The sequence below is a fragment of the Anoplopoma fimbria genome, chromosome 9 (genome assembly GCF_027596085.1).
Source record: "Anoplopoma fimbria isolate UVic2021 breed Golden Eagle Sablefish chromosome 9, Afim_UVic_2022, whole genome shotgun sequence".
In the NCBI taxonomy this organism is placed as follows: Eukaryota; Metazoa; Chordata; class Actinopteri; order Perciformes; family Anoplopomatidae; genus Anoplopoma; species Anoplopoma fimbria.
The window spans coordinates 22,326,275-22,394,418 of NC_072457.1; the positions used below are offsets into that span (position 1 = coordinate 22,326,275).

General features: G+C 43.9%; 1 protein-coding gene across 1 annotated transcript; it reads right to left on the reverse strand.

The window, feature by feature from the left end:
• Window positions 1-4,061: 4,061 nt before the first annotated feature.
• Window positions 4,062-54,040, reverse strand: tnrc6c2 (trinucleotide repeat containing adaptor 6C2). Its single transcript, XM_054604601.1, has 23 exons — window positions 53,818-54,040; window positions 43,110-43,210; window positions 42,743-42,764; window positions 31,935-32,336; window positions 21,062-23,545; window positions 19,790-19,905; window positions 19,635-19,722; window positions 18,812-18,978; window positions 18,623-18,697; window positions 18,363-18,420; window positions 17,843-17,985; window positions 17,569-17,715; window positions 16,315-16,455; window positions 15,256-15,375; window positions 14,867-14,950; window positions 14,093-14,369; window positions 13,574-13,723; window positions 12,342-12,533; window positions 10,661-10,810; window positions 9,260-9,475; window positions 8,122-8,195; window positions 7,562-7,701; window positions 4,062-6,956 (listed from the first exon to the last, which is right to left on the reverse strand). The coding sequence occupies exons 2-23, from the start codon at window positions 43,170-43,172 to the stop codon at window positions 6,605-6,607; spliced, it is 5,661 nt and encodes a 1,886-aa protein (XP_054460576.1). The 5' UTR covers window positions 43,173-43,210; window positions 53,818-54,040; the 3' UTR covers window positions 4,062-6,604.
• Between the last annotated feature and the right edge of the window lie 14,104 nt (window positions 54,041-68,144).

The window sequence follows — 68,144 nt, forward strand, 5'->3', positions numbered from 1 at the left end:
AAGTAAAGAGAAAGGCAAAGGCAAAGTACCCCCATTCGCCCACCCACCCTCCCCCCTTTAAAAAAAAATGACAGCCTTAAAAGTCATGGGCTTTTTTTTCCTCAGTACAACCCACAGTGCTTTAGCAGAAGGATAAGCGCTCATTGGTTAAGGATTACACAGCATGGTGACGCAATGTAAAGTTTTACTCAAACATTAGATGTCGATGATAAGGAGAAGGGGGAAAGGGGAAGTAGATTTGAGGAAATTTGAACAAGAGAAAAAACAAGAACAACCCTACATAAAACCCTGAACCCCAGAGTCTGAGTCGACAAATGCCAGCAGTACAGCAGCTTGGTTTGGACTCTTTCCTCCCACTTGTGCATAGATCATGATCCTTTAAAAACCAGCTTTATTCCTCCACTTCAAACCTGTCTCTGAAAACCAGCTGTTACATTTTGACAAATCTCTCAACTATTGAAATACCTGTCACAGGAGCAGACATGCTAACTGACAGGAGAGATGACTTAAAAAAACTTGCACAATGCTCCTGGACTACAGGATGGACATTTTTTAAATCAAAACATACAAATGCATTTCTGTCACTGTCTTTTTCACAATCAAACCATTGATCAGTTTAAATGTAAAGCAATTATACTTAGATTTCACATGTAAAGCACTCCACTTTTTTACAAAGTTGATTCTTAGTCTTATTTGGTAAATATATAACTTGCTACAAACTTTTTTTGTTGTTACTTGGTACTCTCTATATTCTGTTAAACTCATGACCTTCAGTGCTTGCTTGGAGTTTAATTGTTTTCAGTTGCTTTTTTCACACAAACATTAAATCTAGAAATGACGGAGTTGCTATCTAGAACCCTGGCCTTCCTGAGACAAAATCCACATCTTTTATGAGTGTGCAAGATAGTGAGCAAACTGTGTTGCTTACAGGAAATATAAAATCACAACTCAATACATACAGAGATAGTCTGTCGACGCTGAAAGAAAACAAATTTAAAATTGAAATGACACAACACTGATCAATCCCAGAGTTCTTAAAGTAGCATAAATCTTCATTTTGTAAGATTTCCATGTCCATATTTGATGGAAGAGGAAATTTGTCTCTTGTTTCTAACATTCCTGTTATAAATTCCTATTTCCTTGAACTTCAGACGAATGAAATGTTTGTAAACGACAGGTGGCTTTTGCAAAAAACAAACAAACACAAAAGATAGGCACCTCTGAAATGAGTCTTGTAACAAACTCACCTCCCACACGTTATCCCTTTCTATTTCTCCATGAAGTTAACATAGGGATTACTAGTCCTTCTACAGCTATCTATGGCCACAGTTCTTTGTTTTTTCCCCCTCTTTTTTGTTTTGTATTTTTTTTTGTATTTTTTATGTATTTTTGTATTTTTTCTCAATTTTTTTAATAATTGAAACAAAATGGTGCAATACTCAATGATAATCCTTTTATGGGATTATTCCACAATAAAAGCCACTATAAGGTAGATAATCTTTTTACAGATAGAACCAAAAAATCCATTAAGTCCTTGAGTAAACATGTACACATGAATTGTCACCATCTCCCCTCAGTACTTAAACTCGGTTATCTACGATTAGCTGAGTGAGGGGTAGAAGACACTCAGTGCAACGTTAGAAGATAATAACAATGTCTATCAGAATAGTTTTGGACAGAACAAAAAAAAAGAAGAAAATAAAAACAGACACAAAATATAGCATACTGAGTGGAACATTACAGCCGGCCATGTGCCCGGTACACACAGTTTCTTGCGCACACATTCATACAAACATCTGACTTTCAAGCACACATCTAAGATGACTTTTGCATTTTTTCTCAAAGATTTTGTATTTGTAACTCAATGCAATACATTTTTTTTTATATTCTCTAAAAGCCCCTAGGTGTACCTGTCAGATGGTGAGAACACAAAATAATTACTGACTTCACATTACATTATTGGCGCTCCATGATTCAAGTATTTGTGTTTAATATTTTGTCTTGTTTTGATATGTTTGTGATTTTTTAATCGACTGGTTGGGTTGGGCTTTAGACAAGCTAACTAACAAACAAATACACATATGTACAGTACAAGCACTTCAAAGTACTGTAATATGTCATCAAAACCAGAACGTGCATATCCAACTCCGTATAAGAAAGCCGATGCTTTCAATCAATCAAGTATCAGTTTACACCCGACCCAAATTCTTTCCTTCGTATCACTTATTTGCGGGGAAAATACATATTGCTCATTTTTCAGTTGTATGAAACCAAGACCTTTTAAACAAAAATGAAACGTTTTAAGAGGTCAGGATCCAAGAAGTCTGAAGAGGTGATACCACACACACACCAAACTCACAGTATGTATATATATATGTATATATAGATACACACATATACATATATACACACTGTTATCTAGAACAGAGCTGTAGAGAGGAGAACCTCTCGATGCTGGTGCAGCATGGGAAACCCCCTTCACTGTCAGGGTTCTCCGGTAATGCAATGCAGGATGCAGGAGGAAGAGGTCCTCGGCTATTGGGTCTGTCTGAGCTTGGATCAAGGCAGTTACAGAAACAGGCAATAGTGATTTTTGCTTGTGTGCTGCAGGACTGCAAGTCCTGAAAGGTAGCCTTTTCCCATTTTCTTGCTTTTTTTCCCCCAAGTTTTTTAAAACTTTTTTTTAAAATGTTTTTAAGACTTTGTACCTCTTGAAATGTGCCCCTCCCCTCCTGCTGATGCAGAGTGAGGAGAGTGAGGCTGATACAGTTGGCCCAAGCCATCTGGGTCTGTGGAAATGTACAGTTCAGTGGTCCCGCTTTGAGCAGGACACAAACATAAAATCGAGATAAATACAGCATCCACAAAAAGGCACCCCGGCCACCAGTCTACTCCTTTAGATGGTGGTAGTAGAGGCTGACGACCAGAGACGTTTCAGCTAGAAGTGCAGAGTTTAACATATTATAGATCTTTTTTTTTTTTTCACTTAGATTTTTTAGCATTTTTAAGATTTTTATGTCAAACTTCATAAAAATGACGTTAAAATGCAATTTCATTTTTGGTTTTAAAAAAATATGTACCCGGGATTACCCATCATCAACTGTGCACTGTAGCAAACTGGAACACCCAACTGAGTAAAGATTTTCTCCTTTGCATGGAGCATTCCCCACAAAATCATTAAAAAAAAAGAAAAGATCTCAGTCTTTTCAGGGTGTGATGCTGCTGCCCATTTGTTTGATCCCTCCTGTCCCCCGCTGCACCCTCTGCAAAGGTTATCAAAGCTCCTCCGAAACAGGGAACAGAAGTGCTCTCTATCAAGATACAGTATGACACAGCAAATTTATATATTGGCACATTACGTTGGCAACTTTTACACGCAATAATGGGCCCCGAAACATTAAATATAGGCCACCTTTTTGAGAAAAAAGATTCAATACAAGCATTTTCCCTTCCAATTAGGATTAAGTTCGAGGCATGAGGTCCGTATATGTTGCGCAGATGGCCTTTTCATTTAAGACTTTGCTCTCACAGTAGAAAGGACAGATTCGGAGAGCTGCATCTCTTACTTGGTATCATCTACTCCCCTACCCTGAGATCAAGTGGACAGAAGTGTCTTCAGCGCAGAGAGAAAGGCCCATCTTTGATAAAGTGTTCGGACTTCAGTACATGACAGTGTTCTGGTGGCTTAGCCTGACTTAACAGAAACAGCGGCCATTCTGAAGTGCTGACAGAAGCACACGGGGGGGGGACGAGTGTTAGGGTTTGCCAAGAGCTCATTCCCGAGTGAGGTTTGGCGTGCTGTAAAGGGCCCCAGCCTCTAGTCTTTTGCATAGAAACAGATAGGAGGGCCTGTTGGTGCCTGGTCAGGGGAGGGCTACTGGGTCTGGTTGAGGTGGAGAAGGAGAGGAGGTCATAGCGTAGCAGCTAGGCAAAGGGCAAGGGGGGACAGCCTGCGGGCAGGCGGAGCAGCTTGGAGCAACAAACACCCACACCCCCGTCTGAGACACCCTATTTTTTTTTTTTTTTTTTTTTTTTTTACACATCTCAAGATACTACCTGGAAGTACTACAGAATACTGTTAAACACAAAAGCATGATCAGTTCAAAACAAATAGACAATCAATAACGCTCTGTAGTATTGATCCTCGTTTTGCATTCAATACACAGGATGAACATACAGAGGCACCTCTGACCAAAGTGTTTCTGCATATGAACAGTGAAGGGCTAGTTCAGCAGCCAGTATTTTGTAGACCACTGCATGTAGACAAAAATAACAATATAACACATTGAAAAAAAATAAAGTCAAAATGATCTTTTCCCCCCCAAAAATAAAAAAAGAACACTGGCAAAAAATTCCAGAAATATGACTATTACATCTTCCAGCTAAAGTGATCTGTGTGTCAAAGAACTGAGAGATGGGGGAGAGGGCAGGAGGACAGCAGGGTCGAGTGGTGGCGGGCCCCCCGTTGGAGATGCCGTGTGCGGCGGAGAGCTGTGATTGGCCGGTCTCGGACGAGCCGCATTTGTTGCCAGACTGAGGGAGGGTCAAGTGGAGCCCAGAAGGAAGTGCTGCGCTGTGGGGCTGCCGCTTGACACCCAGAGGACCACAGCAGAGAGGCACTCAGTGGACAGTCCCCCTCCCCACCCCACTCCGACTTCACCCCACGGACTTACTGTCCGGCGGGTGTCAGAGACAGCTGACGTTGCAAGTCTAGTGCCTCCAAACAGAACAAGGCTAAATATTTGGAGTAACAGTGATATTCACTTTGATATTGTTCAAAGAAGGATAAAACAAAACAGACTGCAGTTTTTCACCAATGTCCAATGGTACATTTCAGTTTTGTTTCCCTTCATCCTGCTACCAGAGGAACAACACCAGACACATTTCCAAGGAATAGATATAGTACATAAAAGAGCATTTTTTTGTTTGTTGTTGTTTTCTATGTTGATGCTGCTCCTTTTTTTGATTTATTGGATTGCAGTTGAAGCCATTTGCTCTTCATAAGTGCTATGATAAAACCCTTTGAATTTATAAAAGTCTTAGTCTCTTCTGTTTGTACAGTACCAAACGCAAGGAACACTCGAAGGTCTACTGCATTAGGAGAAACCCCTCTTATTTGGTATTGTGCCAGATACCCAGGACCATCCAATCCCACTGTGAATTCAGTCTCTGTTGGGTTGGGCTGTGGCATGCAGAGAGGAAGTGTGCATTATTGTGTCACTCTTTAGTACAGTTCACTGCATACACAGTTCAACAGCTGCTTCTTCCTCTTTGCAGAGTTTTTCCAACAGTGTCAGGGGGATTGGCGGCCTGGAGGGAATCCAAGTTTTGAAAAGGGGTAACATTTGTTAAGTTCCAATGTCTTTTGCCGCAATCAGCAACAATCAAGAAAACGAAACAAAAGAGAAACCAGCTCCGGTGGACATAGAGTGTGGACGGAAGAAAGGTCTATGGTGTATATTGCACAATGTAACTGTCACATGAAGGTGAAATTGTGTTCTTTTTTTCCTCCGAGAAACTGGCTGACCATACGGACCGCTGGGCTTCATAACAAATCGGACAATAGAAAATTCAACAAAGCACCAGTAATCGACTGGGTTGAAGGTGACCAGAAGGATCTGGGCTTGCGGTGATTAGGTGCCACTGGACCTACATAGGCATGTATGGAACCAGAGACACGCAGCGAGGTCGACAAATAATCTTCTCTCAGCTTATATATTGTAGATATCAAAAAACGCGCTTGGGTCTAGACCTACAAAAAAAAGAACATTTAACAGCTGTGTCAATCCCTTTGAGAAAACCTAAATAATTAAGCTGATGATTGGTAGGGCCAGTCATGTGGCCAGGACTTCTTACTGCCCAGTGACAGAGTTGGTCACCAGTCATGTCCTGTACCACTTGCTGGTTCAGAGGTGAAACTGTGCAAGATTTCAGCTATTTCTTCAGTTACAAAAAAAACAACAAAAAGGCTGCTTGGGAAGGACCTGGGCCAGAGAGCACTTAAGGCTAATATTAGTGCTGAGAAACAAACATTAACATAACTAGTAAAGGTCTTTGAACCACATCATTGGCCATGGACATGCTGGGAATGGTCGTTTTAAGTCTTATTTTGGGATGATTTTTTTTTTTTTTTTTTTTGGAGGGATAAGGAAAGTCTCAGATGGCAGCTTTGATTGCTTCTCCTAAAAACAGTCTTCAAAACAATTTCACACAGAATGTCATGTATACTTATGGAAAAACTAAAAAACACTTCAAAGGTTTCTTTGTATTGTGTCTCATTTCAGTTTGTTTTCTATGATGCATTTCAAAAATACCAAAAAAGGTAAGGTAAACCAAACAAAAAACGGACAAAAGCAAAACAGATGGACTGGAGTCTGCAGTCTGTGTGGTTGGGACTCCAGCCCTCTGATTCACAATTCACAGTTCAAAACAGTTCAAATTGATACTGATTATCGCCACATGATTTGCTTGGGTTTTGCTCCTGTTCATATTGAATCATTTTTTTTGTTTTGTTTTTTGTATTTTCTTTCCCCACCCACCCTCCACCAATGGCTTACGTGACATGGTGGTGGTGGTTGGTTGGTTAGTGTATTGTGGCATCATCCTACATGGACTCTCCACTCAGCAGATCTCCAGGCAGCAGGGTGTTAATGGGGGTGGGGCTCCCAATCACACGGGCGTCCTCTCCACTCGGCGGTCCCCACAGGCTAGAGTACTGGGGCACACCGCCCCACAGCAGGTCGCCTCCGCTGGGCTTGCCTCCGCCGCCACCGCCGCTGCTCCACTGGCCGATAGAGTGGGACTGTGCTGCCCCGCCCATCCGGTTTTGATTGCTTCCCGGGTTGGCCTGCCAGCTAGTGGTGTTAGCCCCCAGCGACTGGCCTTGTGCAAAGAAGCGGTTCACCTCCTCCTCGCCGGCAAACTCCGCCAGGATGGTGGTGTTTCCAAGCACACACCTTACAGAAGACACAAGAGGACACGTTTAGTCTTACAATGATAATTCAACCACAAATAAAGAAATAATAGTTTTCATGTAATGAAAAGGTGTTCTTTAAACAAAAATGGGGCAGCATATAGCTGACATACTTTTTAATCAAATGGTGCTGTTGTTTTTAGGGCTTTACTATGGTAATCTGCTTTTTGGTGACCTGCCATAACCACATTTCGTGCTGCTTATAATGAAAAGTGGGTCACATAATTTGCATTTTGTTTCTATGACAAAAGCAAAATTGAGGTCAAACCTTAGACAGTTTGACATAAAAACAAAGTGACCTCAGACTGGCTCTGAGCTGGTGTTTCCTCCCATTTCAATTTTATAATTACAATAAAAACTGTTATATTACAAAGCAGCATGACTCACAACCTCCTTACCCATGTGACAGCCAAGATACTAAAATAACATTGTTGGATCCAAAAAGCTGAGCTGCTCTCAGCTTGGGAAAACACCATTAAGAAAAAGGGGACCTTAGGTTTTCCACAAGTGTTAGCCATTTCCTTTCTCTGTAATATAAAATGAAATGTTGGGAAAGAAAGAGTGAACGCTTCCTTATTGTCCGCTTACATGTGCAGAGACTTCTGGGCCTTAGCGGCCTCGTCCTTGGAGCTGTAGCGCACCACGGCGTTCCCCTGCGTCAGGTTGAGGTGGAATGTGATCAGGGGGCCATGCTGCATGCACAGGGTCCGCAGAGTTGAACCATCGATCTGGAGCACAAGATAACAAAAAAGAAATTGCAGTTACAGCTACTATCTGAGTTTATTCATCAATATTACACTGTAGTTTCAGTCAACATTTACTTTCCTTACTCACTGTCCATGTTCTATCTTTTTGTAGTACATCATTTTCATACTTAGTACTGTTTTGCTGATATTTCATCTGCCTAAGACTGTTGATTTCATTTTGTATTAAGTGTTTTGTGTCACACTTGTTAGAAAGCAAACTAAAAGTGCAGAATTACATTTTTTACATTTTGAATATCCTTCCCCCTAAACCATCAAAAGAGTTGTTTGAGACATGGCAATGATCCACGAGCAGAATTTGAATTCCTATTAATAACATGCCAGCTTTACTCATAATACACTATAGCTTCAATCAAGTAAGAATTAGCAGCACAGAGTACGTACTTGTGGGGTGAGATTCCTCAGCACCAGCCAGCTGCTGGTCCTGTTGGAGGTGTCAGTACTCCAGGTGGTTCCCTCTGTAACAAAAATGTAATATATTATTTTATGTATTAGGTGTAAGAATAAAAGTAGTAGTGTTGTAGAGTTTGTCTTGACAAAATGTTGTAGTGAATTAGTTATTATTAGTGATTTACAAGCACTTCTTCTCACATTACAGTCATGTGAAGTTGGTTCAATCGACAAATGTGAATACTAAGAGTATATGTGACAAATTCATTTCAAGTGACAGTACCCTTATGATAGAGCTCTTAAAGGGAAGGTGTTAAACTGATTTGAAACCTGTGTTTTCTTCAGCCACTGTAATGGTTTTTCAAGAGTGCTTAACGTCAGAGAGTTTAAATTCAAACAATAGAGGAACACACCTAACGTCAACTCTTATCCATTTCCACACACAAGATTCTTTTCGAACACGAATACAAGAAGTTCCTCTTCAATCTGCATGAACTTGGACATGTACAAAGGTCGCATACAGGATTTAACTGAGGCTTCCTTTCAGAGCCGGTAAACCTCAAAATGTCAGTTTAGCAGGGTGTGTTCCCACAGACTGTATATAGTGCTGTCAGTACACAATTGCAGCTGTGAACTTCGACACACCTACACATCTTCATTCACGTCTGTGTTTGATGGGTGTGAAATACACCGAAGAGATTGACAACTGTTGCTTTTATTTTGGTTTTCAGTTCAAGGCTATATTTGAAATGTCCATGTTGAAATGTCTCACATTTTGTAAATGGCTTTACTTTCTGCAATCTAAGATAAAAGCTTAGCAACAACATGCATTTTTTTTCTTTTGTAATGATGTTAATATATTTTGCAGAGATCTAGTCTTGGTAAGGAATACCTCTGAGTATAACCTGAAAAGCAATGTTTCCAATGTGTAGAATTTATGTTGCCAACTAACTAAAGATCCAACATTTTTCATAAACTCTTTTTCTTTCTTAAAATGTTATGTTTTGAAATGCAGTTGAAATTGCAGGTTGTTGAAAAGTGCAGAGGAACAGTGAGTGAGTTTGTGACTGTGTCAGTTAGGTGCCACTAAAATAAATCAAATAAGTGCATTGTGGTTTGCGAGAGTGCTCACCAGGGGCGTAGGAGCCGCTCCAGCCTTGGCCCAGGCCCAGCGAGTTGCCACCCCAAGTAGAGGAGGGTTTGTTGTGGGTGAGGCCTGGTGGGGGCCGGGAAGGTGCTGCGTTGCTGCGCGGCCCCTGAGGGACTTTCCACAGCTCATGAGACAAAGAGGCTTGGCCCTGGGAGATTGGCCCTTGGGACCAGGTGGACTTCATGTCAGAAAGCTTGCCTTTACATGGAGAGAGGGTGGGGAGATCAAGTACAGAAAATCAGTAAAACGATGTGACCTTACAACTAAGTTGTCAGTCTCCCAACTAGGCATTTATGTTCCTTGTCTAATTAATGGTTAGGCTAATGCTAACGGTATTTTTTTTTACACCAAAACATGCCAAAAAGTTACATACTTGTGCACTAACAATGTGCACTGCATCCACCTAAAACTTTCTGAGGTAAAAACCTAACCAGGCAGACACAAATACCTGCTGAAGTGAAAGTAGACACTGTGTACAACATGCATATTCTGAGTTTATTTTTCATTTCCAGTACCGCTTTTCTGGATTCCAGTGGAATCTCTGACTTCCTTCCAAATTAGAGTAAATGTAAAAACAAGAAGTATAGTGTCTAACAACAGTAATCTTAAGAATCGGATCTCAAATGACATATTCATCACGTTGAGAATTGAAGTCTTGTGATTTTCTTTATCATTTTAGAGAACACACAAAAACACCCACACAAACACGGGGTGTATGCTGATGCCATGATCGGCTGGGGTGAGGCTTGTTGTTTTCTTGTGGGTTGAGTCAAAGAGACACAGGTGGTTGAAGGTCATGCTTAGGTGAGGTTGCTGTCTTAGTTTCGGCAAAGGTACTGAGGGTGAAAGTTTAGGTGTGACTTGGAGTAAAAGAAGGGTCATAAACACGGGTCAGGGGTTGGGTAAGGTTTAGGATAAGTAAGGAGCCTAAGACAGTGTTGTATTAAGGCTCCAATTTGGATGGGAAGAGGTTTGGCAGGTCCACACATTGAGGAAAAACACTCTGGATGTGTACCTGAGCTGTCTCCATCAGAGGACGACAGACTGAAAGAGCTAGAGTAGCCACTGATTGGCCAGTCGTTGCTGGTTGGAGGCAGAGAGTCATTCTGAAGTGGCAGAGCTGGGGAAGTGGCTATGTTGTCATAAGAGGTGACAGTGTGGTGACCGGAGACAGTGAGGAGAAAAACAAAAACAAGTAACTTAATGTATGCATCCGTACAAAGCACATGATACTGGGGAAGGCGGTGTAGGAGAGATAGTAACATGGGTTGGCATGTTTAAAGTTGAGTAACTTACATTTAATTCAAATTTACACAGCATGTTTTGGTTTAGGACTAGTGCTCGTCTTAAAATGAATATTTGTGGCCTTGCTTCTGTTCATACCTCCATTTCTGTCCCGCAGCAGGTATCGATTGACGTCGTGGATGTTGGTGTTGATGGTGGGACCGCTGGGGACACTGCCAGGGGTCATGTTGGGGTCATTCTCGGGGTCGATGTTCTGAAGGCCCTTCCATGGCACACCAGGGCAGAATTCTAACGGGGCAAAATGAACAAGATCAGATCTCAGAGAACTTTTTGCCATCTCGTGACTTCCCCACAGTTTGAGCAATATACACAAGCCTCAGAGCAACTGCTTTCCTCATACTTATTCTTAGACTGATGCAACTGGTGTTGAAGATATTGAATGAATGAGTCATTTCCTCTTTTTTACATTGTTGTGGCTAGGGCTGTAAAGTCCTAGTTTAATTGCTGAATATTTATTTTTATTTTGAGCGTTTCATTTAAGTTTCATTTGAGTCCTCCTCCTCTACCATCCATGTCAAAGACATCGGCAGTGTGGCAGAATTTTTCCAAAATAGATGGCGGGAAAAAAGTCGAATGTAAAATTTGCAAACAACAGTTTGCATATCACAGCTCGACTACAAACATGGCGTATCATCTAAAAACGGTAATATTTCAATATTATAGCCTATTAATATCATATTAAACATATTTCAATATTTTAGTCTAATAATCGTTTATTCGTTTTATAACTGCAGGATCCCTCCGATACACCCAGACCACGCTGGATGTTAAGCCTCCTCTATCATCCAAACGCAAACATGATATCACAGAAGGAATTGTCAATTTTATTGCTCAGGATATGAGGCCCATTGGTGTCGTGTTTAATAAAGATAATTTTCCCTGAATTGCCTTTTGTGTTTAATTGCCTTCTTGTGCTGATATCAGTATATATTTTCGGTAATCATGGGCTATTATATTGCGCAGATGCACGTGATGCCCCCCCCCCCCCCATTAGTCGATTTTTAGTCGAAATTTCAGGGTTTCAGTCGACCAAGAATTTCTTTGGTTGATTACAGCCCTAGTTGTGGCACCTTTAGCATTGTATTTCGAACTTCTATGAGGGTGGCCTACAGAAAAGATTTGGCCCCAAGCAAAGATATTAACATTTTTGTGCATTTATGTCTTCCTCTTTTTTTTTTTTTTTTTTAATTCCCATGATTATAGTTGCTACAGCTCCTGCTGAGGACCATGAACTAGTCTTTCCAAATGTCCCTGTGGAAGTGCAGTTGACCACAGTCTGTTTTCACAGAGGATATTTTGACATGTCACCAAATTACGGTAATAATGTTTGAATTCCATTTTAGCTTCTTCATTCTCAGGGCATTGTGCATGCTGACTCACAGTCACACTTCACTCACTTATGACATACTGTGTTATCAGTAACACCTTTGACGCCAGTATTACTACTAAGAATGTAAAACATTAAAAAAATGCCCTGTACAGCTACAGAGGCGTATTTAAATACTCAAGCCCATTCAACCTCTAGCTGAATGAAGCTTTTGTGGGAATTACGTGATGTCACAGAACTATATATATATATATATATTTTAATAAGAATGATAACACGGTGAGTTGTCCTAACCTAATGGTTGCCACAAAACTAACAGACTGAGCATTGAGAAGAGCTCTAGTTAGGAAACATAAGGGAAAACACCTGTGTGTGTGTTGACCATGGGTGTGTAGCAGCTTGAATGGCTATCTATTTGCATCTTGTCCTCACCTGGGGGCCAGTTAATGTTGGTCCCATTGGAGATCTTTTCATTGGAGCTCTTGCCCTGGCCCCAGCTGTCTTGGGGCACCATGGGGCTGCTGGGGGACTCAGAGCTGGACATTAGATTGTAATGGTTGTATGAGTCCTCCAGATGGGGGGGCTTTCCGGGGGGGCCCAGGCTAGAGGCAGCAGATATGGCACCTAGTAAATGCAAAGACCAAAAAGAAATGAAATTGAACTTAGTTTGACTTCATATTGAGGACATAATATATGACAGTAGTCTTTTGAACTCATTCTTGCTCATCATATAACCAACATCAACGCTTTAAATTTGCATTGAAGGTCTTTTCAGAATAACATTTTATTGTTTATGATGCAAGTTTATCTACATGGGTAGTGATGCACTGGATGTCTTTTAAGGACGTCAATACACAATACTTGAAATGCAAAAATGGATGACACTTTAAGAAAACTCTTATTTCAGCATAAGTTTGAAGACAGAATGTGTGGAAAGAAATAGCTGGAGCTGACGATATTTCGAAGTGTAGGAGTCAACAGGTTGATGTCAGTGAGTGTTATCTAGTTTCTCTTCTCAGAACAGTTTATCTTATATCATATTCAAGGACTTAACATTTCCACGTCCCCAGATGTAAAAAAAATGGTGGTGTCAGGGCTTCCATTTAGGTGAGGAAAGATTTAGCAGGTCATGCACCTCTACTATTATTGAGCGAAAAAACGGAAGGAGCTTTAGCAGCTTTGGTCTGAGCGAGAATGAGCTTGCAGTCAGAATGTGTGAAGACAATAAATGTACCGAGAAAAGGGCTGCGAGTGAAATGCGAGTGACAACAAGCTGTGTAAGCTGTTGAGTTTCTCATCTGCAAACCAGTCTGAGAGGTTCAAATGAGGGAAGGCGGTCGACTGACACCACTGATTATGATTGTGATGTTTTACAATACTTATAAAAGTTACTGTCATTATCAAATTACCCAAACATTACCATCAAAGCTATATTCAACATAAATCTTAGCTATGGAACAATTGTACACTTTTGCTACTTTTCAAAGTCCTGTAAAGAAAAATAACTATTGAATTTACTGAAAGAAATTACATTTTTCTTGAAATTCAAATCACTGATGAAGGAGAGCTGCCATTGTACAACATATTGGATGCCTAGTGGTAGTTTGCAATACAACATATGTGCAGGGGGACTGTCCAGAAGAATGTGTTTTTCTTGGACATACCGTGCTTATTGAGGTTGTTCTCCATGTTTGAGGAGTCCATGGAGTTAGAGTGTGTCCACTGGGACAGGCGGGATTGGGGCTGGGGGTGCTCCTTCAGGGACAGTCCCCCAACCTCCATGCAGTTTACATTCATGTTTGGATTCAGTCCAGCTGCACACACAGAAAATAAATATTTTAAATATATTCACAATATATAGCTCTACAAGGTACAAGATTTCTGTTTAAAACTGCAGTCGCGGAAAAACAAAACAGGAAAATACACATTAATATGTTATCAGATGTCGAGAGGGAATAATCTAAATGTAAATTAGCATGTATTTCTTAAAGAAAAATGGCTATGGACGGTTTCTAGTTGGATGCATTCATTGACTTGATTGTGGGTGGCCACGCAGTATGGTGAGTACAAATGTATGCATGACAAGGTTGCCTCCTCAAGGGCTGCTGAGGAAAATGACTATTCTCAACAAAACTGCCAAAGTGCCAAAATCTCCTTTTCAGTAGTCCCCATCCCGGACTCACAGAGAGAGTAGGTGCTGTAGGCGTTGGGCGAAGACGGCGGCTCTTTGGTGTGCAGTGTGTCGGCTAGGCCCGGAGCCTGGTGTGGGCCTGTGTAGGGGTCCAGGGTTGATTTGCCGGAACCATGGCCTCCGGCGGGGCCACCGGGGGGATGCAGACCAGCGGAGGAGGAGGAAGAGGAGTGAGAGGGAAGTTGCTGCTGCTTCATCAGCAGCGCTTGGTACAGCTGACGCTGGTGCTGCTGGATCTGCTGCTGCATGTTGGTGATTGTACGTGCAACCTGGGAGAGAGGAGAGAGCGTGTCACAACAATGTGTCATAAAAAGACGATTTGAGCAGTATAGGGCAGGAAAACAAGAAGATTAAAATAAAGAAAAGATAAAGAAAGAGGGAGCAGGAGGGGAAGGAAGGAAGATCTGAGGGTATTGAACAATGTGTTATTGAAAGTGGAGAAAACGGTGAGAAGGAAGCAAAAAGCACATCCTTTTTCAACAAGGCCGTGTCAACATGCTGCTGATATCTCACAAACAAAAGAGAATAACGTTTTAAAAAAAGGAGAACAAAAGGAGAAAGACTTGCTGGCTCATGTTAAACGAGAAGTAAAGATGTTCTCACATCGTTCCCACGATTTCTTAAAGTTTGCATAACTCCTGTTGTAACAATGCGTGATGATTTTCGTCTGTTGACGTTATGGTATCATGTGAGAATCATCATATTTATATAAAAAAAAAAAAAAAAAAAAAAAAAAAGAAGTATAATGATGCATTTAGGGACTCACTTGCTGCTCTTGTTGTCTAATGGGGCCGGAAACATTGCGTTGCGCCTGCATCATCTGCTGCTGGATTTGTAAACGCTGGTACGCCTGAATGAAGGGAATCAAAAGTACAAATACAATTATTAAAAGATTCAATAATGGGAAAAATACAAAACAGAAGGAAAGAGGGGTCACCCGTTTATAGCTGACACATCTTTGGTTAGTCTAACCATTTTAGCTTTACTTTCTCATGTGTTTTTCAAATATCCACATTCTTAACTTAAATCAGATTTAAAAAATGTTTTGCCTGGCTTCATCTCCTTTCCATTTAGATTTATGTCACACATTCTCTGCTTCAGACCTAAATACATGCTGCACTGCTAATACAGATGGAAAGAGGGATTCTGACTCACCATTTGCAGTTGCTGAAGTTGGTACAAGAGGGTCATTTGTTGAGGGTTTATTGGTGAGGTTAAAAGTGCAGGGTTCAGACCAATGTTTTTTGCTGCAAACTGCAAGAGCTGTGCTTGGACCTGGGGGGGGGGGACCGGAGAGACAGAAAGATGGGATGACAAGTTAGTCACTGCAAATCACAACCACTGTACAAAAGCAGCTTCTGACAAGTAAAACAAGTCACTACTAGATGCATGACAGGAGGACAAGAGAGGACGAGGAAGGGTCTGCCTGAGGAGTGTTGTAAAGGCTTGAGGTTTTAACAGGCATAGTATTTTGTTACCAGTCTTGAAAATATAGTTCTTCAGATTTATTTTTCAAATCAAAAATTTTCATAGACTATGATGTAGGAAATTAAAAATGTCAAATTTATTGACGGAGGAAATATCCAGGTTTCACATCTTATTATCTGATTATTAATAAGAATATTTCTAATTAAGAATGAACTAAAGTATTTAGTGTCATCACAAACTATATCCAGTTTGTTTTATAGTGTAAAATAATTTACGATGGTTATATGAGGCTATACAGACAGAAAAGAGAGACAAAGAACAACGTCGCCACCTACAGTCCTCCGCAGTAATAATAATAATATCACAGTAGGATTTTGAAAGTAAGGTTTGTATATATCCACACTGCCGATTTATGGCTCTTTTTTAATAAATATAAAGGCTGGAATGTCAGCTACCTCTGAAATCTTTACAGCTCTTCTTCTCAACGCTTCGCATGAGTGGCTGAAATGATCCTATTGGTGTTGGCTTGATGTCAAGCATATAACTCAGATTGTGCAAAAGTCAAATTGTGTTCCCTGGTTATTGGACAAGTAGTGCAATCTATTTATTTTTTTATTCTACCTTTTTTTTTTTTTTTTTTTAAAGAAAATTCCTTGACAATGCATTCTTAATGACAATAATATCTACCAGCCATCTTTTTTTTTTTTTGGTCTTCTGTGATATTAACCAATATAGCTCCATGTAACATGTTAAATATGTCACTTTTGTTTATGTGTGTCTATCTACCTGAGGGGAGAGAAACTGAGGCACTTGAGCACGTAGACTAGGCTGGGATGAGCTGAGAGGTGGCACTGGTGGCTGTGGAGGCTGCTGCTGCATGGCCCGGGTTTGTGCTGCTCCACTACTGCCAAACATTCCACTGTGTATCTATGAGCAAGAGTCATAAAAGTACAATGAAACGTCTTCAAAACCTTCCAGTTCATTCAAAGGACTGAAGCCATTTCTTTACTGTAGAGCTGAGCCACCGTGTTTGGGAAGAAATGTGTGCATTCTTGACCACTCCAGCAAACTGAATACCTCACGAGGAAGGATAGGAGTTGACCATCCAACTGTCAAGCCTTTATGAATTTAATGGGTTCATGCAAAACATGAATGAGTGCGCTTCAATTGGATGAAAAAGAAAACTTTAAGTACACTCAAAAGCCTAAAGCATAAGTCTTTGATATCCCCAACCCATATTGCAATGTCTAAAAATATTTTTTTCCAGCATTTTCCTTCAAGGTCTAACTTCACACTACACCTTGTTCATCAAAGCATACTGAACAATCACAGAGCAGCTAGTCGTTAGACCGTGAAATTGTTACTATTTTATCTATTTAGCCATTCATCAAATGGTTTTATCCACTTCCGATTCCACGTTGTTAAAAAGGTATCTCCATTCAGTGCAAAAAAAAAAAAAAAAAAAAAAAAAAAAAGGCCCTCTTACAGTGCCTTTGTTTGGGCTTCAAGGACACACTGTAGTTTTCTGGGCCACGACTGCCTCTGGAGGTGATATTTGATAGAGCGTAACTATCTGATTTCAATCAACACTCCAGGCAAGGTCATACACAGTAATGTGAGCAACAGAAAAGTGGAGATTTGGGAGTGCATGTGGGTAGAGAGGTGTGTGTAAAACAAATGATATTCATCAGTTGTTGTTGCCATCCCTTCACAATACACACTTAAAGCCTGCGCAAGCAATTCAATTTCAAAATGATGCTGATGCAACAGAAATGTTTTGCACCGCATAAGGTTTGGTAGCACAATCTGTCAGCATGTTCCCTTGTGTATAACAAAGCTGTTCATATGAACTTAATTTCTTACATTTTCTTGTCTTAAATTTAGGACCACAAATGTTGTGTATGAATGTTGCTGGTGCACATTTGGGCAATGTTTGCCTTTCTGTTATCCATTTTGGAACAATTTTTTTTTTTTTTTGGAACTACAAAAGTTAAATTCTGTGACAATGTGTAGAATAACCGTGCATGCTCAATTTGTTACCTGTCTGTTGTTCAAGTTTTGCATGGCCAGCCCCGGGTTGCCCTGTCCCAGACCCTGCCCAGGAAGGCTACTGTTGGCCAGGGGGAGCTTCAGGCTCGGGGAAGGCAGATACGGTGATGGGGGGGCATCATCTGACAAAACACCATCCTGTACCAGAGCAAAATAAATGGTCAACAGGGGAATAAACAGATAAGGAAAAAAGCTTTTTTTAACTACACTCATCATTTTAAAAACAGAAAAGGCCTGATTTCTGGTCAGATGCTTAATGTCTGACCTTGTCAAGATAGGAGTTGCGGTCGGAGGGGTCTTTGGAGAGTGCAGAGGGCCGACACACCATGGGCTTGTTCATGCCGTTGCTGTAATCAGACATGCCCATACCCCGCTTGTCCAGGTCAGTCTTCTTCTCCAACAGGGCGCCTGGTAGCAGTAAAAGTGAGGTAAACTTAAGTTTGGTCACGGAAATATACAGTGTCACAAAATGCAACGATAAAGTTTTGATATATTTCATCAGGTGATGTCATTTAAATGTCCTTTTTTCTTCTATTAATGTCTATATATCTATACACACTTTGGGTATGCTGGTAATTTGACAATAAGCTAAATCTAGCATTCACTCAGATTAAATACTTTACTAACAAAGAAAAGTGTGGCTTGGTATTATTCCTGGGTGAATTAAAGTGGAAATGTGGCAAATTAATTGTATCCTGATCTTAATTCTAAGAAACATTGAGTTAAAGCATCTAGTTAGCATTTTGCATTACACACACAAGGGCACACATATGTTGTGAACTTACTCATGGCCTGGTCAAGGTTCATGTTGTTGCTCTTCAAAGCCTCCTCTGCAGGGTCTCTCTGTAACACATGGATAACATAAGCCTGTCACTGACCATGATTTTTTCCCTTTTTAACAGTTTCCATGAGTTTAGAAGACTGTATTTATCATTTGATGGTATAATCCTCTTCTTAATTTGCTATGTATGTCCTCAGGTGTTTCTGCAGAACTTTTAAAAGGTGCCATATTTTTGGCTTAGTTGGGAATAAAACTTGAATTTACCGGAAAGCCCATGTCAGTGAGCTGTTTGATGAGACGGTTCATGATCCAAGCCTCATCTGGCTTGTTCATTTTGCTCTGAGAACACCAAAACAAAGCGTCCAAATATTAAATTAACATTTAAATTACATTAATTCCCACCATTAACATCTGCTAGTGTATTAATGACAAGAGTCAGGCGTTTTCTCTGACCTTGCTCGGGCCCTTCTTGGGTCCATTGCCCCAGGAGTTGCAAGAAGAGCTGCTCTCCTGGGAGGTGGGGCTGTTCCACATCTCCCCATCCTCAGCATCCCATTGGCCAGAAGACATGCCCATCTCCTCTCCTCCATTTCCCCAGCCATCTTGCATAGGTTTGGGACCTGTGAAAGTGATGAAATAACAGCGATAAGCATTTAGTTGGTTATCTGTTTAGGTCTTTTAGTATCTGTGACATACCCTACATGCACTGAGAATTGAAAAGCCATTTCAGAGGGTAAGAGGAAGGCAATTTTCAACCTGACCACTTGGTGCCACTGTTGCAATTTGACATACTGAATCCCCCCCCCCACATCTCCCTCTACAATTTCCAACATTTCAAACCAACTGCACAAATAACCAAGACCTACTGAGGTGTGGAATTGCTTTAATCCCAGCAACAGTCCAGCAGCACTGACAAAATGATACAGGTTTGAAGACACCTCCTGTTTTTGTTCCTTTAACTGGAGTGTGGTAGTGCACACATACTGGGAGTAAACATCAATCCGCATTTTACAGGGTGTGGCGCGACTGAACACAGCCTAAATCTCAAATGCCATGATTGTCAAGGTGGCAATGTGTGGTATTGTCTAGATAGACTTGTCTTGTACACCAGCACATACTAAACTATATCATATATATAATCTGTTCTGTGAAACAGTGTGCTATGTTAGTATAGCACACGGTGTGTCAGTATAATCAATAACAGGTGGTACCATAGTCCTGCATCTTAGTATGTGTTTATGCATCACTGTCCATGTAATTCATCTGTGGGTGTTACCTGGCTTGCAGGCTGAAGAACCTGTTGGTCCGTTGGCCCTGCCATAAGGTCCAGAGGACTCGTGGCCACCGTCTCCCCATCCTCCCTCCTCCTCCTCCTCCTCCTCCTCCTCCTCCTCCTCCCCCTCCTCCTCCTCCTACTCCTCCTCCTCCTACTCCCCCTGTGGGCTTGCCCCATGCAGAGGTACCGTTGTCCACAGATGATGTTGGAGCGGCTGGCTCTCCCCAAGGAGGCTCTGACTTGGGTTGAGCAGTGGGAAGTTCTCCCCAACCTGGAAAAAAAAGAGGTTGATTAGAGAAAAAAAATATGAATACAACGGAAGAAAAACCTTCATCCAATCGCAATTTCTACTTTTAACTTGCAATTAAACTTAATTTCCCCAAAGTCCTTCCTTGAGTATTTAACAATGGAAGGATGCTCCCAAGTAGTAAGAGTGTGAATTGAAGACACCTCGAAATCTACATTTTATTCATGCACAAATCAGATCTTTTTTTTTACCAAAAACTATATTATGATGATCCAAGCAACTGAAAACCACAGCACTGTTGTGTCATGTTAATAAAGGAGACTAACAGTAAGCTGTTCAGTTGAGATATTGCCATGCTGTCTATATATAAAAGGCTATTTCAGCAAGTCTTCACCTGACCACTGCAGGCCCCAAGCTCAGACTGGCTTGTCAGGTGATGTTTGTGTATGTGTGTGTGTGTGTGTGTGTGTGTGTGTGTGTGAGATTAGGTATGAGTGATCAGCGCAAGTGTCTCTTAAAGTGGCCATAATGCTTTTTGGTAGCTGCACTGCAATTGGTAAACAGCAGGGGGCAATGGTTTCATTCACAATCAATAGGAGAGGAGAATGTTGGGTGTAAGAGCTGGGCCCTATCTATAAGCCTGGCCTTTGTCTGTCACAAAGACCTATCTGAACTAGCTGCAGAGGTGACTTGAGCTTGCTGTGCAGAGTCTTGGTTACGTATGCATGGCCAATAAGATGCCCTAAATACCTCCGACAGTATCTGCTTAGTAATCATTAAGAAAATTATTTTAAGGAATCATTTTAGAATGGATAAACCATTAGTGCTTTTAATTAGTAATTGTGTGTCAATGAGTGGAAACTCTTTTGAAGCATTGTCTCTCCAAATATGTAATTCGGCTCATTATTAGGACAGACTCTGAGGCTTAACACGATTAAGTAAAACATACGTATGCTGTTAGATAAACACTTTGGATCCATACAGCATGAGGTTTTAAGGTTGTTGTTTTTCCTTCAGGAAAACTTATTGATACATATATACTGCATTATAAACATCCCTGTGTCCTTTGCATTTGCTATTAACATAAACATTGGTTGTAACATTTTCTGAATATCAAACATTACTTTAATTTCAAGTTTTATAAAATGTTTTTGGTTTTAACACAACAGCACTGTCATACCTGGGTTAGCAAGGGGGGGTCTACCCTGGGGACCCGCACCTGGATGTGGGGGGCCATTGTTGGATGGGCCATTGTTGGATGACCCATTGTTGCTTCCATGGTGTTGCAGGTGAGTTGGGGGCTGGCCATGATGTGGATGGTGGTGCATGTGGTGAGTGTGATGGTGATTGTTGTTGCCAGGGCCGACAGAGTGATTGTTGTTGTTACTGTTGGGGATAGTCACACCACCATTCTTACTGGGCGGTGGGCCGCTGTTGCCTGGGTTATTATTGGGATGGTTGCGATCCCACAAGTTGACAGTCTTGTTGTAGGTGCCAGGATCGCCCCAGGTGGACGTTCCATCGTCAATTTCCATCTTCCTGCGGAGAGAGGGAGGGGAGGGCTCTTCCCAGCCAGTGGGATCCATGCCTTGGTCCTGTTTGCTGCCATTTCCCCAGCTTGATGTGTTCTGCTTCACAGTACCAGGACCACCCCATGAACCCATGCTGCCACCTCCTCCGCTGCCAGTGCTGCTGCTGCTGCTGCTTTCTTGGGGCTTGGAAGAGCCCCAGTTCCCCTGCACTGGGCCATTGGCACGTGGGATCTCCCCCCAGTTGCTATTACTCACAGGAGGGGCAGGCTTACTCCAGCCTCCTCCTCTATTTCCTGCCCTGGGGCTCTCCTTCCATCCACCACTTCCTCCATTACCTCCTTCTCCTTCCCACATGCTGCTGGATGATCCATTCTTCTTGGCCTCAGCCTCTCCCCACTCCCCTGTGTTGGAGCCGTTGGAGCCACCGTTACTGTTGCCCCATCCATGGGAGCTTTTGGGGCCTTCTCCCCAGTTAGTTGGCTGACTTTTTGTCATGCCATCGTCCCAACTGGATGACTTTTCCTCAGAACCCCAGGATGGTGTGCCTCCGTTTCTGGGACCATTGGGGGGACAATGGTCACCCCAGCCACTGGTAGTGCCATTCGGCGCTTTGCTGAGTGACTGTGGGGGTTCCCCCCATCCTGATCCAGTCTGGATAGGCTGAGGTGGAGGGGCTCTCCAGCCGGAGGATGATGATCCTTCACTGTCACTTTTTTCTCCAGACCCAGGCCTCTGACTGGGGCCAATTTTCGGGTTGATGGTACCTCCATTGATGGATGAGGGTCCAACATTAGAGCTGGAGCCTCCTGTGGAATCTGAGCTGCTTTTGCTCTTCCGTTCATCCAATTTGGCTTCTTCCATCTCCCATACAGTGTGCTGTCGGATCGGGGTCTGTCCCCAACCCGTGTTACTCAGTACCCTAGGGTCCAGGTCCTGCCGGGGTAGCAGAGGGGTACAATCCGTGCCGGAGGTCCTGTCTCTGTGGTCGGATTGACTTTCGCTGCTGTCCCCACTACCTTCACTTGCTGGGGCTGCTCTGGGCTTCTGGCCCCATGAGGTTTGTTGCTGCTCTTGGCCTGAACCAGAGCTACCAGCATCTACCGAGTCCCAGCCTTTAGTTGTATCTCCACCGCCAGAGGATTTTCCCCAGTCACCCCAACCACCACTTCCACTACTCCCACCACCACTGCCTTGGCGGCCCCAAGCAGAAGGGCCTCCAGAGGGAGTTGAGTCCCAGCCTGAGTCCTTGGGGGAGTCAGCTGCCTTGGTTTCTCCACTACCCCATACAGAGCTGCCTGTTGTGTCCCCATTGAGCTGGGATGATTCAGTGGGTGACTGGCCTCCCCATCCAGTTACTCCATGGATAGGGCTCATAGGCTCCTGAGCTTGCTGCTTAGTGTGGTTTGGTCCATCAGTGTTAAGGTTAGAAGATTCCATTTTGAAGGATAAGCTTGTGTTAGTTGAAGGGTGCTGTTGATCATTTCCGTTAGCACTCATCATGCCACCCCAACCTCCCCCGCCATTATCCGAACCTCCCAGGCTCCCATTTCCCATGTTTCCATTGCCATTAATACCTGGTGGGAGGGATGGGGAATTTGACACTGCATTGGGGCCAATACCACAACCTCCACCACCCTCATGGCCCAGAACAGGCCAAGCTGAAGGGTTGTCATTGGGATTGAGGTTCAAGTTAAAATTGGTAGAGCCCCAGTTATTGGGCGGCCCTACTCGACCACCATTCATACCATCTTGTTTCCCATCTGAGCCCCAGCCTCTATTACCGCATGTGTTGGCTGAACCAGGTCCTGTCATCATGTTATTGTTAGCCTTAAGAGAGGAGTAGTGGGCCTGCTGGCCTGCGGCACCTGTGGCCATACTCAGAAAACTATTACTACTGGTGGTAGTGACAGCACTTGTGTCTGTGTTAGAGCTAGCTGAGCCCAAGGAGCATTCTGGTGCTGCAGGGTGGCCGGGCTCACTACCGCTGCTGATGGAGGGCCAAGCTTGTGTGTCACTTCGGTCAATAATCACTTTGTCCCAGCTGTTGGCACTGAATGAGCTGTCAACTGGCAAAGAGGCTCCCCAATGAGAGGTCTCATACTGGGCAACAGAGCCACTCTGGAGGGATATGTCTAAAAAGAAAAGGGAGAGAAAAAAGAATGGTTGAGTGAAACATGGAATACAACACAGAACGTAGGTGTAGATGATGAGTCAGTCAAAGAGCATTCAAGATGAAGATTCAGAAATGCTAAAAAAGAAATTGAGTCACAGGAGTACAGACAAAGGGTAGAGAAAATAAAAAGGGAGTAAAACACGTGATGGGGAATGAAAAAATACATTAGGTTAGACTAAGTAACATCATGTAATACTGCCGGCGTATGTCCCGTGGACCAATTTTATCTTCTTGGTTGGTTAATGCTAGCAATCAGACTCCTTGGCAGGAGATGGTCACACTAGCACGTTCCACAATCCAACACATAATCAGAATGCACAGCCAAGCGTGCTACATGTCATATCAGCTATGGCATATCCATATATCCTTGCCCTGGTGCAGTCGGCCAAACAGAAACAGGGAGATGGAGCCCTCTCTTTCTTTTCTTCTCCGACACCTTTCCTCTTCCCCAGCTGTCTTGTCTTTGCACCTTAATTCCCTCTCACTATCAAGCCGCCCTTATTCCTTCTCTTCCCCCTTTTCTCTCTCGGCCGATGTCTCCCCTCTCACTTCTGCCCTCCCCCCTCTTGTCTCACCCTTTAATTCCTCCCTTTCTCCCCTCTGCTCTCCTATAACACCCAGCAGTGAGAGGCCCATCCGTCTCCATCGTGGCTTCACTGGCTGTGGCTGTGAAGGGAAGCCCAAGTGGAACGCCGCTCATTTATTGGAATGAAACCAGGACGGCTTCTAATCCATCACTCCCTACGCTCCGCCGGGCCTACTCCTCCTCCAACCGCACTGCACTAAGAAACCACAAAAACATTTCCTCAAAGCCTGTGTGAATACTGTATTTGTGTGCGTGTCTGCCAGCTTCTCACTACCTGCATATACATAATACTGTATTTGTAAGCATGTAGATAAATATTTGATCACATCTGGGAACTAAGGACTGCATCTAAATATTGTCCTACTTCTTACAGACTTCAAGCATGAGCTACAAATACAATACCACACTACCAAAAACAGAGCATTTCCAACGATTCTCTTACCAACATGGTATTGCACAAAAGCAATTTCATTAGGCACAAAAGCATCCCATCAGAGGGGGAAGTAATAGTAGACTGATTCAATGTATAGGGGTAATCAATCAGTGGGAGGCAGCTAATCAATGATCTTATTAATGCTAGTGGGCGAGAGCAGGGAGGTTATCGATCCAGCATGCAAACATCCTAACCACTGGGCCGGCCTCCTGTAATGGGCTGAAAACCAAAGAGAACCGCTAGGAATCACAAAAGTGAACATGCCAAGGCAAGGCCACGAAGGGAGAAATTAATCCGGAAACTCTTAGAAGGGAGAAATCAAAATTATTTTGTATTATGAAACAAACATGAAAGCTAGTTATTAATCCCAGTGTGGGTGTTTTCCAACATTCAGCAAAAGGTTTCAGTTGGTGAAACAGCACGTGAATACAGTATGTATTCTTTTGCGAATGTTTAATTCCTTATGACAATACACACGCCTCATACATTTTATTAGGTTGGCTGCAAGCCATGAACAAAGTCTGATGCCAAACCATATCCAACGAAAGCAGTCCTTTTCAGCAAGCATTAGAAGCCTACGAGACAATAATACATTTCTGGCTACCCTCCTGAGCAGCTGCAGTAAGCGTGCCTCACTAACCTTTAATTAGAAGACCCAGGCTGTGTTTGTAAAATATTTGCCTTGTTTGGTAATTAAGCTGTTTTACCTTCCATTACTCTGCTATTAGTTTCCATCAGATTGTTGCAGTGATTCCCATAATAGCTATAAGTTATCCATCATGAGATAAGGACCCAGTGGTTAAAACCAACCAGTCGGATGAGGGAAGAGTCCGTTTGTTTGAAAAACGCTGGCAGATATGTGGCTTTAAGATACTGCGCAACATGCCACAGAGGGCCTGTGAATGCAATTTTCGCCTGAACACACTTATCTCCACTCCCCAGGCAGCCTTATCGCACAGGGTCGTCAGACTGATGCACACACACACACACACACACACACACACACACACACACACACACACACACACACACACACACACACACACACACACACACACACACACACACACACACACACACACACACACACACACACTAGTCTGACCTCAGTTTTCAATCAGTTAGACCCAGAAGAAAAAATAAAAACTACTCTAACACCACAGTAAACCTTCACAACTGTTGTGACAGAGCCAATTTATTTTGGAGGAAAGTTAGGAATTGTTGAAACTTAAAAAAAAAAAAAAATAGCCAGATGTGACCATTCAATGGGGAAGCATTCATAGGTCATAAATTCGTTTTCTCTGCCATTTGACAATAATAATAATATAAAAACTGAACCACTGTATTCTTTGAACAGATGGGTCAAGGACATTCCAATATTTTGACTAAGTGTTTTGACATGGAGGGATAGTGTTGTGGTGAATGGACAATATTCTTTCTCTACATTTTTCATAGTTACAAAAACATTTTAAAAGGTATCTTTGTTTCTGAGGTACGAGTTCGACCACATTAGTGTGTGTTAAGTGTCTCTGTTTCACAAAAGGCTGGCTTGGCTCAATTTCAGTTCTATTGATTTGGCGCATGCATGCTTGCCACTCAGTCAATTTTTAAAGAAAAGAACAGAACCCAAACAGCTGGCCTTCTTTTTAATTACAAATGCAAATTCTCAGTGGCTTGTAGGTGTTGTGTTTTCTAAACGCAGTGAAAGAAATATGACATCTTCATTAAAAAGCCACTGATGTTACCCCTCTTTCTGTGTTGTCCCAGCTCGCTCAAAGCTATCTTTGCAAGCAAAGACAAGCGCCATTTTATTAGACCTGAAACAAAGCCAGGGAGCTCAGAGGCTGCAGCTTCAGGAAAAATTTGTTCAGTTGACCCCTCACCCACCCGGTGCATCTCTCTCTCTCTCATTCTCTTTCTCTTGTGTGGAAAATAGGTTACATGATAAGTTAATCAAAGCCTGGAAAGTAGCAATCTTCTCATCACTCCTGTAACAGACACTGTTAAAATGCCAAATTTCAACAGTAAAACTCACATAAAACAAAAAGGGAAAAAAGAATAAGGAGTGCGTGTTGCCTGCGGTGGATAAAAAGGGGTCAGTCAGGGAGAAAGTGAGAGAGCGTGTGGAAGAGTGGAAAAATACCTGAGGAGAGGTGCACCAGCGCCGCTCTAAGAGTGCTTAAACAGATATCCTGAGATGTCTGAGAACTATCCACCAATACACTGCTGCTACTGGCAGGCTGAGATCTATCTTGGATCAATAGCATGTGCAGTGTGTGCAGGCATTTGTGCACCGGAGTGCAGTGCAAATAATGTGGGTAACATAAATGGAACATTATGTGCTCCACAAAAGAAGCATTTATCGTTGGACTATTGTATTTGATTGCATCATACTGTAGTACACATGTACACATGTTGACTAATGTAAAACAGACTCATTTTCCTTTTACCTCAACATGCCCCTGTTGTTTGCCTCTCGTCTCCCTCCCCACATTACAAAAGAAAGGTCTTGCTGATTCTTGGCAAAACCTTGATTTAGCTGGGGGCGGAAGGGGACTACAACAAAAGGGGACAATTATTATTACCATCGACCATTTGCAACCATGTGTCATTAATGTGGAGCTGCTTTCACTCTGGTCGCAATTAGGAGGGCAGTCTGTTATTACGCTTTGTGAATGGAAAAAAAGGGTTCAAAATAAAAACTAAGAGGCCCTCTATGGCTCGTCATGCTTCAAACAACGTGCAAGTCTTTGCGTTCAGTAACTGGCTTGTGGAAATTCCTAATGACGAATACACATTAAAGGGGACATTAAACAACAGCAAACAACACACTGAAGTTGCGCTGCCAGCTTGCCAGAGTTGACGCAGAAATAAGCAAGAAATGAGCTTCCGATAATGAGACTAGCTGCCATCATAGAAATGGGCAGGTGGCCAAGAATGAAATGCCTCCCCTCCCCTTTGAATGAGATGAGAGGCAGGGTGACAGAAAGAGAGAGGGAGGTAGGGAGAGATGGAAGGAAAGTATGGGGGGAAGGGGTTGGCACTTGGCAGTGGAAAGGTAAAAAAAAGAAAGGGAGATGGTGAGAGAGAAAACATGAACAGACTATGAGAAACAATAAATGTTAGCAATAAATGCAATCCTCCGTTTGACTGCGAGCCGAAGACTACGCTCGGTTTGTTCAGAGCAAACCCGGTGGTGATGTAACACCAGAACCAGGGCAAGAGGGGACGTTTAGGAGCCTTTTGTCCCCAAATAGACCCTTTCCGTCTCCCTTTGAGGGGCGCTTTACGCCCACTCGTATCAAAGACGGCGTACTTGTTTTTCCGGAAGCAGGGAGGAAAAAGAAAGACTGAGGGAATGGTCACAGGAGGGTTTAAAAAGCTCATTATTCATGTCTGTTTACCTCTGCCGAGAGAAGAGAAAAAACAGGAGAGAGAGACCATGGTGACTTCTCCGGTTTCCCTGACAGAGGCTGGATTAATTAAGCCACTAGGGGGTTCTCCCACTAGTGTGTAGTGTGTGTGTGTGTGTGTGTGTGTGTGTGTGTGTGTGTGTGTGTGTGTGTGTGTGTGTGTGTGTGTGTGTGTGTGTGTGTCAAAGCCTGTGCACATGGGGCAATCTATACTTCCCCGGCTTCATTAGGGCCAAGTGCTCTTGTGATTATGATTTTAAAACATACAAGATCTAAGTGGGAGTTATTTTTACATCTTAATGGTACCATGTTTGAAGAGGCAGACCTGCATGCCCATGAGGAGGTACTTGAACATTACACGTTTTACAGACCAGTGTTTTACCGAAAGCAACGCTTTGTTCAACATCCACACTAAGCATCTAACTTAAATAAGACCAACTGCTTTACCTGCAGATCAAAAGAGCCCAAATGAAAGGGCCAAGTGTTTTAACAGCACCCAGCAGAGTGCCTTCTGGCTACATGCTCTGTCTGGGGGACCAACAAACAGCTGTTAGGCTGCAGTTCCCACAGTCTCGAGAAACCCCCCCCCCCCCACTCCAGCACCTGCTACTGGGGAGCCTGTCTGGACGGCTGCTGGCTGCTCAGGACTGCTTAATGGTCCCCAGTCAGCTGGAGAGACCGGGACGGAGGGAGGGAGGGAGGGAGGGAGGGAGAGGGGACAAGGGGTATCTGTCTGGTGTTTGGGACAATTAAATGGGGTTCGGAGAGCGGAGGTTACGTGGGAGTGGTGTGACTGCCCCTTGAATTGAGAGGGGGTTGCCTTTCAGACTTTGTGGTCTTAGCAGTGTGTGTGTGCGGAAAGCCTGCTGGAATGTTATAAATCAAACACACACTTAAATTCAATATGGCTTCTTAATTAAATCAGTTATGTTAGAATTTGAGCCAAATGTGAGGAAAGTAACCAAAGAAGAGCTCAAATGAAGCTCATTTAACCACCTTAGGATATCTACCCAATTCTACATGCGTGTGTGTGTGTGTGTGTGTGTGTGTGTGTGTGTGTGTGTGTGTGTGTGTGTGTGTGTGTGTGTGTGTGTGTGTGTGTTTGTGCGCGCTTGCATACCCTTTAAACTCAGCCAGCTGGCCTGCAAGGCAGACACAGATCTGAGAGGACACAACTAGGTCAGACTAGTGTGTTCTTACTGCTGCACAGCCACTACATCTATGCATGCGTGTTCGTGTTTGCATGTGCAAGTGAAAGTGTGTGGGGGAACAGCATCACATCCCTCTGGGTCACAGTAACCTCACCAGAGAGGTCAGAAAAAAAACAAACAGAGTTCATCCCATATTTACAGTTACAATGAGAACTTTCCATCAGTACTTGCAGGCCGGATTCCTAAAACACATTTTGATGTATTTTGACAAAAGTTAGTGATAAATTCCGATTGAGAAAAAGCTATAAATTATTATCTTAACTTAGTTCCATGTAATATGCTTACATGGCTGAGTAACACACAGAAGTTGCAAATGTGTAGCTTGGCAAAAAGTCATGCATAAATGAGGTGTTCTGTTGCCCATTTCCATTACAGATCCTTCACAACCAAAACAAACGCACCCTGAAAAGATGAGGTCAAGTTATTTCTCAAGCTTTTCTACCAAAAACGTAGTGATGTTTTATGTAAATACAGCAGAGGCAGTGCAGGAGTGCGGGGTAGTAAGTTTAACTCCAACGTCCACTCTCTAAATTATGTATGCCAAGAATCTTTGCAACAACAGGGACACTTAGCTTAGCTTGAGGCTATTAGCTAGGCAGAAGGGATAGAAAACAGGCTGTGAGGGGAAACCCCTCGGGAGAAGAACCAGAGGGGGAAGGAGGTGGAAACCCAGCCAACGGGCTGTGTTTTACTGGGACGCCCCTGGGAAAACTGGGGACAGGTGAAGGGCAAACAGGACAACAACCGCTGGAGTAGGTCAATAATAAGGATATTATAGGTTAATACTATTATAGGTTAATACTTAATATTATAGGTTCACTTGAAGCCAAAAGGAGAGATACATTCTTTTTAAATCTAAGGGTTTGAGTTAACCCTGAAGCAAAACGTAGTGCTTGGCCCACAGCTGGGGAATCCTTCCACTTAACAGCAGAGCACAGAGAATACATATCATAATAGAAGGTTTCAGGTTCTGAAGTAATAAACAAAGAATCCGGGAAAAAAATAGCAGTCTAAGTTATTCATTCGTTTATACCGTTTGTAAAATGCTGAAAGAAAGTCATCGTTAAATGAACCACTGAATAAGCCACAACTTGCAAAAAACAGGATTCCACTTTAGTCTGATGCTGTGATTGGTGTTCTGAGTATGAGGATATGTGCGACTAGACAGAGCAAACAAGGACCAGTTGCCTCTGTGATGCAGAGGGCTGTGGTTTGCTGACTAGCAAGAACTGGTACCAGAGCTGCTGCAGATTTGTTTACTGTAAGACGGGAGTTGTCCCAGCAAATGTTGAGTGATTAAAGGCGGCAAAGGAGCCTTGAGGAAAAGAAAGAGGGGGGGGGAAAAAAGGAGACGGAGAGAAGAGAAACTCGACAGAGATGCAAGCAGACACTGAGCGTCCTGCTAACCTGAACATGAAAACACTGCGTGGTGTGCTACAGAGACATCCTTACATCTTTGTCTTCAAAGTTACTGTGTGTTGTGCATCTTTGTGTCGGTGTACATTATTAAGCAGATGGTTGCCATTGCCTTACAAAGAAAAGAAAAAAAACACACACACACACAAAAAGGCGAAATAATGACAACAATCTATAAAATCTTGAGTCTTCATCCAAAAAGAAACACTGCGATGTCAATAAGGTGAGAGAAGAGAAGATGTAATAATGATATAAATAAATCATATCACTTGCATAGAAATACACACAAGCAGCTGCACAATGAGCACCTTGAGGCAGGTTCAGTATTAGTGATCTTAGTGGCCACCGGTGAGTTCATTAAAAGCTTACCGCTGGCTACAGAGGTCTGAGAGTCTGCGTGTGTGTGTGTGTGTGTGTGTGTGTGTGTGTGTGTGTGTGTGTGTGTGTGTGTGTGTGTGTGTGTGTGTGTGTGTGTGTGTGTGTGTGTGTGTGTATTCCTGTGAGTCAAGCAAAAGAGCATGCAGAGGCTTAGAGAACTTAACCATGTTCTTCTGACTTAGGCTAAACATCTAAACAAGATTTTTCCAAGGCTTGGAAAGAATCTGGCTTTTATTATTATTGCCAATGTAAGAAGGACATGTATCCAGACTTGCACACTAATATCATGGTGGGAAACGAGCGTACAGCTATCAGATTCATTTCAGGAGCCCAAAGAAATGGAAAGTAAGGGTAGCAGCCGATGGGAAACAGCTTAGACTTCAGTCTTAAATTCTAATTTGGCTTTAAATTGGTCAGCCAACCCACACCTTATAAGAGCTGTATCTCGACATCATTTAAAAATGACAGGAAGGGTGTGCCGTTAAACTACAATTATTATCGCTGTAATTTATGATGCTTACAGTGCTGTAAATCTGTCAATGCTGCTTTGCACACTGCCGTATCTGTGCAAAGCCAAACTGAAAACAAACCCTGAAATGAACCTGTGGGATCTTGAATTTTTTTTTTGATTTGTCTCACAAAATGTGGTAAATTAAAGTGAGTGTAACTAAGGTGGAAGCAGAGTGTTAGATTTAAAGGATGCCTTAATAAGCTCATCGAGTGAAATATAACACGCAGTCTGAAAACAGCCGACATACACTAAAATGACAACAAAATCTGAACAAAATCAGAACGACGTTTAAAGGGTGAAACAATTTGAACACAGCACCACAAAAGTGTTAAATTATAAAAATCAAATGAGGAATATTATGGAGGGGAGTTGGGTTTTTTTAAACTGTATTTACACAAACCTGGGTGGCGTTTGCTCGCAGTGGACGTGGCAGAGTTTGGGGAAGTGCTGCTGGTAGTCGAAGAAGAGTAAGATGATGAGTGCGCAGAGGAGGAGGAGGAAGAGGAGAGGGTGAGAGCGCTGAGGGCTCCTGCGGGCAGTGGCTGGCCTCTCTTCAGTAGCTGCTTGTGCTCCTGCTGGCGGAAGCGCGGGGGCACCTCTCTGGGCGGGTAGCGAGCACTGGCAGAGGACAACTGGCACTGCTGCTGAGGGGGAGTCTGGTTCGGGAGTTGGCTACTGGAGGAGGCGCGCTTGCCATTGCCAGAAGAAGAAGAGGAGGAGGAGGAGAGGGGCAGCGTAGGGCTGGCGGGGCGGAGGTGGTGGGACGGGCCGGGACTGGGCTTAGTGGGAGCAGGCTCTGGCACTGGATAGATACAGCACACAGGCACACAGAGAGACACATGCAGGTAGCAAGGTGTTAATGTCTGGGTTAACTCAAAATTAGACCCTTATATTACCAAAATCATATTTGGCTAGGTAGAACTGACAGATTACAACCGGGGACAAAACAAAGAGTGGCTGAAAATAATTTTTGGGGAGGAGGGGTGAAGTTAACCCTGCAGTTGAAAAGACTGTTGAAAGTAAGTCAGGTTTTCCAGAATATTAGTCCAGTTTAATCAAATCCTTGGTAACCAAAATCATGTTTTTTAAATGTTATAATATTACTTTATAATAGTAATAAATACCTCGATATGGCGACGATATGTACGGTTAACTATCGGGGCTTTTACAAAATATGTACACAATAAGATTTTAGGTAAATAACCATCAGTAATGTGGATATAATGGACTAAGTGCAATTAGGCAAATTATAAAACAGCTTCAACAGTCTGGGAAGTTTAGAAAATAACATCACTTTACTGTAATGCAGCCTTTAAAACCAGGAAAAGACAACACTTATGACATATTACGATACACAAAATCTAAGAAGATATCTAGTCTCACGTCACAATATCAATATAATATGTGTACATTGCCCAGGTATATTACAACAGTATGTGATGAAACGGTCCATTTTGCCGGGAAGAATGTGCAACAGACAAATGTTCATGAAGTCTCTAGGTTTGTGCGTTCTATTTTATGTATTGTACTCGGCAGGTGTGAATAATTGTATCTTTTTGTACGCCCTGCACGTCGGTGTGGACTGTCCCTTTAAATGAACTGCCTCATGCAGCCTTTTGTCGAACATATGTTACTGGCCCAGACGCACTCTCTATGAAAAGGTCATATTTTTTTCTGCTGACTGAACACCGGCACACACAAACACATGGAGACACCTCCTTTCCTCTTCATTAAACACACACACACACAAACACACACACACAAACACACACACAGAAAATCAGTAACACTCACACGCACCTTTCCCTGCTGGTTTGGCCTCAGCTTGACCCTTTCCCTGTGGTTGCTGTGACCGGCCAGCCATCTAATTGAGTGTTAGTCCGAGGTTCTGTTATTATTAGCAGGACCTGGACGGCTAGCAACCAAACAGATTGGCTTGGCTAAAGTTCCCTCTCCAGGGTGCTGAGGGAAGAAAATGCTGTCTGACACCGAATGGTTCCTACCGAGGAAGCTGAAGGAGGAGGACGGTGTGGGTCTGTGTCTGTATGTGCCTATGAGGAACGTGAACTAGATCCAGCATGGCACTACTTTACTTGAGAGTTCCCTGCTGCTCACAAACGGCCGCTTTCATTACGGCTGCCAATTGCTAGTGACCCGAGAGCCGCCTCGTATTGCAGTTTCTTGGACCATGGGTAAAATGTTTTTTTCCCTATACTTTTTCCCTGGATAGATATTGCTGTTCTACAACAACAGCTGAGACTGCCTTCACTCAAGGGAGGAGGGAGAGAGAGAGAGAGAGAGACAAGAAATAGTGGGAAATTGATGGCATGGAAATAATTTGTTCATTAAAGCTTCACTTTGTCCAGTGTGAGAACTGTTCCTACAGTAGAGCTGTACTGCAGTGCTGGCAGTAAACCACAAAGTGACACGCACACACACACACACACACACACACACACACACACACACACAGGCCAAAACTGCCACACTGGAGGAAGTGCATTCAGAGAGCAAAAGGTATTCACTGTGCCTGCCAAGAGCCCGTCTGAAAGCTGAAAAACAGAGGCCCCTCTCAGTGAGCACAGCACTAATCCGGACGGCTGCCTACCTGCTGACACACAGAAACGGCAGGGATGTGTAGAAAACTACAATTGATCAAACTCCAAAAATAAAGACCCCCTACGTGGAGGGAACTACATATTTAGTGAAGTATTTGGAGGCACAACCTTGTTTCCTTCTATTGATGGACGCCCTCCACAGACTCACTCACTTCCACACGGGCACAAACACGTGCTGCCTCTACTCAAAAAAAAAACCATTAAAAATACGACACACTAAACAAGACGTATTCGCAGTTGCTTGCACCCCCATAGAGGGGGAGGGGGAGAGGAGAGAGAGAGAGAGAGAGAGAGAGAGAGAGAGAGAGAGAGAGAGAGAGAGAGAGAGAGAGAGAGAGACAGAGAGAGAGAGACTGCCCCCTCCAGCGGTATCTGGCTGGCTGTTGGCTTGGAATTGCAGCTGGTGACGCACATCTCTGATTAAATCCATCTCGGCCCGCCTGACGCTGCCTCGACCAATCAGACAGCAGGACGGGTGAATACACGCTGCCCTGCCCCCTTTTCCTCACTGTTCTCCCTACCCCCCCCCTTCTGTCTTTCCATCAGCGGGCTGCTCCATAACTCCATTGCTCTTGCTCGCTGTCTCCGTCTTGGCCTTTACCCATCGTGATCCTTCATCTTTTATGTTTCCCTCTCTTTTTTATCCCCTTGTCTTGTTTTTGTCTCCTCAGCTTGCCAGTTCCATGTTTCCAGTCCTCCGTCTCCCCCACTCCAAAATTCTCTCCTCCACACTGCTCATGCTTCCTAATTCTATTCCTCTCATCTTTTCCAACTACAACCATTTTTTCTACGTAGAGCAAATTTTGTCCTTGCTATTCACACACACACACGCACACGCACACACACGGATCTTCCAGAGCTCCAGACCCTTAGTCCTAGTGGAGCCAGATGAACCCAGAACACAGACACACAAGTCCCTTAGCTCATGCAAACCCTGCAGCTTCATACTGTGTCTGCGTTGTCGTAGTAACAAGGGTGTATCCATGCTGCAACTCTCTTCTGGTGCAGACCACATGTCATTTCTGCAGCACAAGCGATGACATCCATTTCTAACATACTCCTAATACACTTAAAACCACATTGTCACAAACCTATTCAATTACATTATTCTGTGCTCGCAACATAAAAATAAGCTAAATTGATCTGTCGCTTTTCATGAAAAGTGCTGCTATAACACTATCCAGCTGGGTAATGTGTAGCCATCTATGGTTTAATCTGTATTTAACAAGTGGATCAGTGAGAATTGATGTTCTCCTGTGAAGTAGCACTGTGTGTATGCAGACTAACACACACACACACACACACACACACACACACACACACACACACACACACACACACACACACACACACACACACACACACACACACACACACACACACACACACACACAAATGAGATGGAAAAACTGGAGAAGAAAAGTACTTGTGAGAGACACAGCTCCTCTCTGCCCTAAACAAACATAAATACATTTCCTGAGACGCGTTTCTTAATCCATGATGGATGGGTAAGTGCTTTTGAAGAGGTGGGGGTTGCAGAAAAAGAATACTAAGGAACATATTAGAGAAACGTGGGGAAACCCCTTAGATCAGAGAATGTGTCTATAAAAGATGAAATGAGGAAAGTGAAGAGTATGTTGCTGGTTACACTCGCTGCCAGGGAGAGGCAATAAGAACCACACAGTACATTAGTGAAGTTGCAAGCTTAATGTAATTCAACTGGATGACTAACAGGGTTTCTCTGCTTATTAAGCCCTTCCTGTGGGTGAATTATATTTCTAGAACCATATATTAAAAGTTTATAATATCAAACATATTTCATAAATATCAATTTACCGGAAGCTTAAAAAATAAATACAGATCACGGGCTCACAAATGATCAGTAATCATCCTCTGACCACAAAAGTGATGAAGAAATGAGACAGAAAAAAATGTTTGACTACAAGCAATCTGTCAAACTACATCAGACATTGGTAACTGTTAGATATCATGTTGATAAGAAACCAATACATGATGGCAATAGACAAAAAAACAGAGGCAAATAATCATTTTAACAACTCCGCTGACAGAGGTAAATACAGACGTATTTGAGTTACAGCGGAGCGAGAGAGGTGTTGCGAAAACCAAATTTAGCCTTTAATGCGGTTGTGGCCTTGATACCTCTAATTGTAGTTGAAAAGAAGAGCCAATTCAATTTGCATTTTGTATCAAGTGCACTGTAAATTCCATTAAACCCTCCAGCTGAGGTGCTCTCTGCAACCTTGCACCAAACTTTTAATTATAGCCCTTCGTCACACTAAATGGTTAATTACACACTATGAGAGAGAGCGAGAGAAAGAGCAACTGCGTACAGATAGAGAGCAAGTGAGCATAGATGAAGGGGGGGGGGGGGCATACAAGGCAAATGCATAAAGAAATCAGATATAGAGTTAATAATCCATATAAAAGGCATAGCAGCCAAGATGGTGGGGTATCTGTTATCGTAAAGAACAACTGTGATTGGTTCCCTGAGCCCCAGTGCCAGGCGGCGCAGGTTCCCACATCTCTTCTGTCTATTGTCTGCAGAGCCACTTTATTATGCAGCCATGTTTATAGAAGGGGGTGGGCGGGGGGGGAGTACAACACACAGACCTATATGCCACACACAATGGTGCATTTCTTGATCCAATAAGAGCTAAGATGTATGGAAAGGGAAATACAGCTTGTTTGTTTGTCTGTGTACAACAATTGTACACATGCTGCTGTAGTGATTTTAAAGAGGTGCTCGATGGTGCGGATCAATGTTTTCTTTTAGCTCATGAGATAAAGAAGCTTGTCCCAGCCTACGTGTGATGGTAGTGGGACAAGGTCCACCAGGGTTTAGTCCAAGAAATCGCATCAAAACAATCAGGAGGCAGAGGCACAAATAGATTAACAATACGAGTATGAACAGAGTTGACGGTGTTCTCCGTATCATGCTTCTCATTTCTTTCCGATAAATTCTCTGTCAAAGCCTCCCCTTCTATAAAAAAAGTCATCACACTATTAAATAGTCTTCATCTACAATATTGGCGACCATATTCTCTTCTGCAGTGACACTTTTTGACTCGGTAAGCGAGAGGTTTTTTTTTTTTTTTTTTTTTGTCACAGAAGGCCAATGTATGTGTCGCACGAGGGAGGGTCAAGTGGGTGTGTCTCTACGGGGTCCCATCTGTCAGTATTAGCGGGGAAGAACAGAAACACCCTCACTCACACACAAAATAAAAAGGCAAACATTTCTCACCCCTCACCCTTCCTATAACGGGGGGGGCCGTTGCTATAGGGACTGACAGTTGCCTTACGCACCTCCGTTTGCCTCGTGACCTCCTCCCGTGCCTCCGGTGACCTCTTCCACCCTCTCTCTCTAATTAGTGAACCCCCTTCTTCCTTTTCAATGCCAAGCTCTTTTTCTCGGTTGTTCATCTCAGCTGTGCCTCTACGGCCTGTTAAGATTATGAGTTGCCCCAACGGACCCTTTTTTTTTTTCATGCTTTTTTTAGCCCTTAAAGTAGCTAACTCGCTTAAATGGATTATACTGCACCTCCGTCCGAGGTCAGTGCCTGAGGGTAGCGACTGCCTGAGGAGAGTGAGGTGATTTGAACTTGATAGATATGTATCATGATGCGTGGCATCTTAAACATGTTAAGGGCTAAAGATGTGGTCTCCCACAGTAAGAGCCCTAGGGTCATTAGACCACATGGAACACAGTGGGCAAATGGGGAGCACCACTCATTTGCAGTCCCAATGTGAATGATCATGTATGTGTTCATAACGTGATAAATATTTCACGGCATTATATTCATACGCTGTATGCAATTAATAGAAAAAATAATCTCATTAGGGTCAAATTCTGGTAGAATAATGTGGTGTCTGGACATTTCATTTTTTTTTTCTAACTGCTTTTCCAAAATGGCCAGAGGGAAGAGTGAGAGGAGCCCTTTATGCAGTCTTTGAACCCCTCGGATGCACACATATATGTGAACACCTTTGCATCAAAGCGCAGGCTGAACTGTCATTCATATCCGTTGAGCTACATCCTATTAATCTGCCCCGATATTTGACATGAAGCGGCTCACTGTTGGGGGGGGGGGGGGAGAGGAGGTGATGGGGGAGGGGAAAGAGACACCAAATGGGCTCCCTTGTCAGCAGCTTGTGAGTGATCATACAACAACGAGTACGCAGAGAGCATTGTTTGAGTTTGTGCGCGCCCCTCTCGTTTCCTCTCTCTCTCTCTCTCTCTCTATCTGCCCCCTGTCTCCCCCCCCCTCCATCCCTCACTCTCCTCTCGCACTTGACATGCATGCCGGGTGCGCACACTGGGGGTGGGGGTGGTGAGGAGTAGAGGAAAACAATTATGCTTGGCAGTCATAAATCCACAGGATGTAATTCACAAGCTATTCACTATTAATTCATTGAGTGTTTATAAAAAAGAGAGAAAAGCAGCCCGCATGCTAAAGCAAATTAGCCTCTAATTAGATTGTGATTCATGAAATTCCCTTTTCAAAAGTGTTGACGCAATTAATAGCATGTGAAATTGCGAATTAATCCAACGCGGAATGATACGGAAGCGCTCGTGTTTGTGGAGCGCCTCTCGCCGCTTTGAAAAGAACATAATGGCGCTATCGCCGCTGTGACACCGTGTAAATGCGTTTCTCCTCAGATGTGGTAGCCGGGGCCGAGCATCGTATCGAAAGAGAAACTGGAGGGTGAGGAGGAAAGTCGGGGGAAGAGGCAGTGACAGGCGTCGCATTTCTTCTGCAACCATTCAGCAGTGGGGGAAAAAAACGCGTGAGAAGCAAAAATGTTGATTTCAGACTTTCTGATTATCGGGGTGGGGGAACGCCACAGACGCACTGTGGTTTTATTGTGACTTTCTGCAGCCACCTGTTTCATGAAGTGCGTTTGTTTAACTTCCTGCTAGATTGAATAACATTTATGCGTGGGAATGCACATATTATGGCCTTTGCTGCTTTGCAATTCCAAAATGTAGATTAAAGAGTAGATTGAAAGGCTCCAGTTCGCTGAAGGGAGGAATGCACATCTTTCATTATTGCTCGGTAGATACTCGCTTTTCAGATACTCCTCACGCAGTGTGTGTGTGTGTGTGTGTGTGTGTGTGTGTGTCTTGGCATGTTTTTGTCAGGTGTGTGGAGCAGTCAAACTGACTGATTGTGATTGCAGTGGTGGCAGAGATTGTGATGAAGCTGCGTGTGTGCTGGGGGTGAATAATCAGCATCCCTCCGAGGTAATGGGGACCGGGGAGGGAGGGCCCTGCATCAGAGGTCCAGCCTGTGTGTGTGTGTGTGTGTGTGTGTGTGTGTGTGTGTGTGTGTGGGGGGGAGTGTGTGTGTGTGTGTGTGGGGGGGGAGAATGGGATGGGCTCTGGGGCAGAGGGACCCTGCCTCCTGGAACCCTGCGTTCGGCGAAGCTCCATGCCTAATGGGGGGCAGAGGAGTTAATTCCGCCGCGCCGAAGCTTTATCTCATTTTCATACATATGAACGCACGCCAGGCCGAGATCGATTACCGCAGACAAATTGAAATGCCTGGGACCGAGGGAGGCCCGCGGAGAGCAAAGCAGAGGAAAGGCGCTGAGGGTGGGGGGAGGTGCTGTGCAATGTGCATGTGTCTATGAATTTCTGAGAGTGTATAAGGAAGGCTAAAATTCACCGATATGGATGGAAAGACACAAATCACTACCGCATACTGATTTTCTCCCGGCCTGCATACACACACACACACACACACACACACCTCTATTATTTAAAGTCACGCATGAAAACTCAACTCACTCCGGTGGATGCCACCTTCCTTTTAAGAGATATTGCCGATGGGAGGTAGTGAGCAAAACTCAGAGGTCCTGATGGCTCACTGAATGATTAGTCATCAAACAGGCCTGCTTCCTGCCTATTTTCTTTATCTTTCTGTTTGCATGAGTGCCCGCTAACATACACACAATTAGTTTCTCATTCTATGTCCCTTTTCTCGCTCCATCTCTCATTAAACATACCATAAAACAAATGTCCATGTCATTAGCCCTATTCTAGATCAGCACCGCCATTGTCTCCCGACAGTCATTTTTGGCAGTCGTCTAAAGTGCTCACTGCTTCATTACTTTCTTTCCTTCCTTCCATCGTTTTTTTTTTTTGCTTTTATCTGGCACCAGAAAGCCCATCTACACTCTTTCTTACTCTCCTTTCCTCTTTCCTCTTTATCGTTCTTAGCTGTTCCCCTATTCTTGGGCCTCTCTCACAGGCAGAGTTTTGAATATTTCCTCTCTTGACTCTTGGCATTTCCTTTGCTGCTCCTGTCAGTGACGCATGCACACGTCACACACTGCAGTCATAAAGTATAAAGGCTCTGATAATTGTTTTGGCTCTAATGAAATGAAACAATGAATATGTTATGTTTAGTGAAAACAATGCAGAGGCATATGGATCACAAACAAATAAAAACCACAGATGACATGTACTACAGCCAAACTAGAACAAAAGTCAGTCACATGACCTCCAAAAAAGTCAGTGAACCATGCAATATGGTGCAGCTGCAGCACGGGGCACGTCAGAGCACCACCGGGGAAGATACCTAGTGTCTGCTCATTCATTTCAGTTCCAACGTGCTGCTTTACAGAGCAAAACCAATTTAAAAAAAAAAAACACCGTATTAATACTTTGGCTGCACCCTTTGCTACAAATGTATGCATACAAACATACAGAAAAAGACACAGAGCTCTATGCAGAGGCCCCAGCTCAGTGTTTGTCATCTATTGTTGCCCATATCATACTTTGGGGCATGTGCATTTCCAGAAAACCACAAACTAGAACATAAACTCACAAGCCATCACTCAGTCGACAGTCTGAGTAGACGAACACCACCAACATACCGTTGAGCAAGGCCTTTAAACCCCAACTGTTACAAGTACAGCTGTGCAGGGGCCAGCAGATAAGACTGTGGTTGTAAAAGACAGCTTCCAGGTGTGAATGTAAACTTTGCGAGTGTGATGCAGGGTGTTCCTGGAAACGAGCATTCATGCTCAGCAAATCTGCACTGTGTAAAAAAAACGGTAAAATAAAACAAAACAGAAGCTCTACACAGTAAAATATTCTTGTTCTCTCCTTAAGTTCTCTGTTGCTCTCCCAACTTCTATTTGTGACAAGGACCCTTGTAAGAGTACTATACAGATATAGCACACAGATTTTAGACTGAATTATAATGAAGCTTGGAGTGGTGTGAATATATTTCCATCTTAATTGCTCAAGCACAAGAACAGTTGCATTAAATGTGTATTCAAATCAGAAGCAGCTAGCTTTGTGCGGAGGCTTTGAAACTTGGATAATAGGCCAAGCTCACAGTCAGGCTAATGAAACACAGGGAGGCCAATCAAATAGACAGGTCATAGTTCAAGGCAAGCGGTGGTGACCTTTGTTGAAAGGCCCAACAGCTACACCCAGATGGCCAAGCTGTTGTTGCACTGTGGGAGGATAGGCAAGAGCGCTAGCAGACACACAAGGAGGATTTAAAAGGTAGCCACCTAGCTCACATTCCGTATCATCTTCATCCCAACGCAATCATGCAAAAACATATCTCAAGCATTTTGCAGTAATTGCATTATATCCAACTGTAAATTCAGAGGTGAAATGACAACAAAGTAGGAAGCTATGTGTGATAATCAGTACAGGCCAAGGTGAAAGAAAATTCAGGACTTAAAGACACGGGACAGTAGGAAGAGGAAAGGGCGAAAGATGGAGGAGATATGGACTCAAACATCTTCTGCCTAGGACCTGGTTCACACAGTCATTCATTTATTTTGAATGTATTAATATATATTTCTAAAGAAAGATTCATAGATGCAACTATTTCCATATATTTAAAGCTACCGAGGAAAGCAGAGGCATTTCTAGATGTTTTGTAAACATTTCAAGTGTAATTTCACAGCAGTGTTCCCTTAAGATCTATCTGAGCATGTTACGACATCAAGGGCATGCGAGGACACTGTTCTTTCAGTTTCAGTTTCACTCTCTCTCTCTCTCTCTCTCTCTGTGTTTCAGCCTAACTCTATGCCATTCTTTTATTCCACTCTTCCTCCGACCCCCTCCCCCCCACCCCTCTTTAGCCACACAACACTCAGTGTGCTGTCTGGGTGCCCTCACGCTTCACTGCCTGGTGCTGCGGGCGCACTGGGCGTCACTCTGCATCGCTCTGCATTAGACTCCACTGTATTTGCTCGGCTGTGCGCGTGCGTGCGTGCGTGTGTGCGTGCGTGCGTCTTGAGAAACAAAGAGTCAAACGACAGGATTCTGCATGCATGTGCAAAACGTGTGTGTCCATCTGTGTACGAGAATGCTAAATGCTACGTGTGTGTGTAATGCATGAATAATGTGTGTGTGTGTGTGTGTGTGTGTGTGTGTGTGTGTGTGTGTGTGTGTGTGTGTGTGTGTGTGTGTGTGTGGGGGGGGTCTTAACGGGTCAGTGTGCTGTTAATCAGAGCTGATTAATGCATATCAGTGCTTGGTGTGTAATTTTAGAAAATGGGGTAGATGAGAGGCTGCATTTAACTTTATCATGACACTCACCTTTGGGTTTCTGATCGGCAGCCTGCAGGAGAGAAGACAGAGAAAATGGAATTAGGAACTTTATTCAAAACTGTAACAAAATCAAGAGCGTCATGCCAAATGATAGACTTTATACGACAGGAAAGAGGCTAGTGTTGCTGGGTAAAGTGACAAAGCCTCCCCTGTGACAAGTGTCTTGTTTCAGCTGTTGAAGTCAGTTGTTATGCTATTGATTTTAATAGAAGCCATTGATTAGAAAGGGTTTAACACTAACTGTATCAGACACACACACGAACAGTGCCAAGTTTAAGCGCTTGCTGGTAAACTCAAAATAATTATGCACGGTTTATTTAATAGGTGTGCTGTGTGTGAACATGTGCATCATCACCTTTCTCTGAGCGACGTCGGTCTTGGTCTTTTCTTCTTGTTTTTTCTTTTTCCTTTCTTCCATCAAATGGTTCTCTTTCTTCTGTCGCTAGCTTCTCTCAGCTGCCCAAAAAAAAGAAAGGAAAGAGAGGGAGTAATGAATGAAACATGAAGGGCTAGTACTCAGCTCAAACACTTACTGTCTATCATTTTATTTTATGATTATTACTGTTATGGAGGCCCATGTCCCATCAAAAGGCACATGAGTTGGAGAGAGATAAATAGAGAGGAAGGTAGAGAGAGTGAACATTAGGAGTGAAGTGTAAAGAGCTGGTTTAAAGACAGCAGGAAATGGCGAGAGGATAAAAAGGCAAGGGATTAAACGGACTGAGAGGACGTCAACGCAAAGGCCAACAGGCTGAGATACAAGGTATATATATCTTTTTTTTTTTTTTTTTAGAGATCTGTTTCCAGTGGGCGCAAGTCAAAACTAGCTAGATAGCTAGCCCGAGGGTCCAGGGAAACTAAGTGCTTCTTTTCGGCCCGTCTTTCCTTTGGCTCAGCTTTAGTGACAGCTCCTGGAAACTATTAAGAGGCATGAGCAGGGCCAGAGGGACTGAATGTGTGTGTGTGTGTTTAGTCTTCACTAAGTGCAATGGACACTAATCTATAAACCAGATTATGTCATATCAAATCAATGACACCACTCACCAAAATGTGCAAACACAATCGATCATCTTCATACCGGTGTAAAATGATGGTCAATTCCAATTTGTTGGCCGTCCAGCTAAGACTGCATGTACACACACACACACACACACACACACACACACACACACACACACACACACACACACACACACACACACACACACACACACACACACACACACACACACACACACACACACACACACACACACACACACACACACACACACACACACAGGCCTTGTACAATAAGCCGTTGTACTTCATCCGCGTAAACTGCAAGGACATGACGTTCTCGCAAAATCTTTACTGTGTGTGACAATCCTGACAATTTGTCTAGGAGAGTCCTTTTTTTTTTTTTTTTAAACAGTTCTTAGTTGATCATCTCAACTAACAACGGACTGTGCTCGAGTAATAGCTAAATGATGACATTCAAATGTGGTCTGACAATTCATAGTCATTTATTTATTTAAAAATGTCAAATATTTACTGGTTCAAGTTTTATATTATTATGAGTATGACTGATGGATTAATCGATAACAAAAATCCTTAGTTGAAGCCCTTATGTTGTGCCGAAAAACTGCCCAACACAGGGCCTGGAAATGAATCAAATTCTGAATGCATGAATGAACCATTACGCTCATAACAGAAGATTAATGAAAGGCCCGCCTCCCACTGTGCTTCCCACTGGCAGGGGGAGGGAGCTGTCCATCAAAAAGACAGGATGAGCCTCTCAGAGACTCCCTGATGGTGGGGTTATGTCTCTATGGCCACCGGGGAGAGAAAGAAAGAGAGACAGTAGACAACAGTGAGACCATTAAAGCAGACAGCTTTCTATTGATATTAGCAATGGAGCTGCTAGCTTGCTAATTCCACCATCCTTATACTGTGTTTTTTTTGCCCAATCTGGATTGTCTCTTCTTCACTCTCTGTCCCCCATTTCATTGCTCCCTAATACTCTCTTTCTCTCCCCCTATCCCTCTTACATTTACACAGTCCTATTTTTCATACTGAGGACTAAAGGTGTGTGTGTGTGTGGGTGTGTATGTGTGTGTGTTTGTGTGTGGTGTGTCATTGTGCTATCTCAGCAGCTAGGGGGAAGGCAGCCCTAAGGTAATAAATAGGAGCTCAAATGATGTGTTGGGCAGAGAGGCAGAGGAAGAGAGGGGGAGGAAGAAATGGGGGATACAAGTTGAAAGAAACTGGCTCTTGCTTTTAACACTGTGTGCTAGATTTTTATGTCGCCATCAGTTGCTAGTGACAGAGGCCAACACATTAATACTCTGTTTTGATCTCTCTGATCGCCGTGCACACAAGCATTTAGAAACCATCTCTGTCCATACTGTGACACCTGAAAATGCGTATCACGTGACCATTCACGTACACTGGGCATTCGCATGCTGATGCATAACAGGAGGCAAATTGATAACACCGCCAGACACATATGGTTGCAAATCACTCCAATAATAGCTTTCCCCCCTTTACTTTGCGTTATGAAATGAAATATTTCTGGATAACAGCTGCTAGCATAGACAAGGTTAGCAAAGCCCGAAATGAGTTATCCATGTTGAATTGGTGGACGTAGCTGATGTTATTTGTTTTCTTACGGATAATGATCACGTTATAGGGGTGTGACGAATCAGAGAAAGACACCACATGACTGATGAGATCAAATCAGGAAGTGAACGTGAGTGTCCGTGTCATAGTCTGAAAAACTCATTTTTCATAGTTTAATAATAATAATAATAATCAATCCTTTATTAGTCCCACAACGGGGAAATTATTTCTCTGCATTTAACCCATCCCGGAGGAGCAGTGGGCTGCAATGAAGCGCCCGGGGAGCAACTTCGGGTTAGGTGTCTCGCTCAAGGACACCTCGGCATGTTGCCGGTAGAGGGGTTTGAACCACCAACCTTGTGGTTACGGGACAAGCGCTCTACCTCATGTGCCACAGCCGCCAAGCTATATTGGGGTCAGCATCGTTTTCAAAAGTGTCCTTTTTTGGGTTCATAAAAAAACACCAGATTAGTGCGTAAACGAAGCAAAAGTTTTACGTTTTAAAACAAAAACCTATCAGTGTGGATGAAGCCAGAGCCTCTGTGCTATGTGTCATCCTGGCAGTCTGACCTTTTACCCCCTAGATGATAGCAGATCTACCCTATCTGGTTACAACTGCTGCTGCTGTCACAGAGGACGGGGGTACAAATACTACAACAAAATCACCATAGACGCACAACTGAACGTTTATTATTTATCTCATTCCAAAGATGTCAATACACTATGGAAGGCCTACAGTTAAATGGTTGTTTTTTTGTTATTCACTGTCACGTTGGCAGCAGCCTGGTAGGAAACAGTTGTCCTTTGGGCTGACGTAGCCAGAGCCAAACTTAGCCTCCCTCCTGACCTCCTTTGCCCCACATATAACCTTACCTGCCTCTCCCTGTCTCCCTCCCTCTCACTCAGTACTGCTGACACCAGCACCTCCTCAGCAATGACCCAGGGGTGTCCCTGTGCTGCCATCCAGCATCAGGTTCAACCTCACTGACAGTATGACACTGCAATTAGGCAAAATATGTCCTGTTTTTAGGTTGCTGACCTACAAAGCATTAGAGTGTCATTCAGTCTCTTAGTTACATTAAAGAGGCTTAGGTCACCTCAACCAATGAAGATAGAAATGAATGCAAAGATAGCTCTGTGGTACATTTAGCCTAACTTACTATAAATACTAGAACCAAAGGCTAGCCTCAGTTAAAATAAATAATGATATGCTTCCCAGCAAATGCATAGTTGTTTGAACGTGGATCATGTTCGCTAGCTCTAGGATATGTCCAAGATGCAGCTGTGAGTTGTCCAACGAGCAAAGTTGCAAATGTATGCACAGCTGGCAGTTGCTTTCGGACTGATGAGTCTAGGAAACCTTGAGGTTTAAGGTGGGATCTTTAAGCCCCTCTCAATATCAGAAAATCTGGGTCAAAAACGGTACCGACCAAGTTCCCAGATCTGACTTCTTTACAGCATGTCGGGAGGTATGAATCGGGAAAAAATCGTTCCAAAACTCCTGTAGTCTGAGCCCAGCTTTACTGACTTTTCTTACGAATACTGACTTGAGTAGGAAAAACATCCCAAAACTGTGGCCACCGGGAAATCAATGCAGAAGCTGCATTATGGGGCAGTATCCTCTCTTCCTGTGCTGCACAAAAGAGTTCCATATCCTGGGACTATAGGGCTTAAGCTATAGAGAAGGAGGCATGACAACAGGAACACACTGTACAAGAACGAGGAGGCTATAAACCCACACACACACACACACACACACACACACACACACACACACACACACACACACACACACACACACACACACACACACAAACACACACACACACACACACACACACACACACACACACACACACACACACACACACACACACACAGTCCCATAAAAACACACAGGCTCACACAGGGAAGCTTGATGTACACAGGCAGGAGGCGGTCTGTCTGATGCCTGTCTTTTTCTGCCAAGGATGCAGAGGAGAGGGAGGTGGGAGGAGGAGGAGAAGAGCAGATGAGATGAGGATGGGGTGGGGTGGGGGGTTGGAGGGGGATGAGAGGACGGGGGAAAAAAACAGGCGGAGGATGAAAGCAGACGCAGAGCAACACCAATTAAGAACGACAGCCGCCGGAGAACCAGACAGGGCACACGGAGAGAAAGAAGCGAGACTGTGCTGGAAGAGGGAAAAGAGAGAGAAAGAATCCTCGCCGGAGAAATGGAGGAGTTGGGGGGGGGGGGGGGAAACAAAAAACGGAACATAGCACTATTGAGGCTGGCAGACGAGGGGAGGGGAGGGGAGGGGGTTAGAGAAAGAGGAACCGATATATCCGTGCACCTTGATCGCTGGTATCTAGAGATGCAGAAAAAGCGAGAGGTGTTGGGGAAAACCGTGCAGGGGTGATAGAAAAATAGAACAAATGGGAAAGAGTAGAAAAGAGCTGCACTCGTGTGCAGATTGAGCGAGACAAAGAGAGAGACATGGGGAGAGAACACGAAGGGGGGAAGGGGTCTGGAAGGGAAACATGCAGCTTCACGTGTTCTGAAAGGCTGTCGGATCAACCGCAGACACAACACCAATCACAAAGAACGGGGGGGGGGGGGGGGGGGGAGACTTTCCTCTCTCAGCGAAAAAAAATAAAAAAAAAGTAATACGGTCAGGTCTGTGGCTACAGAATGTGGTGAATCCACTCCACGGCAACATCACCATTCAGCCAGCCGCCCATTCCTGTGGCGTTAGAGAAGCCACAGGGCTCTCCGGAGCCTTATTAGGCAGGAACATTATCATCCCTACCTGGGGGAATAATTCTTCAAAACCTGCTACCGACCTCAACCGCTCCCCAAAACTGTGTGTGGGTGTGCATTCGTGTTTACTCGAAGGGGGGGGGGCGGACGGAGGACAAGCCTGTAAATTCCACAGTTGATAAGAGAGCAAGAACAACGCTGTCGTGCACGTTACCGTCTCTCCCGCGGTTCTACGCCAACAGCCTCATCGGGCCGCTCAGTGCGTGCCGGCTACGCTTTCAGCAGGTGGAGGGAGCAGCTTTTGGAGATATAAAGCACACGGTATTGCTAAAAGGCCGGACCTGCTCAATGAACTGTGGCAGAAATATTCTCGGTTGTTGGAATCTGTAGACGAGGGACTGATTGAGGGCAAAACGGGTGGGTGGAGAGCAGCGATGAAGGGCGACGTGCGATGGAGAGAGAGAGCGAGAGAGTCAAAGAATCAGATGGTGAGGGAGGCAAACCTCAAAGCTGTTATTTATAACGCAGGTCTGCCTCCCTCACCAGAAAATTAGCTCTCGGTGTCTTGCCTGCTTCCTCTGCCAAGTCGATATGAAACTTTAAAAAAAAAAAAAAAAAAAATGATGGCAGCTCATTAAATAGGGAAAAACAGCACAATGCACAAGACCAAGCAGGCCTGCTCCCTGCCAGCGCCGCAGCTAAAGCTTATTGAATTCAAGGAGAAGCTGTCAAGCCGAGTGCGTCGGCGTGTACGTTTGTCTTTACTTGTGACTGCTTTGTGTTTACGAGACGAAGTAAATGTGGTCTGCATGTGCCCGCGTCTTTTGCATATTTGTTTTAATCTGTGTCGCCGCCTGGCAGCATAAAGGCAGAGAGGAGAGAAAAAAACAGGTCTGGATAGTTATGAGGTGCTATTAGCGTGAATACAACGATTAACCTTAAGTTTCTCTACATTTTTTTTTTAACCGAAGACGAAAACTGAGCACCTCTTAATTTACACTCATTCATTGAGCTTTATATCAGGACCACAGAGAGCTTTGATTGCTCTGTTTGTGATTCTAACTGTAGTTTGATCAGCATTCAGCCCACAGTGTATCAGGCTGCAGCTAACCATATAGGTCCATATAAATGTCAGTCAACAAATCCCTGGCTGTCAACAGCGTAAGCAATAACACTGACTCGGAAATGGCCTAGGAGGACAGAGGTGAGGATATGGAAAAGCAGGGAGACAGATGGAAGTAACAGCCCCCCCACCGTGAAGCTGTAGAAATACCAGGGAAAAGCTAGCTTGGGCACGTTTCTTGTGCAAAAATGTTGCTTTTTTTTTTTTGTACTACTGAGAATCGGCATCCTTAGATCTACACTCTCAAGATCTTATATCCTGCAGATGTGCATTATGACATAGTTCTTAAAATACAGATAATACAACTGCAGCAATGTTGGTATCAAAACATTAGAAAAGAAGGTACAATATGATGATGCATCGTGCTGACAGCTCACTTAATATATTCTTTAGTATCCTCAGATATTCTGTGTCTTAATCGACATGAGTTAGGTTATGTACACCTCTAACTGTTATTAAAACTCAATCCGCCCGCAATTTAACAAGGTCACAACTCAAACATCACAAGAAAACATGTTTGTAATTCCTAGCTGTAAGTCCTGAAAATGTGCTCTAACAATCCAAACACACAAACTGAATAAAAACACTTGAACTTCATTGATTGTACTCAAGTTGATTTTGATATTAAAACATTCCCAAGACAGCAAAGAACGACCCGAGCCATGCTATGACCACGCTAGTGCTTTTCACGTAGCCGTAACAGAAGGCTCTGGAAGTGCTGTGGGGACTAAGTCCTTTTACGTAACGAGTTAGGCTGTCTAATGCCGGTTTGGAGCAGGAAAAAGGGACCACTGTATTCCTGCATATTCTCTGTTATCCTCCATGTGACGGGCCCTCTCCTTCTCTCCACGTCCCTCCAATTAGCCGACATGGAGCACAGGGAGGGAAACGGGGGGCCCCCACCGAACCTCGGGCACATTGAACATTCCCCTGGACCCCTGCCAAGACTCACAGGCAGCGGCTAGCCAGTTCCAGTTTGGCTTTCCCCACCCCCTGCTTCCATCCCGGGCCTGGCTTTCCAGTGGCACACAAGCCGGACAAGATGGTGGGTGTTACACGGACCCCCGACACACACATCGGACTCTTTGGTTACAACTCTGCTATAGCTCTTCCGTGCAAAAGCCCTGTATACGACATAATAATGCACTGGAGCAGGAGGTCAAACGGACTACTGGTCACATGCACAAACCTGGTGGCCGCCCTTCACATGGGACTGAGACTACGCTTTAAACCTTCCTCTGAAGAACTCTTCATTATTTTACCACATTAAAAAAAAAAGTGAATGCAGCTTTGCACACTGACACACTTGGAAGTGTCTACTTTAGAAGATAAGATTAAGACGATCAAAACAAGAGATCACCATCTCATTCCAAAGCAGATTAGTGTCAGAACGCAGGTTGCATAAACCGTGTAGACCCAGTCTCTAATGGCGTACATGCAAAAAAAAACAAAAAACACCTCTTACAGAAAATGTCAATCTGGGCACATGGAATTATTGATGACAGATTGATGCTGTCTTCTTTCAGGGTGATGTCCATCAAACTAGGAATACTACAACCACAACCACCCACGGAGGGGAGGAAGAAGGTGACAGCTTTTGGCAGCCTCCCATTGAATCCAGCTGATTCCACTGTCAACGCCTCCCCCCCACCACCACCACCCCACCACCACCACCACCACCACCCCCCTCCCACCCCTACTGCAGCAGCACCCTGCGGCAGTGTTAAGCGCGTTATCTATCAGACCTGTGCCAGTTGTTTGAAAAGCCACATAATCACCGGCTCAGTGACTACCACGGACAGACCTGGGCTAAGGTCAATGACCATGGGAAACAGGGATAGACGACACAAGCCACTTTCCCAGAGCACAACTAAGTGGGATTTAACCAGAGCAAACACAAAATGTCTGACGGGGGTGGGGGGGGGAGATGGAGAGAACTTTGTTTATTTGGAATTGCAGTCCTCAGGGCAAATAGACTAACTACTGTGTAGAATTAAAAATTAAAAACAGAAGAACCAACACTGTGTACCTGGGGATACAGTGACATAAGACAAGCAGCCTGAGGTCATATTTTGACTATAAAGGGTCAGACGAGCCGACTTTCAGTTTCCTTTTAAACAAATGACCCCCCCCCTCTTCCTCCTCGGTGATAAGGACCTGCGGGTGGAGTTACTGCCAGGGTTTGTCCTCGTGGCTCTGTAATAATACACTCCAATCAAAACAATGTCTAGATGCCAACAGCCTACAGCCTGGTTGGATGCAGAGCCAACGTGGGTTACGGGTTTTTCCTGCAAGTGCGCTGCCAAAAATGGCACAAGTAGTAATGTAATTCATTGAGTCTGGGCCCAAGCGAGAGACTGGATTTCTCATTTTGGGTCTTGATGCACTGAGAAAGAACCAATTATAGATGCAGATAATTTATAGAGTTCTGTGCAATTTCTACGAGTGGATTAGCAGATGTTGGCGTGCCTTCATAGACATTCCGTGCTGTTCGTCTTTTTTTCTCCACCCCCCCCCCCCCCCGTGGATAATTTATGCATTCCCCTCACAAACCAAAAAAGGTAACAAAGCCAAAACCTTTTATACCTCTCTGTAGACGAAACATTTCTCAGAAGGCTCAAAAAGAGAAGCACATCTGACATTGCAAAACACGACACGCCTTGCCTCGGGGGTAACCTCCAGGGCCGGTGACCTAACGCCTATATATACACACACACACACCCCATATTTAACCTAGTGCCCTCTAGATAAGCCACCTGCTGTGGCTGCAGTGGGAGCTATGGTGCTAAAGCAGTTACGTCTGGGAAGGGTGAGCCTGACTGTATGGTATTCCTCCCCGTTCACTCATTTCACATACAGGGGCCCCTGCAACATCTTTTCACAGCCTCCCCCCCTTACTGCGGGCTCTTCAGCCTTTTGGAAAGACCTATGTGCGCATGAAAGGGAGGAGGGCCCCTGACCCTGGGTAAGAACAGGGAGTCTGTGTATGTGTGTGTGTGTGTGTGTGTGTGTGTGTGTGTGTGTGTGTGTGTGTGTGTGTGTCTGTGAGTCAGCTGGGTACTTAGGGTATGCAGGAGGCGGCTCACACAACCTGAGCAACTGCAGGGCATTAACCAACAGCAGTTAGCAAGTTGGCTTCGAGCCGGATAAAATGGTCGAGCACTCCCATGGCAGAAACGACAGGCATTCCACGTGCGCATTCGTTGGCTGATTCAGACACAAACACACGACACGACTACATTCCAAGACGTGCACACAAACAGGCACGACTGACTCCGTAAATGTGTGTGTTTGTCCTCCAAGTCTTCCCCCATCTGACTGCAAATGTACAATGTGTGTGTGTGTGTGTGTGCATTTTTCATTTCATCAACTCACTGGTGTGTGACGATAGAGATAAGACAGTGGTGACAGAGATGTCAGAGAGAGGGGGGGGTAAAAAGAGGGTTTGAAATTGAACGGGAAATTATGTACTTCAATTAAGACACGCGGAGGAGATATTAAAAGCTATACTCCAGTGCCTGGGGACAGGATGCAGGAAAGGGGGGGATGCAATGGAAGGCGACAGTTCAATCAGTATCTCCGGCTCTCTCATCAAGTCGGGGTGGGGAGTTATGTTTAATATTGTACTTGGAATTAGTTTGGCGGAATGTACTATAATAGTGGGGAAGATACAGGACGCGATAAAGCTACAGGATGAACCGAAGAGCAAAGAGTAGTGACAACGGATCAACCGGGGTGAATATGTGTCACGCTGAGGGAAACACTGCAGCTTCTGCATGCAGGGCACAAAACAAAAGCGTCCTGCTGTCATAATACGGTCCTTCTCTGTCAAAAATCATCCTATAGTATTGTGCGATCCCACCACGACATTACCTTCTGATAACGACAGAAACGTTGGGGGAAAACAAAAAGGCAACGCTATTCTCTCAGACGGTTCCAGAGCCTGTAATGGCTCACATGCACCGAGTGTGTTCCAGTCCACTCAGCCAATCATGAAAGAGCTATGATATAACAGAAAAAAAAGTTCACAACATTTTTCAAGCCCCATTCAAATAAGCACACACTACATTCAGTCATCAACCATAATGAATATCCACAAAAGCAGCATATGGGTGCATACATCTGATCAATCAGTCGTTCCTAAAGGGGGTTTCTCATTGATCCAACATCACATAAAGCACTGATCCTATTTATTTATTTTTTTTTTTGCAGGGGACACCCCTAAAAAAAATTAAATAAATAAATAAAAAGACTTGACACAGTTTCAAAGCCACACCATAAAGCCAGGCTTATTTCTGAGGATATGCAACATGAATATTGTGGAACAATAATCGCAGATCACAGCACAGGTCGGGTGTTAATGGGTGTTTTAATTACGTGACACTTGACATTGATTGCTGTAGTGTTGACGTAGTAATTGGTTGTAACAGGGATGCATGCAGAAAGGCTATGAGTAATCCAATGCTCCAACATTTGTTTGTTTGCGTTATTGATTTATGACATTGCAGCAAACACTTAAGATTTTGATTTTTTTTTTTTTTTTTCTTCAAACAGTGATCAGCATCAGTGGCATTCATCAAGTATACATGTGAGGCTTACCTTGCGTTAACCACAGTTTTGGCAGCTTTCAGTGTAGAGTCGGTTCATGGCAGAAAAAGAAATGTGCAGAAAAGCATTCTCCAAGGTTGTTTTTTATAGTTTTTACTTTCTTTTTCTTCAAAAGTTACCCGTAAAGAGATGGAGCAGAGATTCAGATCGCACTTATAGTCAAGACTTGACTGCTGCTGAAGCTTCTTGGTAAACAACGACTACACACAGCAGGTTATTTAGTTACGCTTTGAGCAAAAAAAAGAAAAAACTATAATAATAATAATAATAATAATAATAATCTAGTAAATACGCTCGTCTGGTTGTGAAAAAAAACGTCACGGTGTATAACGGAGGAGGGGGAGGGGGCGGGGAGGCGAAACAAACACAAATAAATCCCCAACACGAATGCAATGACTTTAAAACAAAAAAAAAAAAAAAAAAAAAAGCAGCTAAATAATAATAACAACAATAACAACACCGATGACGTCAGCCGGAGGACGCTGCGGCCGCTTCCAGGTTCTGCAGAGCCGAGAAATCCCCGCAGGTTGCGTTAAAAATTCGCCGACGACTTTCACGCGTGTATAAAAAAAATAAAAAAATAATAATAAGCTCAAGCAACTTGGTTTTTTTTTTTTAAAGTGCAAAATAAAATTGTTTTTTTTCTTTTTTTTTCTTTTAGTTTAGTTCAGGTCGCCAGCTGCACGACTAGCGACGGGCTGGCTGCCGCGGATGCGAAGTGAGAAACGACTCCGGGGAAATACATTCTGCGTGGGTCCGGACGGTTCACGGCAGGCGTTCAGTGCGCTCTCGTTGACAGTGGTCTCGCAGCCATTTTGTTCAAACTAACAACACTGCAGTCTCGGCTCTCCCACCCCCAGAGAGCAGACAAGACCAGGAAGAGGCTCCGGATACGTCGCTCCCGACCAACCGAATCAGGCGGACGATAACTCCGCCCACCGCGCTGTCGGCCCGCCCCTCCTCCGTGTGCCAAACCTCCACAGAGGATGGATAGACGGGCAGCTCAGGTTTCCAATGTAATTGCTGAAGCATGCATTGAATACTGTGAGCTTAAAAAATAAATAAAATAATGACCCTGTTATGGATTTTTGGGAGGATGATGTTGTAGAGATAGAAAAATAATTAAAAATAATAGTTACTTTTTAACACAATTTTATAGTCACACAAAATACTCTATAGTATAGAAATAAGACACTGTATTTTATGAGCAAAATAGTGCAAAAAGAGACACAGAAATAGATGAGTCGTAAAAATCTACAAGCAGTTTCAAACTTCCATTATGAACTTTTACTTTGCAGACTCAAATGTCCCTTAAAGGGCCCACGCCAAGTTTTCTTCTACCCAAGATGACCTTTGTCAAGAATCTCTTGATCACATGGTGTCCAGAAACACAGGGCGATCTTTCCAGGCTATTCACAACATGATGGATGAGGTCGCCCTCGCGGCCCCCGGACCGCGTCTGCAGCCGCCTCGGAGAAAGAAAATGCGGCCCCCTGTCCATTCTCTGTGCTCTTTTCTTATGGAAATGTCAGCTCTGTGCACAAACTCACACACTCTCACTCTCTCTCACACACACACACACACACACACACACACACACATTTAGGTGGGGTCAAGGCTGCAGTCCACAAAGGGGAAGGCTGACCAGTGAGAACTCTCTCAGCAAAGCTCTGGGCTACTATACATCACTGGGAGGGACTGCTAATGAGAAAGCCAGGGTCCCCGGCCCAAACTTTCTCTCTCTCTCTCCCTCTTTCTCTCTCTGTGTCTCTCTCTCCTTTTCAAGGCAAGATGCCCAGAGCTATTAAAATAGCAAACTCCAACTGAATGGAGAAAGCAGATGTTCCAATACTCAGGGTTAAAAGAGGTGAGAGGAGACGGGAATGCCTTCAGAAATATGTAGTTCACTGCAGATCACAGACTATTAAATTGTATGCAGATATTTGCTGTTCATTCATGCCTCCTGAATTAATTGTGTACATTCAGTCTTGAACGGATGCGCCTATTTGAATCAAGGGATTTAAACCTACATTTACTTGTAGCTCAAATCTCCTTCATGTAGACTCGCATGAGATATCAAAGATGAAGATGGAAATCTGTGCACCACAAAGGACAACTGAGACTTGAAACCATACGTGGTTTGACATGATCTTAGCCATCAAAGGCGAGAACTCCTCTGGTGCCTGAGTGCGTTTTAACATTGGCGAGAAGAAGAAAGAAAAAAAAAAAGACAGGGAGAGCGAGTGTGTGTGTGTGTGTGTGTGTGAGTCTCTGTGTGCAGACATGTATTTATGATGTGTATGCGAGTGTGTGCACACACACTTCCTTCTGCACATCCACTTTCCGGCCCTTCACAGCTTATTCTGAGCTGTTACTTTGACTCTACCAATTTCCCCAATTGCTTTCACATTTAAGCAGACTGCTGACAGAAGGGAGCCAATGGAAAAGGTCCACTCTGACATTCTGATAGGAAGCAGCCCAGACACAAGCCGTAGGACTGCAGCAAAGGTAATAGCTCACTCCTTCTCCTCTCAGACAATACACTTCTCCTCCTCCTCCTCCCCTTCTCATCCTCCTCCTCCTCTCGCCATTCTCTCTTTCTCCTCTCTCCTTTTTTTCCTTCTTTCAGTGCACTCCTCTGCCTTTTGTTTTAATTCCAGTCCAATCAAGAGCGGCGTTACGCATAAGGTTTTAATTTCAAGCCAGCCGCCGGAGTCTGCCAGACTGACACGCACACATGCACAAATTCACACAAGAATGCATGTGCACACACCGAAACCACAGATTCTTATGCAAACCATGCACACGCTGGATTCACTCTCTCGTCACAAATACACACTCCCACACTTGTGTGTTACGTGGCTACATGCATATTTAATGCGCGTGCTCTGTCGCTACATTTTATTATTTAAACATGTTTCCCAGGAGAGAAAGTAAGTCCATCCAGAAACATTAATAATCACACCGATTCATAAAAGACAGACACATCGTCAGACAAATTACATAAAAAGAATCCCAACAGGCTCTGTTTATTTTTTTGCCAAGGCAGTCAAAATATATTCCATAGTTTATGACAGACTAGCAGAATTTACGGGATCATCAAATGAATTTTAAGTACTTTCTTTTTCTTTCTCCTAAATACAAAGCTCCTATCCAAATGCGTAACATTTAATCTTGGAGAATTAACCAGACAAACATGATCTGAGGGGTAGCCAAACATTTCCTGACAGCACTGAATCCAAAAGCAGATCTTGGTTCAAATCCTCATTCCCCAGTGACTGCATTTTAGAAGAAAAAGACATTCATAGTTTGCTGTTTGATGCAGAATGACTGATGAGTCGGTTTTGTTATCGATTATGAATATGCAGCTCCCCCCTACAGTCTGGACTTAATGCATGTGAGTAATCGAAATGCAGACAGCGAGCCACTGCTGCCTCGCTCAAAGTGACATTTCCAAAGTCATGACTTGACATATGCAAAAGGAGCGTCACGATGATGATTCTGATGGAGGAAGGAGCCAAATGAAACCATCTCCTACCAACAGCACATGAAAGAAGAACCATGCGCGGCGAGTCTCCCCAGTCCTGCTACTTCAAGGCAAAAATAGCAAGTTGTAGCTGTGGGCGATTGAGCTGTAACGCTCATTGTGAGTTTTCCTCACTCTGACTAGCAATGTGATTGAAGCGGCTACCCATTAAATAACAGCAAAGAGTGGTAAAGAGCCTGCTGAGTTGCTCATCTCCAAGGTCTGCAGCGTTGCATCGAGAGATTAGGACAGACTGCAAGTAGCTGAAGGCATGGTAGTCCTTAAGAGGAGGAGGGATCCTTTTCATTAACTTTCATTAAGAATAAAGAGTGAATTACCCTGAACTGAAGAGGTCCAACACATAAAAGCCATTAGGGAGGGAAATGAATACACGCTGCACTAAAAACACACATGCATGCATGTACATACAAACACAGACGCACTCGATTAGGCTCTTGCATACAAATCCAGGGCAGACCTTGGCAACAGAATGCTACTAGTCCTCCGTATACTGCGGTGCCTCTGTATAGTACATAATATATTGTGGAGAGGGGGACAATAGTGAGAAGGAACAGTGAGCACATGTCCACAGTTTGTGCGTGTGTCCATTCGTGTGTGCTGTGGAGGGAGGCAGGGCAGAGCGGAGCGTTGCAGTGCAGTAGGACAGCGTTTCTGAGCTGTGGTAATTTCCCCTGAGGCAAGCAAGCAGGTAAAAGGCCAGCGAGGGAGGGAGGGAGGGATAGAAGGATGCTGGAATAGAGGGAGGAAGGCAGAGAGGCAGCGAGCGCGTGTGTCAGAGAATAATGAGGAATGATACAGCAGTGGCTGAAAAAAGAGGCCGGCAGATTCCCCCCAATCAAACGCACAGACACACTGCATTAGCAGCATCCCAAGGTTGACCGTGGTCGCTCTCATTGACAACACATTAACGTTTCTATTTTCATTTCAAGCGCCTTATCTTGTTAATGAGTGTTTTTTTAAACTGAGTCATTGTTTTTGTAATGAATTCATCTATTAATTACAGCTTTGCCTTTTCCTGATGACCTTGCTTTATTTTGTTACAGGCTGCAGACCTTAATATTAGCATACATTAAGCCCTGCTTATCTTTCATCCCCAAATGCTAATACGTCAAATTATCACCCGAAAAAAAAAGAAAAACACAATAGTGGTTTGTAAACTGGGGGTTTGTGTGCATGTGTGTGTGTGTGTGTGTGTGTTTGTGGCTGAGCACCCACACTTCCCCTCCCTACTTGCAAACTCATTACCAGGGTATAAGACCTGCATGGATTTTATGGTGTTTTGGGAACTGACTGGTTAATCAGATTTATTGCACACTTAAGCTTAATTGATTGCCTTTATGGATTCAAATGAATAATTAAGTGCTAACAAGCCTAGTTTCTGTTTCATCATTCTGAAATGATGATAATGACTCACAGAGAGGGAAGGTAGTAGAGGTGTCAATCAAAAATTGCTAACATCACCGGATCCACTGTTAGACCTTGGTCCTCTGTTTGCTATAGAAGATGCTTAATATAATGACATGCATGAATTGTTCTACTTACCCATCACTCAAAACACTGACGCGCACTTATTGTCCACCTGAACTTTGTACTCTATTACCCAAAGCCAGAGAATTATGTTTTCTGTCTGTTTGCTCTTTACGGGCCCTCGGCTTTTATATTTGATGTTTCTATTAGAAATGAAGTAGTACATGCGGTTATATACCTGCAGTGAAAGGACAGACAGTGCATTAAGATCTAGGCGGTCCGAACAGAGACGACATATCCTGACCTTCAGATGATCTTCACCAGATCAATACTATCATCAGCGCAGACGAGCAGTCACAGATTAACCCGGCCTCCTTTTACAACCCCCAACCCACACACACACACACACACACACACACACACACACACACACACACACACACACACACACACACACACACACACACACACACACACACACACACACACACACACACACACACACACACACACACACACACACACACAGAGACACTAACTCTCCCTCTCACACACCTGATTCAGTAAAGGCCCTGGGTGTATTGATTGGTTTGTACTGACTGACACACAAAACTACCACATGTACACACTTGCTTGTTGACTTTATTTTTCACTGGCTGGCTGGCTGGCATTGAATAGTGGGGAGGGTGGCGGGTTAAAGCTGAATATGGGTCAAGGAAGTTCTATTGTAGCTGTATGGATCTTCAACTGATTTATTTAAAGTCATTCTTCTTTTAAAGAATTACTTCTATAATACATCCAACTCAAGGTCAAAACTGTGCAATGCTGTGAAAATAATGATTGCTTCTTTATTTACATGCGTGTTTGACATTAGAAAAAAAAGGGCATGATAAAGGCCATATGAATGGCATTAACATCTTAGGTCTGGCCCTGCATTTTTTCCCCCACATATCTCTGCACATTCATTACATGCATTCACACAAACATGACAATCTGCCTCCCCAGCAGTCATTTCTGCAAAAAATATGCACGAACGCAGAGAGCAAAAAACAAGCAAATCGATATCCACACGCCTGCGAGTGGCCGGGAGGCAACTGACTCAATCCCACGTCCAATGCAAATGTTGGTGGCATATCCACAGGCATTCGCTGATATTTAGAAGTCCATTAACACAGGGCGGAGATGGGTTAATTCACTGTTTGTAGCCGGAGATCCGGAGAGGGTTCAGGGCACGCGAAGAGGAGGGAGATGGATGATGGGAAAGAAAAAAAAGAGAACCGGAAAGAATGAGAATGAAAAATAAGGGTAGTGGAAGAATGCAAATAAATGTGGTAGAGGGTGTGCTGGCGTTGATGGGTGGGTGAGTGTTTGGTGTGGGGTGGAGGTGGGGGGTGGTTTGTTGTGAGCGTTGCTGCTATCATCTGCCTCAGCCTGGGAGTCAGTTTGATTAATGCTGCTTTCCTCCAACTGACCTCCAAGGTCACTGGAATAGTGGTACTCAGCCTCTCCCATTCGCTGCCTCACCGGAGGGGGGTAACGGCCGTATAATAGGCTCCCCCAGAGGCTCTTCCTCTCCATTTTTATTTTTATTTTCTGTTTCCCCTCTTTCCTCCGTCTGCCTCTCATTTAAACCCTCTCTCATCCTCCCCTGTCTGCCTCCCCTTGATCTGCCCTTCCCTCTCCCGTTCCATATCTCTCATCCTCATCCATCCCTTTCTCTCAGCCGTCATTTGCCTCTCTCTCTGTCTCTCTCTCTCTCTCTCTCTCCACACGTCTATCTGACTCTTTTGCTCTCTTCCCACCAGCGCTCTCTAATCTGAAATGCAATCAAAAGCGGCAATAATGTAATGTGTTTGAAGATGCTGGAGAGAGAAAAGGGGGGGGAGGGGGCTGCAAGGGGCTTTTAGAGCGCCCGGCGAGGTTTAGATAAACACATACGCATGACACACACGCGCCCGCACAACCACAACCACCCCCATCTCCTCCTCTCCCTTTGTTCACAGACAGACAGCCAAGGTGAAGGCACATGAATAGAGTTGTCCTACACCAATAGATACTTGGCAATGACACACTTCCTCTGGCTGAGCAAGCTCTTAGCCAATTCTTGTGCCAGCCGGTCTTTCCTGGCTTGGACCTGACAAAAAGGGAGTTGCGAGACAGAGAGAGGGAGAGAGAGAAAGAGAGAGGAAAGAGAGAGAGAGGGGGGAAGTCTGAAGTGTGCCAACCTCCTTAAATCCATCACTTAAAAATGTGTATTGATGACCAACAATGTTTCCTAACCATAAAGCATCACGTTAAGACAGTATTATACTTCCTGTAACATCATACTGACTGTGCCTTTTTGTAGACATCTCCTGCACTTTGCCAGCAAGGAAATGCTTTGCATCTGTCTGAGGCAAGCTGCACTACACACAGCACAGGAACAAATTCGTGAACGGTATTGACGGCACAAGAGGCTGTTTACTGAGAGAGACACCGAGTATTTGTGTTGCGTATCTTTACTCGTTAAGCTGTGTCCAGATCAACATAACTGCATTGCAGAAAACAACCCTTATTTATTTCGGTCCGTTGGTAACATCATAAACCGCTGTGTAGTGTTCAGGTGTCTGATAAGCGCATCACTCAAACAGAACTTCTGTATTGTATCTCAGCTCACCAGTACCTGTTGCTATAAGCCCACACACCAACGCAGCCTTTTGAAGTTTTTATCCCGGTGCTATTTTTGGTCTGAAAGCTTGCTAGTTCTATGGAGGTTGAACTTACACAGGTTGGTGTATTTGTATGCTTGCACTGCATGGCAGGAGGTAAATATAGGCACCGCATTGCAAAAAATAGGTTTTGGAATGTCAATGGGCTTCATTCACAAACAGTGTGTACGTACAAATCTGTGTCTGAACCTGAGAATCATCAATATTTCTTACCTGACTTTGTTTTTCCTCCTTTTACATGCCTTTTAACTAAATGTATCTCATATTAAAACAACATTGATTAAAAAAGGCTTCAAAAGGCAATATTTACATTATAAAACTGATATATACCGTATTATGACGGATCCGGTTGTCCTTGTCCTTTGTAGCCACCTGTTTGCTTCTTATTCTTCAGGTCTGTTATTCCTTTTATCGCAAAAGCTTTAATATTTAAGTATTTCTTTTTAACGTGAGCCACAGGCCGTATCTCAGGGGACACAACAATAACCACCTCTCTTATTGCAGCACAAGGTTATTTTTTGGTCATCATCGCTCCTGTGGAAGCAGTTTGTAAAAGCGTGACTTTTTTGCCCTCTATCTCGGACACTATGGTCTCCATTTCTTCTGTTTTTTAGGGGTTTTTGACCTCAAAACCATTTATCTCCAAAACGCCAACGCTTCAGTTTATTTTAAACATTTAGAAAGCTGTGTTTTAAACTTTTTAAAATTGATCATTTTTAGGCCGAACCAAGATGGCGTCTGAAAGTGTGTGCAAAAAAAGCCAGTAGTATAATCGCAGCCTGGAGAGCTAGCCCTGCTGTGCACCGTCAATTTGTCTCACACTCTGTACCCTCCATCATCCCCCTCCTGCACCCTCTTTCCTTTTCTCTCTGTCTCTCTCTGTTCCCTTTTTCCAGTCAGTGCCTGAGCATGAGGGATACACACACACACACACACACACACACACACACACACACACACACACACACACACACACACACACACACACACACACACACACACACACACACACACACACACACACACACACACACACACACACACACACTCCGGAGCATCATGAATCTTTCATGCGAGCGGGCTGTATAATCCCTGAGGCGTGCTCTCTGAGACCCACACACACCCGCCTCCATCACCTTGCACCAGGAGAGAGGGAAAGAGAGAGAGAGAGAGAGAGAGAGAGAGAGAGAGAGGCAGAAGGGAGAGAGAGAGGGGGCGAGTGACAGACAGAGAGATGGATGGAGAGAGGGAGACATGCAAAGGCAAGGAGGGGGAGGCAATGGAGAAGAGAGTGGAGAGGTGGAGAAGGGAGGGGAGCAGGTTTGAGCAGTGAAAGACAAATTGAAGGTGTAAAGTAGGACCTGGCTGGAATTACATTCCTGCTTTTGACCATAGAGGGAAGGATGAAAGAGGGTGGAAGAAGAGATAACAATGGAGAGGTTTGTTCTTTTTCTTTGTGGCTGCTGAAGGCTGCAGTGGAAAGTCAATTACTAGACCTTGCCTGATGGAAGCCCCCCCCACACATTAATGATGGGGAAAAAATATGGAAGACAAATCTACAGTATGCCCTTTTAACTGCCTTCATTACACTATGGATTGCACATCCATAGTAGACTCATACATAAACATATATTTATGACCATATACATTCATACAACAAACCATGCAAGTTTTCAAACTTTTGACATGGCTTCAGGTTTCTTTGATTGATTCACATGGTTTAAAGGTAAATTCCATGTTCTAAACATCTGTTTTTATGAGCACACTGAATTTACACATTAGAAAACCTGAATATAAAAAGGGCTGATGGAGGTCAAGTTAGGGAATACATAAAGAGACAGTGAAAAATATCACAAAATCACTCACGTATTCACCACTCTCTACTCACCATCCAGGGATGTAGATGACTATATAGTGAGCTCATGGGCAAAATTAAAAAACCCTTTGGGACACAAATCGGGTCATTTTCTCTGCGCTGTTAATTGTTGCACAATAAAAACGTACTGTATCAACCTCAGCTTGTGGACCATTTAACTACTAACATAAATGTCTGTAATAAACACATATTGTAAGCTTTTTTGTTGCGTTGCCTCTTAGCTTAGTGCTTTGAATTAATGTAAGTTCACCCTGACAAGCAGTGATGCAGCATTAATGTCTAGCGCTTTTATTGTGGAGGTAAGAACTGAAGGAGTTAAGCGGTATGCGCTGCCTTTGTGATTGTTGGGGGTCAATAAGCCTATTTTCATAAAATACTTAACAAATACAAATGACTTTGTTGCGGTTTGTGTTTTGATGCAATAATCCAAATTGCAATGGAAAAATCCCATTGACTTTTTGTCGAAGGAACCAGTGTGATGATAACTTCCTGTTGGCCTACAAAAATACGGCATCCCTGCACCACTTGTTTGTATGCAGGCCTTAAGATGTGATATCATTGTGTTCCTGAGTTGTTGTGTCTCTTTTAGGTTTAATAGTTTTAATCAAAAAGTTTCAAATGTTTTTATTTATAAACAAGGAATCAATTGGTTTAAAGGAGCTAAGTTCTGGGCTCTCTTCCCTATTGGTAGCGCATTTTACCACACAGCAGCTTTAAGCATTTTTCTTTTTTTTTGCCAGCAGACAAAAGTGACAAGAAGGCACCTTCAAACAATACAAAGTCAATGGAGAGCAATGAATTGTTTTCCTTTCCGGTGTGGGTGGGATTTCATGGCGCTCTGTCTCTATGAAAGCGTAACAAACAACACTGTGCATGTACGATTTGTTTACTTCGAAAAACAGGATGATGGACAGTTCAGTTCAGACAAGTATTCTGCCTTTGCATCAACCTACTCTTATCGAGGTGATTCATGAGGGGGACTTCTTGTTGTTTCTCATCCTCTTCCCTTGGACGTGTTCAGTTAAATACCACATAATAGTTCCTCCCGATGCAGTTTATTAGCATCATACTGACTTACTTCGGCGCGTGTCAACCCAAATGCAGGTAAACTGCTAATGGAGTGACAATGGAGGACTCACAGGGGACTGGACAAGCACAGTAGTGACTGCAGCTTTAATTACTTGAGACCAGTCAACACAGCAGCAGAGAAAAACCTTCTCACTGGCCAGATGAGCTTATTATACCACCCAACCTCACATCCCAGGCCTCTGATTTACTATGACACTGATTAACAAGGCTGTCTGAGAGGAGAAAAAGGTGGGTTGCGTGCGCAAGCGTGTGTGCAGACACATTTAAAGGTATGACTTTGTCTGTGGATGTGAAATCATACAGGCATTATAAATGCATGTGAGATGCAAAAATGTTATTAGTATTTTTATTGTGCGGTCCAGACTGGGACGTCTCAAGGTCCCCAGTATACGTAAACATCCCAGGTATGAAGGAGAAGGGGTGCAATAACTCTTTCATGCACACATTCTTTCATGAAGAACTAATAATGTATGCGGATGTATGTCAAATGGGCAAGTGTGTGCGTTTGACTTTGCGAGAGTGCACGCGTTTCCATACTTTTTTGTACATGTGCCACCTTAATAGCGTGCATCTCTGTGTGTGTGTGTGTGTGTGTGTGTGTGCGTGTCCACCCTTAATGCATAATGTGTGTTTTCAGGGGCCAGGAGGTCGGTCGTTTCCCTCCTTCCAGTGTCCTGCCCTCACTCCCATTACTGCTCTCTCACGGTCCCAGCTACATTTCACCATGCACTCTACGTCGGAGCACCACCTACGAAATGCAATTAAGGTGAGTTATGACCACTCTGTAGGAGGGGCAGGCAGGGAGGGTGGGGTTATAGTGTGTGTGTGTGGGTGTGTGCGTCAACGAAAAGATACACGCAAGGGGAGGGAGCAAGAGAATGCATCACTTGGACACAGCAAGCAGAAGTGTCATACGTGGATTACTGGGGTACAGACACACACACACACACACACACACACACACACACACACACACACACACACACACACACACACACTCTCACGCACACATGAGCGCTACAGTCAGTACGGAGCGTGGTCCCTTCCTCGGTGGAACGGAGCGGAGGGGGCAAGCAGGCGGCAGGCTGAGATTGAGAGGGGGCTGTGGGTTGTGGACGGTGCATTGCCAATTTCACGCCTCCGCTCATCTCTGCCTCTTCCAGCTGCACGCTGCATGCTCTCCCCTTCTCCCTGGCTCTCCTCCCCCAACTAAGCTTTACCCCCCCCCCCCCCACCCACACACACACACACACACACACACACACACACACACACACACACACACACACACACACACACACACACACACACACACACACACACACACACACACACACACACACAAGACTGTACCCCTCACCCCCACCCCATCCATCCCTCCTTGCCCCTCCCAGCCTCCATCCATAGGTTGGAGTGTGACAGCACAGTGGCACGGGAGATCCATCTCCAAATAACAACCCAGAGCACATAATAAACCACATCGGAGCTGCTTTGGAAAGAAAAAAGAAGAGAAGAGAGACAAAGAGACTAAGAGAATAAACAACTCAGCTAGCATGCGAGGAAAAAGAAATCCTGTGTCCCCGTTCGATCCTTTAGCACCCACATCCAGCTCAAGATGGATGCCTCGCTCCTTACGCTTGGCGGCGCAAGGACAAAAAGAGGGCACAGAAAAAAAAAAAAAAAAAAAAAAAAAGGCAGCTCGATTTGCATTCGTAAAGGTAGCATTTGTTTATGGCGCGTGCGACACCCCATTTAATGACCCTGCCGCTGATTGAAGCAAGCTTCCTAATTAAGCATTAATTACCGAACAATAGAAGTGCCACGCAACGCCGACATGTTCCCACCTGGGCTAATGTCAACACAGCATTATTACCATCACCGCCTGCTGTGGTTATGGCTATCTAAACAGTCATAAACGTCAGCTCCGGCATATTGCACCACAGTTGCTATACAACGGAGCAATATGTTTTCCCTCCCTCTCCCTCTTCTCTACTGTAAACACCAGCAGACTGCACACAAATGGTGAGTTTCCTCACTGGTGTTAATTGGGGAAAGCAGTGGGATTTACACCGGCGGGCAGGCGGGTGGCAAGGGGGTTTTCCCTTTGTAGTGGCACCGTGTTCCTGCTGTGTGGACCCCACCTTTGTTTGTGCCACATCACACAGAGGCCGGAGATAAACCCTGCTGCCTTTCACATCACACACAGATACACGAGGATACACCAAAATCACATGGACAGATGCACAGAGGCACACAAACACACCTGACAGAGAGAGAGAAGGGGGATTAGAAAGCTAGTGGTGGACAGATGGTGGGAGCTCAAATGTGTGTGTGTGTGTGTGTGTGTGTTTGTGTGTGTGGAGGATTGGGTGTCCTAGGAGACATGAGATGAAGTCAGCCTTGTGTGGACACCTCATTTGGAGATATAGGGTGTACGGGTTCATGACCACAGCAGATTGGAGAGACGAAAGATTAACAACAGTGGAGAAGAAGGTGGTCAACTGGAGTGTGTGTGCAACAGCAGCGAGCACATCAATTTGGAGACTCAGTGTGGGTGGATGGGCTGAGATTAGAGATATGAGAGAGGAAGGTTGGTCACTGAGAAGGTTAGAAAGAATCCGACAAGTTTTGAAGTAAAGACAAGTACAGCAGGTTTTAAAAAAACAAAGCAAGTAGCAGCACACAGCAACTGCTCAACCTAAGCCATTAGTGATGTGTGATGTGCTGGATTTGTTCCATTTAAATTACAAATACTGTTCCCTCCTGTTCTGCTTCACTGGATGTGTGAACATCACCTGAAGTCCTGAACGGCATAAAACCCCCCATTGAGATTTAGAAATAAACAGAGAACAAAAATGGGAAATGGGATGCAGCAGTAACCTACAAACACATAGTGTAACCTTTAAAAGAGCTGGTGAGACTGTATCCTGTAAACCTCAAGGGTGACTGAACTCTTCCTCGAAAAAAAAAGCCCAGGATGGGGATTTCACACATGAACAAACTTTGCTTCTTTTGCTCCTCATCCCCGAAGGCATCCCCTTGTGCCTGTGGCCTAACTAACCGATGGGAGAATCATCCCACTCCCGATCCGCCGTTCCCTTCGGCCCATTTCCCAACCCCCACCTCTAAATTAGCGAAATTTTCACAAAGCGAAGAATACATTAGGGAGGGATCAGTGAGAAAATGGCACATTATGAACACTGTCAGAAGTGGCCTATTAAAGAGGAATCAGACATTATCGACGCCTACGTATCTGGAGAACAATCTCGGCTAAGTTAATAATGTGCAATTAATCATAGGTCACTTAGCGCGGCATGGGGCATAACATAGCGCAGTGGAAGCCGGTCTAATCTGCTGTCCGTCCGTCCGGAGGACCAGAGAGATGGATGGAGCCAGGCTGGCAAACTGTAATCTAGACGGGGAGCTGGCTTTGGTTTCTGACAGCTCGCCAGATATGGAATGGCTGAGGCTAACCACTTGTCACTAGTTTACAGATTTACTCAGCAGGCCCTTGGAGTGATTCCCATTCGATTTATTTTTTTAACAGTACAGATAATCATTTTTCATGAAATTCAAACCAATATTGTTTTTTATGTCATTACCAATATAAAGAGTTCTATTGGGTGTCATG

Coding starts and splice junctions, on each gene's coding strand:
- tnrc6c2 (XM_054604601.1), bottom strand. CDS start 43,172: ATGGAAGAAAGGAAAAAGAAAAAACAAGAAGAAAAGACCAAGACCGAC. Junction 18,698..18,811: donor CCAAGAAGGGCCCGAGCAAG/GTCAGAGAAAAC, acceptor TGGTGTTCTCAG/AGCAAAATGAACAAGCCAGA. Junction 14,370..14,866: donor TTAGACAACAAGAGCAGCAA/GTGAGTCCCTAA, acceptor CCTCTCTCCCAG/GTTGCACGTACAATCACCAA.